The 72,089-nt window shown below is 33.2% G+C and overlaps 6 protein-coding genes and 1 pseudogene across 26 annotated transcripts in view; 2 read left to right on the top strand and 5 right to left on the bottom strand.

Annotated features, from left to right (window-relative positions):
- The window catches only part of LOC124822946 (Pentatricopeptide repeat (PPR) superfamily protein), a 10,741-nt gene extending 6,988 nt beyond the window's left edge, over positions 1-3,753 (top strand). For 8 of the 19 annotated variants that reach the window (XM_088113364.1, XM_088113363.1, XM_088113362.1 and 5 more), the window contains one exon: positions 1-52. This exon is cut by the window's left edge. The gene's annotated coding sequence lies outside the window, so the exon portion shown is untranslated. Of the gene's footprint in view, positions 53-161; positions 217-644; positions 762-842; positions 972-1,072; positions 1,217-3,282; positions 3,494-3,614 lie in introns of those variants that run through there. The other 11 variants (XR_015786000.1, XR_015785999.1, XR_015785993.1 and 8 more) reach the window with 10 other exon arrangements.
- Positions 392-3,890, bottom strand: FTSH6 (FTSH protease 6). Its single transcript, XM_047295049.2, has 5 exons — positions 3,289-3,890; positions 2,113-2,653; positions 1,557-1,870; positions 1,042-1,282; positions 392-960 (listed from the first exon to the last, which is right to left on the bottom strand). Exons 1-5 carry the CDS (start codon positions 3,888-3,890, stop codon positions 619-621), a joined length of 2,040 nt encoding a protein of 679 aa, XP_047151005.1. The 3' UTR covers positions 392-618.
- An 821-nt stretch (positions 3,891-4,711) lies between these two features.
- On the top strand, positions 4,712-7,544 carry LOC124822948 (amino acid transporter AVT1I-like). Its single transcript, XM_088113365.1, has 5 exons — positions 4,712-5,348; positions 5,697-5,780; positions 5,864-6,030; positions 6,107-6,714; positions 6,795-7,544. The coding sequence occupies exons 3-5, from the start codon at positions 5,874-5,876 to the stop codon at positions 7,317-7,319; spliced, it is 1,290 nt and encodes a 429-aa protein (XP_087969491.1). The 5' UTR covers positions 4,712-5,348; positions 5,697-5,780; positions 5,864-5,873; the 3' UTR covers positions 7,320-7,544.
- A 967-nt stretch (positions 7,545-8,511) lies between these two features.
- Positions 8,512-9,339, bottom strand: LOC124822947 (putative CCR4-associated factor 1 homolog 9 pseudogene; annotated as a pseudogene).
- A 9,139-nt stretch (positions 9,340-18,478) lies between these two features.
- LOC124822949 (amino acid transporter AVT1I) lies at positions 18,479-25,929 on the bottom strand. Of its 2 annotated transcripts, none has more exons than XM_047295058.2 (3): positions 25,684-25,929; positions 19,253-19,860; positions 18,479-19,144 (listed from the first exon to the last, which is right to left on the bottom strand). In XM_047295058.2, the coding sequence occupies exons 1-3, from the start codon at positions 25,850-25,852 to the stop codon at positions 18,629-18,631; spliced, it is 1,293 nt and encodes a 430-aa protein (XP_047151014.1). In that variant the 5' UTR covers positions 25,853-25,929; the 3' UTR covers positions 18,479-18,628. The 2 variants fall into 2 exon arrangements, with proteins under 2 accessions (XP_047151014.1, XP_047151015.2); XM_047295059.2 differs by lacking the exon at positions 25,684-25,929 and adding an exon at positions 20,032-20,305 and having other exon boundaries at positions 18,481-19,144.
- Positions 25,930-30,769: 4,840 nt separating this feature from the next.
- LOC148199211 (uncharacterized) lies at positions 30,770-33,035 on the bottom strand. Its single transcript, XM_088114595.1, has 3 exons — positions 33,026-33,035; positions 31,134-31,916; positions 30,770-31,026 (listed from the first exon to the last, which is right to left on the bottom strand). Exons 1-3 carry the CDS (start codon positions 33,033-33,035, stop codon positions 30,992-30,994), a joined length of 828 nt encoding a protein of 275 aa, XP_087970721.1. The 3' UTR covers positions 30,770-30,991.
- Positions 33,036-54,783: 21,748 nt separating this feature from the next.
- LOC124849140 (amino acid transporter AVT1I-like) lies at positions 54,784-62,158 on the bottom strand. Of its 2 annotated transcripts, none has more exons than XM_088113953.1 (3): positions 61,859-62,158; positions 55,796-56,403; positions 54,784-55,687 (listed from the first exon to the last, which is right to left on the bottom strand). In XM_088113953.1, exons 1-3 carry the CDS (start codon positions 62,025-62,027, stop codon positions 55,172-55,174), a joined length of 1,293 nt encoding a protein of 430 aa, XP_087970079.1. In that variant the 5' UTR covers positions 62,028-62,158; the 3' UTR covers positions 54,784-55,171. The 2 variants fall into 2 exon arrangements, with proteins under 2 accessions (XP_087970079.1, XP_087970080.1); XM_088113954.1 differs by lacking the exon at positions 61,859-62,158 and adding an exon at positions 56,575-56,862.
- Positions 62,159-72,089: the final 9,931 nt, after the last annotated feature.

Raw genomic sequence — 72,089 nt, 5'->3', positions numbered from 1 at the left:
TTGTTGACAATTTCTGTGACTAAATGCTCTTACCATTTATTTCTATATTGTATCTATGATTTTGTCACACAAGGAATTTTTGTGGCTATTTTATTAACGTTTACCCCATTTCTGACATTTTCAAATTCCATCCCTTGTTGCAAAATGACGAGTCTATATAGCAAACCCGTGAAGCATTCATTATCACCAAAGTTTTCCTTCATTTCTTGGTTCCAGGTATATTTCAGATCTTACTGTACTTTTTTTCCTAAATACATGCATAATCTTCCTGATGCTAGATACTTAAACAGAAAGACATCAAAGCTATATAATTTAGTTAGCAAACTAAACCAACGATTGGCATTTGAAAGTAGGCATGTGGATTGAGAGTCCTAGATGAAGGAGGCATGGATAAGCTTAATCTACCATTCCATAAAGAAAAACCATTTGAAGATTGTTTACAGTAATTATTTTAGGCTCAAAAGGAAGATTGATTCTAGGAGATGATAATTAGGTAACTTATCCACGGCTGAAAGTAAACAATTCTCTGTCAAAACTAACTTCTATACTCATAGTTATGTATAATCTCATCCTACTTTGATACAAAGCTATATATATTCTTGGGTACTTGAACTATACTTATGCTTCGATCATTTCCCTCACAGGAATTCTATCTATCTTAATGGAAGAAATATCCGTGAATTCTGATAATAGAGCTTTAAATTCATCTCCATTAAGGGTTTCCTTTTCAAGTAGCACATCTACTAACTTGTCAATTGCATCACGGTTATTCCTTATGTGATTCTTTGCAATTTCATATGCTGTCTCTATTATCTCCCTCACTGAGTTATCAATGTCTTCAGCTAGTTTCTCTGACAGTGAGTTCCTAGCCAGCATCCTAAGCACCACATCACTACTTTGCACTGCAGGATCAATCAATGCCCATGGCCCTATCTTTGACATGCCAAACACTGTTACCATCTGTTGCAAAAGTTATAACAACTTTCAGCACTGTGATTTCTAAAACATCCGTTGCCATATGTTTTTGTCGACAATACTAACCTGTCTTGCTATTTGTGTAATTTGTTGCAAGTCCCCAGCAGCTCCAGTGGTTATCTCAGTTTCACCAAATATGACTTCCTCTGCTGCTCTGCCTCCTAAGCCTCCAACTATTCTAGCAAAAAGTTTGTTCTTAGAGACTAGAGAAGAATCTTCATCAGGTATGAACCATGTTAAACCCCGGGCTTGACCTCTGGGAACTAGTGTGACTTTTTGTACTGGATCATGTCCTGGTGTCAGTGTCCTACATAGAGTAAACATTGTTAAGTTACATCCCAAATGCAAGAGGGTCGATCAATATGAAGTACTTCAAATATCACTCTCAAAAGGTATGTTCTGTGGACCTTCTGTTTTTATTTTCATTCCTTTATTTTATAATGAAAAACTTGGAAATACAATGAAAAAACAAAGGTCAATTCCTCAAAAACGTATTGACCTTCAATTTTTCTAGCAACTACGGACAAACATCATGTTTTGTTCTAAATTTTTCTATTACCGTATGTATTTGATGTACTTACGCGCAAACAGCATGTCCAATTTCATGGTAAGCCACCAGAATTTTGCTCCTGCCATCAGTCATCTTGGTTCCTTCCATGCCTGCCACAATGCGATCTATGGAGTGATCAATTTCTTTGAGTGTGATCTTATCTTTGCCTCTTCGACCAGCAAGAATGGCGGCTTCATTCATGAGGTTTGCCAGGTCTGCACCACTGAATCCTGGAGTTCTCATGGCAATGACACTAAGAGAAACATCCTTGTCAAGCTTCTTGTTTTTACTATGAACTTTCAATATGTCTTCCCTCCCTTTTATATCTGGTAATTCAACAGTGACCTATTGGAACAATTATAAAACAAATAATGTATTTCTTGTCTCCTCCTTAACTTCAACTAGTGATAGAAGAAATCATTTATCTGCTGATATATAATATTTTATATTCTCATCCTATCACATTTTTTTTTTCAGCAACCAACCACAAATCATTAAGTATAGTTATTAGAAAAGGCACGTTATGATTTCTGATTAGATGAATACACAGAAAGTAAACTCATTGTCATGAGATTCCATAATTATACCTGCCTATCGAACCTGCCAGGTCTAAGCAATGCTGAATCAAGAATTTCAGGTCTGTTAGTGGCAGCAATTACTATAACGCCAGTGTTTCCAGTAAAACCATCCATTTCAGTGAGCAACTGATTCAGTGTTTGTTCTCTTTCATCGTTTCCTCCACCTATACCTGTTCCTCTCTTCCTTCCTACAGCATCTATCTCATCAATGAACACCAAACATGGCGAATTTTGCTTGGCCTTATTGAACAAATCCCTCACCCTTGAGGCCCCTACACCCACAAACATCTCAACGAACTCCGATCCAGATAGGGAGAAGAAAGGAACCCCAGCCTCTCCTGCAATTGCCTTGGCCAGCAATGTCTTTCCAGTCCCCGGAGGCCCTACCAAAAGAACCCCTTTCGGAATTTTGGCTCCAACGGCTGAAAACTTCTCTGGGGTCTTCAAGAACTCAACAATCTCTTGGAAATCTTGCTTGGCTTCATCAACTCCTGCTACATCCTCAAATGTCACTCCCGTATTTGGTTCCATCTCAAACTTTGCCTTGCTCCTGAAGTTAATATCATCAGAGGAAATAATGTTAGGTTGCTCAATATAGTAGTTTATACCTATGTGGAAGTGACATACTAAAAACAAACAGTTATACAAGAACATATACTCCTTTTAAAGTCATCTTACTTGCCATGAAATATCAACATTCTCATTGCTTACTTTGATTGCGAGTATTATTGAGAGAAAAAATAAATTAGTCTTGAACTGATTGGTGAGCACTAATTTGTCTCTCAGTTCACCTGCTTGAGAATTATGAAACCATTTTTATGTTATGTTTTCGAATTACGAAACCATTTTCTCAAAAACTCTTCTTGAACTATTTATAAATATAACATTTTCTTGAGCTTATTAGTGAATTACTTCAAAACCAGCTGACTGAAAAACTAGTTCAGGAACTGATTCACCCAATCCCAAGAACCGGTTGAGTTGAGTTCTTGAATTATAACAAGTTTGATTCAGTTCTTTGCGATAAAGTGAACCATCAATAGCCTTACTTAGCATATGCTAGTTTTTCCTATTTTAATTCCTTAGTGAAAAAATAAGAAGGAAAATTACAATTAAAAATACTGAATGACTCTGCATGCATACCCAATATTTGCTAGTTGCTACTTATACTTATTGCTATAGCCATACCTTCCTAGTCCAAAGGGCAAGTTGGGGCCACCAGCAGGATTATTAATTGGTGTCCTCAAGAGTAGAGAACCAAGCAGAATCAAAGGAAAGGCCAAATTTCCCAACAAGTCAAGTAGTGCAGGCCACCAACTAACTTCCAAGGGATAAGCAGCAAAATCAACATTTTTATCTTTCATTTTCCTGATCAAGTCCTGAGGCAAACCAGGTAACTGAATTTTGACTCTTTGCATTTTTTCCAATGTTGCATTGTATATCTCTGCAATAGCAACTGTTCCATTTTCAAAGAGGTCCACCTTCTTGACAGCACCTTCATCCAAGTATTGCAGGAACCTTGAGTAAGAGATTCTGTTTGATGTGGAAGCAGCTGGGCTCTCAGGCTCAGCTCTTGTGGATTGAGCAACAGAAAGCCCAGCCAATGCTGGGCCCAACCCAATAACAGCTGAGGATAAAAGCTTCCTCTTGCTGATGACTTTGTTATCTAACAAAGATTGTTTGCATGATTTCTGGCTGTGGCTGGCTTTTGTGAGGTGAGGATCCTTGGAAGGGTCTTGAGGCTTGTGGAACAAAGTGGGGGCGACTGACAAACATAGTGCAGGAGACATTTTTTTAACTCTAAATGCTCGCCAATCTGTTGATTGGGTATTTACTATTTAGTGATGAAGTGTTACTGCAAGTGTGTGATGGTAATGCACCTTTCTTCAGTGGCTTGATTAGTATGCAAAAATTGATTCGGAGGGAAGAAGTAGAGTTTGCTTAAAAAGGAGAGGGAAATGGAACCTTCGGGTACCTTAATTTGAACTTCGTTTGATTAAGTTTTTTTTTTTCACTTGTCCAGTTTTTTTGTTCAGGAAGGATCTACTATGTTCATGTATCTTTGGCTACTTCTTTTGTCCTTTCTTTGCCTGTTTAGAAGTGGTAAGATTGATGGATAGGATTGTCCATGGAAAAAAGCGAAGGGAGAAGATGGTTGTGGAAGATATCAACAAAATTTCCTGCGTAAGTCACAACACAACCACACACTTGGAAGAACCGGAATTGGTAGCGTTGATTGATTGGACTTCTTATACACCAAAATCATCTCATGTGAATCCCAGGTTCAAATGTTGCCACCTAATAAATTCATATACTTTTGTTGAAATCATTGGTATAGGATCTGAGAATTTATTGATATAGGATATGTACTTCTGTTTCCGGGTTATAATTATGGACGTTTATAAACTAAAACATATTCGTTCTAATTTTTAAATACACTTCATTGTTGGGTAAATTCTATGTATGTCCTTTTACAAAAAGCTACCATCAACTTTTAATATTTATGAAACTCGCGTAAAGTTTTTCAATAATAAAAAGTTTATAATTAAGAATTTTCTTATTTTAATTTAGAAGATACATACTCCAAAAAAAAAAAATCCTGATTAGTTTAAAAAATATTTAGATTGATCGTTTTCTGCTTTAAATTATTGAAACATTTTTTATTTGACTCTTTAAAATTTTTGTTATTTTAATATTGAACTCTTTGATAGTATTATGTTTATTTCTTTAATTTTTTTAAATCAATAAATATTTAAAAAAGTACATATGGAAATATCAATATATTTTACTTTAAAGAAATAGACATATATAGTCCAATGTCCTTTGGCATGACAAGAGGAAGAAACATAAAAACCAAGAGTACTTTAATGAGAAATAAGACAAGCAAATAGAGTCACCGATGAGGAGTAAGAAGTTAAACATCCTAACAACTTTCCTCAAAAAATTCAAGTTAGTATTAATTGTTAATGTAGGTAAGTGAGATTGGCATGGAGCTCATGGGATTACATATCTTTAATTGTGCTGTGTATGAAGTTACTAACAAAAGATAACATAACAATTAACTTTTCTGTTGAAATGGGTTATGAGAGTTAAAAAGACAAGGACAAAATTTGAAAAGGATCATTATCACAGGAAAATGTATTATGGCAGTAGACCATGTGGCAAAGGGAAGAAAGTGCAAGAAAGGGATAACCAATGTTCTGTATAGCAGCACTACATTTGGTGTTGGAAGTGATATATACCAAATCGTAAGAACTTCTTACAATTTTCTTCTCTCTCTTTTCCTTAATTTTACTCAAATCGGACCCATGTCTACATTAAAAGTTGGCTTTTTATGTTGTTAAAACTTATTTGTTCTTCCAAATTGTAAACTGCAAAAGCATAACGTAATCGTATGGATAATAAAGGCGAGTTTTATAGGTGGGTTTACAGATAAAAATATCTTTCAAATGTAAGAAAGAGAGACGTAATTCGATGCAGTTTTTTTTTTCTTTTAATTAATGTTTCCGAATTCGTTCTGAAAATCCGTCTAATAAATGCTAAATATATGCAAGCTTTCTATGGAGAAAGAACAACGTTTGTTACTTGTTACGTAGGTAAATCACAATTCAAAAGATTATTTAAGTGGCCCATACTATTGACAGCAAAAGTTAGTTCCTCCAAGAAAGTGAAGAATTCCGGTACGAAATTTAATGTATAATTAGAGCTGTTCCATCACCAACTTCAATCAATCCTTAGCGATTTTTCCACCTTCTGTATCCAGTTTTGCTCAAATGTCAGAAAAACATTCCAACAATTCATCCGTGAATGTGCCTTTAGTAGCCGATAATGGCGAGTTGGCTCAGCATAAAACCATAACCTATCCTCCTTCTGCACAAGACACTGTATCCTTCTTTCACACTTGTCTTAACGGACTCAATGCAATAGCAGGTTCCATTATTTACAACAAATGTTCTTTATCTATATAAACTTCTTTTTTTCAGTTACCTCAATGTTTGGTTTGCAGGTGTAGGTATACTCTCAGTTCCTTACGCTCTTGCATCTGGAGGATGGTTAAGCTTGGTTCTTTTGTTTGGAATTGCCACTGCAGCACTTTACACGGGCACGTTGATAAAAAGATGCATGGATATGAATACGAATATCAGAAGCTATCCTGATATAGGTGAACTTGCATTTGGAAAGACAGGAAGGCTAATAGTGTCAGTATCCATGTATACTGAACTATATCTAGTTTCAATAGGATTCTTGATTCTAGAAGGTGATAACTTGAGTAACTTGTTCCCCAATGCGAAGGTTCAGATAGCTGGCTTAGCAATTGCAGGGAAACAATTCTTTGTGATATTGGTTTCCCTTATCATCTTGCCCACAGTTTGGTTGGACAACTTGAGTCTACTCTCTTATGTATCTGCAAGTGGAGTCTTCGCTTCTGTTCTCATCATCCTTTCAATAACATGGACTGCAACATTTGATGGAGTTGCTTTTCATCATAAAGGAACTCTTGTCCGTTGGAATGGTCTCCCCACAGCTGTTAGCTTGTATGCCTTCTGTTATTGTGCGCATCCTGTCTTTCCCACCTTGTACAATTCCATAAGAAACAAACATCATTTCACTAATGTAAGTACTTCTGTTTGATTTGAATAACATTGGTTAATTTAATCCTATGTAATAATGAAGTTTATCTTTTATAATACTAGGTCTTAATTGGCTGCTTTCTCTTAACCACTGTGGGCTATGCATCCATGGCTATAGTGGGTTATTTAATGTTTGGTGAGGAGGTTGAGTCACAAGTAACACTGAACCTGCCTCTGAACAAAGTTAGCTCAAAAGTAGCAATATACACAACGTTGATGAATCCCATATCGAAGTTTGCTTTGATGGCAACACCTATTACGAATGCTTTAAAAGACTTGCTTCCAAGGAGGTACAAGAATAGGGTGACGAGCATCTTAGTTAGCACAGTGTTGGTAATGAGCACCACCGTTGCTGCCCTTGCTGTTCCTTTCTTTGGGTCTCTGATGTCACTGGTTGGAGCCTTTCTAAGTGTCACAGCTTCTATTCTGCTTCCATGCTTGTGCTACTTGAAGATTTCGGGCACTTACAGGAACTTTGGGTGTGAGAGTGTAGTCATAGTGATACTAATAATGGCGGCTTTAGCAATGGCAATATCTGGAACATACACCTCTTTCATGGAAATAGCACACCACCTAGTTCAACTATGATCCAATCAAATACAACACTGTGTGCATGAAGAACCCGTCGGTTCATTAAATTGAAACACTAACTCCCATGAATAAAAGGACTCACACGTATGTAACAAATAAAAGAACAACTGTTTGCTTTTATTTTCAATCCTATGATTGGAATAAATGTGTCACCTTTTAGCATAGTTGTGGTTGAAATCTGAATTTTCCACTTTAAATTATCCAGATAAATTATTAAATGAATTTACCATTTAAGTATGATAGAGTTTTTAACTGCAAAAGCACTGTCACGTCCTCAAATAATGATCCCAGTGTAAATAAGAACGACGAGAGATTCTTTTTTGAAGTCCTCCTCTTTAACCGTATTTGTCTATTTATTTGATGAGATTTAATCTCTCTCTTTTTTCTGTAATTTATCTAAATGAGATCTGTATTTCAGTGAATTCCAGAATTGAGTAATGATTATAAAATACACTAAAACAATGCAAGTTATACTAATTACTTTAATTTTTATAATTAAAATACTCTAAATTATTAAAAATAAAATATACATATAAATATACTAAATTATTAAAACAGTTTACCATTTTCTATCATTATTAATTTATTCAAAAAAAAATCAAAATAGTGATTACTTTAAAAAAAGTAAGTTAACAACTCTTATATTATAAGCGATAAAATAAACAAATGAATTGTATACACAAAAATATAAAATCGTCTTTATACATTTAGTTATAGATAATATAATATGATATAGATATTATTCTTATTAACAATAACTATACAAAATAATAAAATTATAATTATAAAAATAAATATAAATATCTTTTACAATTTTATTATAAATAATATTTATTTATTTTTTAGATAATTTTATTATTATAAATAATTATTTGAATTTAAAAACTATTATTTTTTTTTAAAAGTGAACAAATAAAAAGAAATACTTAAATTTAAAAAGATAATCATTTAACAAAATAAAATTGGTATGATATTTTAAATTAAAAAAAATACATATTAAAAACTTAAATTAAAAAAATATACAAGATAAACTTCTTTTATATAATTACAAAAACATTATTATTAAACAATAAATATGAGACTAGAAAAAAAACACAAGATATTATTTGTTGTAATCCACTCAAATTTATACAATTTTTTTCACTTGATAATGCAAGAGTAGTACAACATTCTAAAACAAACATTAATATCAAAACATCTCTAAGCCATAAACAACACTTGCGTGTTTTTTCAAGTCACTATCTGTATGAAAATAAAGTCTTTTAATCTCATTAAAAACATGCAGAGTGACCAAACTATCAGAACCTGCATGATGACTTTTTCTGGCACTATTATCAAAACCTAGGGACTTACTGACTTTATCTAAACCGCCATAAAGGTTGGGACAAAATTTGACGAGATGTTTAACATCATATACTTTCTGTCCAAAGAAGAATTTAACGAGATGTAGAAAGTCACTCAAGTTGGAAGGTAGAATTGGTTGCATGTGCAAAAAACGGTGACTCAATACCTTGACCAAGTAGGCAAAATCATAAGCACCATGAAAAGTAATCCACTGAATATGATTGTTGCATAGGAGTCCTGAGGTCATCATGAGCTCAACGAATCGCATGATGTTGGCTCCAAAGCTACGATTCTTATGAAAATCCATGCCTTGGCTTTGAAGGAGGGCGATGGAGTGAGGAGCGTGAAGATGGCGTGTGACATCGAACTCACAAAAGTTGAACTCCCAAATGAAGCGGTTGGAGGTTCCAAAAGTTGGAAGGTTTCCATGGCAGTCTGAAAGGGTCAGTCCAACTTGGATGAGGTGCATACGGTCCACATTGGCTTTCATCACTGCATAGTTATTTTGTGGTTGTCGAAATGCTGGATCCAACTGAAAGATGACACCAGGAAACTCTGTGTCCATAGAGATGAAAGGGAAGAACCTAATCATTCTACGAATTAATTCGAACTCAGCTTCAAGGTTGTACGCCCACACTGATCGCGTCATCACAACACCACATGACATGGCCATCTTAGTATCTCTATTGCTATCCCTTTTTTCAAAAGTAATAAAATAGAGCTATAACTTCACACTTTTATAATGATGGATTATGAAAAAAATTATAAACTATAGATATAGATATAAATATAGATATAGATATAGATATATAGATAGATAGATATAGATATAGAGAGATATACGTAAATAACATTATGTTATTTGTTTTAAAGCATGAAGTTAAATAATAGATAATTTTTTTAAGTGATATATTGAAGTGTAACCATTTATTTTATCTTTTTGATATTTGATTATACTTAAATAATAACTTATCTATTTGATAAGATCTTATAAGATTGTTATTTTTAAATGACAGATAACTGTTTTATCTATTTTATGCTCCATGTTAATTTTAAAAATTATTAAAATTAAAACGAAAATTTTGAGTTATATATGATAAAAATATTATCAATATAATCTTATTATCTCTTAATTTTGACTATATAAATAAATGTCATTTGTATATTTTTAAATCCAATTTTCATTATAAGCCACGTAAATATATAGACTTAATGTATAGTAGAAGCATATAACTGATAATGATATCTCAACATAATCATATATAATCATTTAAATATTTACGTTTCTCCTTTTACATTTTTTTATAGTTTTGATAAGGGATATAGATATATTTAATTTTAAACAAATTTATTATTTTTCGTAATTATATTTCCATTAAATATATTGATTATTTCATACTTAGTTATTTTTTCAAAATAAATTTAAATTTCTTCTTAATCTGATGAGGGAATTTTGATAAATAGCAAATAATTAGTTTTATTTATTTTTTATTTCACGTTAAGGTCCTATTCCCATCAGATTTCTTCCAGCACCTCGTCACTTCGGGAAATTATATTTTGTAACACAATCTACAATTTCGGATTATCTTTGTCCGGAAAGCAATCTTCCTCTTCTATTAGGGAAACAATTCCGGAAAGCTTCATGATGGGGTGGATGAGAAATTTGACGGAGGTGTAGGAAGTAATAGTCTCTTCTAAAAACACCTACTACTTTTACTAGTTTAAACAATGATAGAGACTGATTATCACAAACCTATATCTCTCATAATAGGAAATTAATTTTTTCGCTTACATTTTGTAATTTTTTTCATGCTCTCTTTATTTTGTCATACAATGCAATTGTTAAATCACTAATTAAATTAGACAAAGACAATTTTAAATGAGTTGAAGTGACATTTTTGTATACATGATTAATTTTTGGGTCTGCTCTTGCTTTAAGTATTTATTTTTTGGGGTCTTCATGTGTTTTGCATTCATAAGGTTGAAAGTTCAATTTTAAATTCAAAGTGAAAATCCAAAATTAGAAGATAAATTTAGAATTTTAAAATTTATGAGGTGCCACTTGAAACTATGGAAAAGAAGCTGTTAAAAAGTAGTTGTGAGCCCAGTCATCAATCCAATTGGTAATCGGAAAGCCCAATAAGAAGATCCAGGAGGAGCATTACCTCAACTTATATTAGATTACATCTAGAAGATAAGTAAACAGGGATAAAAAATATTAATTCAACTGTACTAAATTATTAAAAAAAATTATAATGAATAAAAAATAATTTATTTGAACTGAATGAATAAAAAATAATTTATTTGAACTGAATGAATAAAAAATAATTTATTTCAACTGAATTGAAATAAAAATTAGTTTAGACAAATTAAATTAAATTATTTTTATTTTATCAAAGTATGTTGATTGAATTGTTTTGTATCTTAATTTATTTTCGAATAACACAATCGAACTATAATAATTTTAAATCGAATTGTACTATATTTAATCAAACTATATTAATTTTGAACGGAACTATACAATTTGAATTGTTTATGAACTACTTTTGAATTTTTTTAATAAATTATTTAACTAAATATTATATTTCAATTAAAAAAATAAACAAAATTTAGTATTTATCAACTTTTTTATAATATAGGTTTCTCCTAAACAAAAAATAAATAAAAAACAAACATAAAGCTAAATAAATAAGAAAATTTGATTTTACTCAAAAACATAAATTTTCTTATAAACAATAAAAAAAATAATAAATCTTTAAATATAAATTGTATTATAAATGGATATTAAATAAAAGTATGCACATAAATTTTAACAATAACCACAAGAATCGAACCAAGTAAGTTCATTAAACAAAAACTTTAATATCTTCTTTACTTAGTGAAAAGAATGTCTCCAATGAGTATCACAAGGTAACAGTCCCACCAAATATAAAAAGTTGCATTCTGCAAAAAGAAATAAATAAAAGCATGCTTAAAACCACATTAATATATTTTAAAAGGGAGAATGAAAATAAACCACGTAAGATGAATTTAGGCTTTCAGATCGGTATTTTTCCTAACTTAACAAAAAAATGACCTTCATAGAAATCAGAATGAATCACAATTTATGGTAAAAGATTCAGTCAGTGTATTCTCTGTATTTGGAAATGACATACTGAATTTACAAAAACAAAAAAGTGCACTTTAATCAAAATTTAGAAAATATATATTCAGGTTAGTTTAGGTATTAAAAGACAAAATACAACGACGACATTCGGAGTGTGTACAGTGTCTAGGATGACAGGACAAGAAATAAGATTGTAAAATTCAATTTTAATAGTTCATTTTTTTCCCAATATAATATAGTGAAGGTAATTATAGTTTAGTGTAGTTAAATTAATTTTATCTATTCCTAACTAAGATTCACCATAGGTAATTATGTAACTAATGTGTATTTTTTTTTATTTTTATGTAAGAGGAGTGGTGACTAATAATGAAATTAGCATCGAAGCCTATGTCTATTCCTAACTAAGATTCACTGTAGTTCTTTTTAGTTTGTTCTTCTTCTTCTTGGCTTTCGTGGTCCTTCCTGCTTTGTCATTAGTCTGGAGTTTTGTTTGGTAGTCCTTTGATGGTGGTGGTGCTCTGTTCATCTTAAGTTGGTTTTACATTTGCATTTAGAAGTGTTACAAAACAAAACAGAAGTCAATAGTCTGTTTACAAAATTAAGAAATTTTGAAATTTGGTTAAAAAGATAATATTTTAAAATTCAGTGAGAAAAATGTTGGATTTTGTATATAATTGGATTTTTTAAAATCCAGTTAAAATAGTTACTAAATTTTGAAATTTGATTAAGATTTTGTCAGATTTTGAAATTTATTTTAGGATTTGAAATTTATTTAAGGATTTAGCAAATTTCAAAGCTCACAAAACTTTAACCGGGTTTATTAAATTATTAAAATAAAAATATATATTAAATTCTATTAAAATATTATAATAAACCAAATATTTATTAATTTTTAAATTAAAAAAATTAAAAGAATATGTTAAATGAATTTAAAAATCCGTTAACATATGTTAGAATCATTAAAAACGCATCCAAAACCCCTCTGAACGAGTCAAGCTGATGAAAGTCAGAAATCAGATAGTGGAATGCAGGTGTCAGCAGAGACAAAACTGATTTTTCTGAAATTCGCGTCACACTCTCTGCATGCACTCTTCTTCTCCAAAACTCTGATCTTTCATTTCTCCTCCTTCTCTCTAAAAAGCTCTCCCTTCTCTCTACCGAAACTCACCCTTTCTCTTCTCCGATCACCGTTCAGGCACCATAGAAGCACTCCCGGCGACCCAAGCGTCAGTTTGAACCGATCAGTTTCGAGTTTTGAACGGGTAAGTTCTTCTTGTCCTTAGCCGTTCGTTCTCGGACACATGCAAACCAAGTTCTGGTTGCATGAATTCATAGCCTCATTCTGAACCATTTTGTTCTGTTGTTTGATTCTGGTTTGAAGAGTCGTTGAACGTTGAGGTTAGAAAGATTTGTAGTCAGACGAACCAAACTTTGTCTTTAGGACGTTCGTTCACGCTCAGAGGTAAGGGAAACTTATTTAATTTAATTGTATGTTCGTTGTACGTTCGTTGATAATGAATGCATGTTGTTGAGTGGTTGAATGTATATAAAGTATGAATGCTGATATGCTTGTTTATATGGAATATGATTATTTACTATGTCATGGATTGTATGAAGTAGGGAAATTGATTTATGATATGAATTTATAAAGTTATGAAATTATGTATTGAGAAATGAGTTGAAGATAAATGAGTCCTGGATATGAATTTTCCTATGATAACGAACGTTCGTCATTGAACGGTCATTAACCGTTCGGTAATATTAGTAATCTTGGTTAAAATTGGATTCTTTCATTTGGAAAGAATCCTAGTTGAGGACGAGCGTCTTCGTGTGGTAATATTATGCTTGAGCGTTTGGCCAAGCGTAGTTGTATCTGAGTATTCTATGATAAACTTAAATTCTATAAATATATGTAATTGTATATATTAGTTATTCTTAAACACTACTCTAATAGTATTTTAGTATATTTATCAAGCCTCTTTTCTTTAAGTTTAGTAGCACTTGGTCTTATACCAAGTGTTCGTCCTAAGCAAGTGTTTGGTATTACACCAGGCCCTCGTTCTAACTCCTTAAGCTAAACTTCATCATAAGAGCATTCGCTCAAGTCCACTAGGATCGCTCAATAGAGTGTTCAGTCTTTGACTGTCATTCGAATTTTTATATACTAAACCCAAATAAGTTAAGTTTTCATAATCGTTCGGTTTCTTCATGAGAATTATCCTAAGTCTTCTTCTTGAAAAGTCTCGAAGTGTCTGTATTCATTGGTTACAACATAGAGCCATAGTACCGGGCATGGTCATTTCGATGTTCGGTTGAGGTCCTCAAACGTCAATTCATCGAATTGACGCACTTTTAAATAACGCTCGTTCCATTCGTTTATTTTGATAATTGATTGTACTCGGTTTCTTTCTCAACCCGACAGTACTCTTTAGTCTAAGTCCCTTCTGGAACTAAAGACTTCTTAGTCTCGCTTCAAGTGTTCGGTCTCATCCTACATCAATGTTGAACGTTCGGTGTTAAGTACCCTTACGGATCGTGGTGAAAAATGTTTAAGTGAGATGAATAATAATGAAAGATACGGAAATATGATAGGGATGAAAATGTTGTGGATTATGGACGAGCATTCCGGGGAGGAACGACTCATGAATGAATATTGAAATTTGTAAAGTATGACTGTGGGCATGCTAAGCTGGCTGTTCATCCTGATGTTCCGTGAGTACTTGTCTTCACGTAGAAAAGGGTAGGTCATGTGTGGGAACGACAGGAGGTTCTAGTCCTTAGGGGTACTTTGGACAGATAGGACTAACCTCGGGTGGCAGTTGTTGAGGGCATCCCAGTTATTACATCATCCGGGTGCACGAACGCCTGTAGCTACACAGATTTCATACAGTCCGGACAGTCAGTCTAGTAATAGGTTTTGTATGATACGTATGTTGAAATTTATCTTGTATGTTGGATTGTTTAAAAATGTATGTTTATGCATGAATTAAATTACATAAGCTTACCTTGTGTTGTTTGGTTTTGTACGTCCGTCCTTGTCATTGCAATGATCATCCGTGTGGATGTGAGCAGAAGGAGACGAGCTGCTGGAAGAGGCGCGGGAAGAAGAAAATTTGGTAGAAGTAGAAGTGAAGACCAAACAATAGGACGTTCGGTCAGTAGTCTAGTATAGTAAGGTGGTCGTTCGATCACCTCCCCTTTTGATTTTATTTGACCGCTCGGTATAAGTTTTGTAAACCGTTCGGTTAAACTTCCTTAACCTGTTTAGTTAATTTTGTAACTCTTTTATGTAAGGTCGTTCGACCATCAGTGTTCGCTTCACTCTAGTGTAAGACTGATCTGAATTATTGGTAAATGTAATTATTCTATTATATAGTTTATACTGTATTTTTGGGATGTTACAACATATGTTAAAGGATTTCCACATCCTATTTTTTTTAATTTTAAAAATTAATAATACATATCTTAATTTAATATATGTTAACATTTTATTATTTTAAAATATGTTTTATTAAATTAAAATAAATAAAAAACATTTTAAAAATTAAAAACGAAAAATGTTGAAAAATTAAAATAAAATGGGGTGAACATGTAAATGTGTTTTAAAATTCGTTGAAGTTGTTAACTGATTACGAAATTCATTAAAGATATGAATAAATTTTAAAATCTGTTAAAGATTTTTATTCAACAAACTTTGAAATTTATAAAAAAAATTTAATGGTATTTAAATCTTTATAATGGATTTCGGAAATCGTTGAGATTTTTAACTAATTTTGAAATCTTTTAAAATCTGTTGAGAGTTTCCATCGATATTAACAAAGATGAAGAAGAAGATGCTCCATCAATTAATTAGGAGAGACAAAAAGTTAAAATAGATTATCAAAATTAGTGGTAAATTTTTTTAAAAAATTGGAGATGAAAAAAAAAAAGCTTTGGAGGTGCTGGATAAACACCCTAAAGCCGATGACTTAGTTGGATAGAAATTTTTGGGCCGATTGAACTAGATTTCAGATGTTGCTTCCTCCACTACCACTTTATACTTTCTCCACCTCCCCATATTATTTTAAATACAATTATATCCTTAAGTTAAAATTTTTTTACTTTTACCCTATTTTAAATAATTTGAAATCCTAATTTTACTTTTCCAGCACCCACCACGAAACTCTCTTCCCTTTTTCCCATTTCCGTTTCACTTCCCCATCTCCCACACTTACATTCCTTTTTCTTCCCAATTGTTTTTTGGTTTGAAAGCTTCCATTGTCGCCGTAGTGTGAAGGAGTGTCGTCGCCGTGGTGTGGAGGAATGTCCAGAGCATCGACCAACGTGAGAAAGTATACATCAACGGAGGTGACATCCTTCAACGGATGTCCCCTAATAAAACAAACCCTAAAATAAAAAACGTAACCGAGGTCACATCCTTCAACGAATGTCAATATCCGTTTAAGGAAAAACGAATGTCAACATCCGTTGAAGGAAAAACGGGGGATGTTGACATCTGTTTAAGGATGTGACCTCCGTTTAAAGGTCTTTTTATTTTAGGGTTTGTTTTCAAGGTTTATTCGAATACGCACCTGGAGGAAGCATGACACGCACTGCACCATGAGACCGAATGCACCACGAGAGCGAATGCACCACGAGAGGAAGACTACTTGATAATTCTTTCCACCACCACTAACCTTTGCAACTTCTAGTATTTCACAACGACGAAAGAAAAGAGAAAGAAATATAATGTTAAAATGAAAGAAAAGTATTTTATTCATGTAAGAGACTAGAATAAATTATTAGTGAAATATGTTGTGAATGAGTAAAATTAAAAAATAACAACCCTAAAATTAAAATTTTACTGAGAAGTAAAATAATAAAAGAGAGGTTAAGGGAGAAAGATGCGGCGGTGAAAACAGTAACACCCCTATATTTCAACTGTTGCACAACCCTAATTCGTACATCCAGATAAGCTAGAATTTCATAGGGGATTTTTTTCTTAATATATATTCTTTTTTCCTGTACCTCCGTAAGTATCGAAAAAGTACCCATTCTCCATGGATTAAAAATGTTTCAGTATAATAAATATGATTAAATATGTATTTTTTAAAATTATAATATGTAAAATTTTTGATTCTGTTTTATATCTTAATTTCTATAATAATGGATTTAATCTCTTATTTTTTATTTGGAAAATATAAATACAATTTATTTATTTTTATAATTTATTACAAATCTGTTAATATTGATAAATCTATTAATCTTTTAGAGTTTGGAGTTTTTTAAGGATTTTTTAACTACACCTTAAAATATTAAAAATATATATATTTAAAATTGTTCTTAATTTTAATTCCTAAGGAAAAATTATTAATCACAAACTAAAAAAATAAATAAAACCATTTTTATTTATTAGGACAAATAATTTTTTTTATTAAGGGTGTGTTTATTTGAGGATGATTTGAGAAAAAAGTGATTAAATAAATTTGAGAGGATTTTAGAGTAAATTGTATATTGTATTTTTTCAAAGGTTTTGAAGGTGATTGAGAGTAAATTTGAAAATTAAGTTTATATAGGATTTGATCAATATAATAAAAAAAATATTTAAGGGATAAAAGTTGAAAATTATCAAAATATTTTTAGTAATAAAAGTAATATAAAATGATATTTATTAATAATATATTTATGGGTAAAAAAGTATTAAGTATTAAAAAATGGTTTAAACTAATAAAAAAAATCAAAATAAAATATTATTGAAGTAAAGTCATAGATCCAACACGGGTTCACAAACTTCACATATCACCTCTACATTCTACTTCCTAACACTTGCAAAACAAAAAAAAAAAAATGGATTAAGCATCAATCCATTACAACCTTACTCCTCAAATCCATTACAATCTTACTCCTCAACGTTAGATACAGAACAATCTAACGTCACATACGTTAATTTACTTAATTGATGTCGAATATAGCAAATTGACGTCGAACTTTTTCAATGTATGATTGTCAACGTATGATGTTAATCAATTTTTTCGTTCTTAATTAATTGTGATTTTTTTACAACTCCGAAAAACAGAAAAATAACAAATATGTAATCCAGTTTTTGGTATTTTATACACCATGAACTATGAACGTATAATATAGTATTAAAATAAAACAACAAACCTTCAAAAGGTGGACTCGTTAAAATAAAGTGTTGTCACTAGTGAAAAAGAAGAATGTGCTTACGAAGGATAGAAACACAAAAACAATTGGTCAAAATAAACGAAAATCATACCTAAAAAAGTTAATCAACGTGCATTTGTATCAAATAAAAGAAATATCACATGTGATAGCTATCAAACTTAGTTCAAGAAAAGTTTGAACAGAGAATAGAGTCTCTCGCCCTAAGATAAAGTGAATGAATTTTCAATCTCCCGCTCACTTTTTTATTAAATTCACTAACCTTTTGACATCTAACTTTAGGTCATTCAACGTTTTATAACTTTTTGACGTCTAATTCTAGGACATTCGACGTCATATGTAAGTACATTATTTTTTTATTATTTTTTTGTATTTTTCTTTTATCTAACTTTACTATACCCTTTCCTTTTCATATACTCGCCAAAGGCACAGTTAACTTGGGGACTATGCTGAATACATATTTGTTGCCCTGAATTAATGCGCCTTTTCTCCAAAATTTAACATTTTCTATATTTAGAACTCAAATAACGATGCATTAGTTTTGATTATAAAAAAAAAAAGTATTCACCAACCACTTTTTCATCTTTAATCTGTCTTTTAACTCTTTAATGCAAATGCAATCCACATGAAAAAAAAAATACTATTTTACTTTTTGGTAATTTATAGTGAAGAGAGTGGACCACTGCATTGTCCTTTATAAATTGTGTGCTATTTCCATGAGAGAGATGTAGGTCCCTGATATTGCCATTACAATAGCTGTCATTATTATTATCACTATGGCTACCGTCTCACACCCAAATTTCCTGTAAGTGCCCGAAATCTTCAAGTAGCACAAGCACGGAAGCAGAATAGAAGCTGTGACACTCAGAAAGGCTCCAACCAGCGACATGAGAGACCCAAAGAAAGGGACAGCAAGGGCAACAACGGTGGTGCTCAATACCAACACTGTGCTCAGTAAGATACTCGTCACCCTATTCTTGTACGTCTTTGGAAGCAAATCTTTCAAAGCATTCGTAATAGGTGTTGCCATCAAAGCAAACTTGGATATGGGATTCACCAAGGTTGTGTATATTGCTAATTTTGAGCTGAGTTTGTCCAGAGGCAGGTTCAATGTTACTTGAGATTCAGCCCCGTCACCAAACATTAAATAACCCACTATAGCCATGGATGCATAACCCACGGTGGTTAGGAGAAAACAAACAAGTAGGACCTGCAATGTTCAGAAAAGTAAAATTCATTAATTAGATAGAAAAAGCAAGAAAGTGAAAGGTGCTCTCTTTACTTGAATATAGGACAATAATCTAACGTGAGTACTTACGTTAGAGAACTGATGTTTGTTTGTCATCGAATTGTACAGTGTGGGAAAGACAGGATGAGCGCAATAACAGAAGGCATACAAGCTAACAGCTGTGGGGAGACCATTCCAACGGACAAGAGTTCCTTTATGATGAAAACCAACTCCATCAAATGTTGCAGTCCATGTTATTGAAAGGATGATGAGAACAGAAGCAAAGACTCCACTTGCAGATACATAAGAGAGTAGACTCAAGTTGTCCAACCAAACCGTGGGCAAGATGATAAGGGCAACCATAATCACAAATAATTGCTTCCCACCAATTGCTAAGCCTGCTATGTGAACCTCTCCAATGGGGAATATGTTACTCAAGTTATCACCTTCTAGAATCAAGAATCCTATTGAAACCAGATATAGTTCCGTGTACATGGATATTGACACTATCAGTCTTCCTGTCTTTCCAAATGCGAGTTCACCTATATCAGGGTAGGTTCTGATGTTTGAGTCCTTATCCATGCATCTTTTAATCAGAAGGCCCGTGTAAAATGCAGCAGCGGCAATAGAAAACAGAAGAACCAAGCTTAACCAGCCTCCTGTTGCAAGAGCATAAGGAACCGAGAGTATGCCAACACCTGGAAATTAAACCAAAATCGCAAACAAAACATTAGCCTCGTATAAGATTATGTTTTCACATATAAACGTCCAGGTTGAGGCAACTATAAAAGAAACAGATTATATATTTTGAATGTGTTGAAATACTCTTAGATAAGTAAAGTAAGTGCATGAGTTGTAGGGGGTTAAACCTGCTATTGTATTGAGTCCATTAAGGCATGTACGAAAGAAGGATACAGTATTTTTGGCAGAAGAGGCAATGGCTTTCTCCTCATCATTGAGAAGTAAAGGAACCCTAAAGGAAGGATTGTACGAAAGTTTTTTTGACATTCTTACGAAATCTGATATAGCTGTTGACGAGAGAGATGTATATTTTTTTATGTGAGAAGTTTGATGTTGGAGTGGCTTGAATTTGCTCTCTGGTCTGATCTAATAAATACATAGAAATTTGAAGTTGTTTTCAAACTTCGAAAGGTCACAGAAACGTTTATGATATTTCCCAATTAAAAAAACCCTGATGCAAAATATGGACCACGAGTAAATACCCTTGTCCTTTTTGCATACCAATACGTGTTTGTTTCAAACTAGTATGAGTGTATTTAGCTTATTTTAAACGGGTTTTTGAACTTACTTCCCTACCTAGTACAGAAGCAACTTCTGAGTACTTTCCAAATCAGCAAATCTAATCGACTGTTGACTATCGAGTAACAAGAGCAGAAAATATTTACCATAAACAAAAAATTTATTTTATACACACTTTTAAACAGCTGAAAATATTTAAAAATTAAGATATATATTTATTATTGTTGATGTATTTATGAAGAAATTCATACTGAGTAAACAGAATATTTAAGTCAAGTATGGCAAACTGAAAAGAACGCGGTTGCATCATTAAGTGGGATAAGACAGATAAATTCATTTTCTCGTTTACCAGATGAAAGAAGCGTGTAAGAGTATTTTAGGAAACTAAAGGTCCCACTTTTAGCAAAATTAAAGGGGAGAAGCGTAGTTAGCACTCCCATGTTCCTCTTATTCTAGATGTTTGATAGTGAGGTATTCCTTCCATTTCATAAATATCCATGTGTTTTAATTAGTTGCAAGTATAAGAAAACGGTCGTTGATCCGACGTACGAATGGATGAAAGTTATGCCAACAATTTATATACGTTTTAGTTTCAGAAATATACTTTTACAAAGGAATTAATCAGCTATAAAATTCTTTTAGTTTTAGTTATTTTAACTTATTTTCAGTCATTAGAATTCAGATTAATTAATTAAAATGGTAATATATTTTAAAACACAAAATACTTTTGTCAGAGCCACTAAAATACATGCGTGCCATTTTAGTGGATTCCATGTGTCAAGCGAAAGGCTCGACACTCAGCTGGTGAATGGCAGGTGTCGACAGATGAGCGGACGTTTGTTTTTGACGTGGGAAGCAAAACATGATTTTTAAAAAATCACGTCACACTCTCTGCATGCAACCTCTCTTTCAAACTCTGAAACCTCATTTCTCCGCTTTCTCTTTAAATCTCCTTCATCTTCTCTCTACGGAATCTCACCCTTTCTCTGCTCCGATCTCCGTTCAGCCATCGTAGAAGCACTTCCGGCATCAAGAGCTTCCAGATAAACCGTTCGGTTTATGAAGCTGAGTTGGTAAGTCTTTCTTTTCACCTAGTCGTTCGTTTTTCTAGACATGCAAACCTAGTTCTAGTTTCATGCGTTGATCACCATTCTCCAAATGAGTGGTCCTAAGAGTGTTTTGGTTTTACTTGGTTTAGTTGGAAAATTGTCGAGCATTGAGGGTAGAAGAACTGGTAGTGGTGAACTGTATTCTGCCTCTGTGAACGTCCGGTCATGCTCAGAGGTAAGGGAATCTTAATTATTAATTTAATTTGTATGTTACTTGTATTGCATGAACGTTAGTTGAATTGATTAAATTAATATGATATATGATGGTTGCTATGTTTGGATTGTATGAAATATGAAAATTTCTATGATATGGTTGTATGCACTTATGTAGATAAATGTTAAGAAATTGAATTGAGATAAATGATTTCTAAGTATGAAATTCTTCTATGAGAGTGTACGTTCGTAACTGAATGGTCCTTGACCGTTCGGTTTTTCTAGTAAACTTGGTTAGAATTGGATTCTTTCATTTGGGAAGAATCCTAGTTGAGGACGAGCATCTTCGTTTTGAAATACTATACATGAACGTTCGGCCAAGCATAGTTGGTTCTTGGTATTCGGTTATAAACTTAAGTATATATATATATATATATATATATATATATATATTTGTATATTTTCGTTTATTCTTAAACACTACTCCAATAGTATCTTATTATATTTATCAAGCCTTCTAATATAAGCTTAGTAGTGCTCGGTATTACACCAAGCGCTCTTACTGAGTAGTGCTCGGTCTTACACCAAGCGCTCATTCTCGTTCCTATAATCTATCTTGATGAAAATAGCGTTCGTCCAACTTCAATAGAGTTTTCTCTTTACCGTGTTCGGTCATTGACTGACATTCGGTTTTATTGATGTTAAACTCAAATAAGTTAAATATTTATAAGTGTTCGGTTTCTTCATGTGAATTCTTCTAAGTATTATTCCTTGGATGTTTTGAAGAGTATGTATCCATTGGTTTCGGTCTAGAGTATTAGCACTTGGCATAGTCTTTTCGGTGTTCGGTTTGAGCTCACAAGGGTCAGTTCATTTAATTGGCCCACTTTGTAATTAACATTCGTTCCATTCGTTTCTTGCGATATCTATTGCACTCGGTTTCTTTCTCAACCTGATAGTAACCCTCCCGGCCTTAGTCTGTTCTGGAACGGGAGATCTCTCGATCACACTCAGTGTGTTCGGTCTAGTTAAAGGTTAAAGTTTAACATTCGATATTTGGTACCCTTAGTGATCTTTGAACGAATGGTTTAATTGAGATGATTATTAATGAAAGATGAAGAGAATATGAGATGGATGAAATGTTTTGAATTATGGACGAGCGTTCCGGGGAGGAATGACTCATGAATGTATATTGGATTTGGTAAAGTATGAATGTGGGCATGCTAAGCTGGCGATTCATCTTGATGTTCCGTGATTACTCGTCCTCACGTAGAGGAGGGTAAGTCATGTGTGGGAACGGAAGGAGGTCCTAGTCCTTATGGTTAATTTGGACAGATAGGACTAACCTCGGGTGGCAGCTGTTGAGGGTATCCCAGTTACTACATCACCCGGGTGCACGAAAGTCGTAGCTACACAGATTTCATACAGTCCGGACAGTCAGTCTAATATTAGGCTTTGTATGAACGAATGATGAATTATCTTGTTTGGTTGATTGTGTGAAATATATGTCTATACCTGAATTAAATTACATAAGCTTACCCCGTGTTTCCTGTCTTGTCTGTTTTGTACGTCCGGTTGTTCTTCTATTGCAATGATCATCCATGTGGATGTGAGCAGAAGGAGACGAGCTGCTAGAGGAAGCGTTGGAAGAAGATAACTTAGTAGAAGTAGAAGTTAAGACTGAACAGTAGGACGTTCGGTCAGTAGTGTAGTCTGATAGTAAATTGACCGCTCGATCACCTTATCCCTTTGTTTTGAAAGACCGTTCGGTATGGGCTTTTGTAAACCGTTCGGTCAGATTTGCTTATCTTGTACATTTTAAGTTTTTAGCTCTTCTGTAAGGCCGTTCGGCCATAACACTAGTGCAAAAAAGACTTTAGACGTCTGTTATTTTGGACTTTTAACGTCTGATCTCTGTCTGACGTCTATATGGGTGACGTTAATGAGACGTCAGACCCTTTAGGTCAGACGTCTATATAGTGCTTCAGAAGTCTAAAGTGCTTCAGAAGTCGGAGTGGCGGGATCAGACGTCTAAACGGAGTAAAAAAGTAACTTTTTAAATTTCTGGGTTTAGGGTTTAGACGTCGGTTCCCCAATTAACAGACGTCTAAAGTGCTTTAGAAATCGGTTCCCTTCATAACAGACGTCTAAATAGAATAATTTTTTTTTTTAACTTTTTCGTTTAGTTTTGGCGTCTATCCGGGGGAGCCGACATATATGAGTATTTAGACGTCGGGTCCTGCCATAACCGACGTCTAAATAGTTGTTTTATTTACAAAAAATGCCACCGGTCATTTTTTACGTTGGATATTTGAGGGTCAGACGTCTAAAGGGTGACGTTAAAGGTCTTTTTTGCACTAGTGTAAGCGTATATCTATAGTTTTAATGTAAGACTGATATGTATTATTATTCAATATAATTATTCTATTATATAGTTTTAGACTGTATTTTTGGAATGTTGCATCTTTTAATGAGATAAAAGTTAGATTAGAATCATGAGTAAAAAAAATAACTTAATATAAACTAGCTATGATTAATCATACTGACAATAACGAGAGAAGAAAACATGTATACAAAACTTATTCGCAATAAAAATAAACTTGAATACAATACATATTATTTTTCAATAGACAAAGACATATATTATGAATGAAAAATAATATAGTTTAAGTATATATCTTAACTTACTCTCAATTAGTAATATATTTGATAATTTTAAATTTTCTTCATATTTCTTTAGTCTATATCACCATTCTGATTCCTGTTTGTTTTCATTTGGAGTATAAACCTGGCTAGGAATTCACTTGGGAACTGGAAATGGAATCTGTGGTACTAAAAAGTATCATCTTATTGGAAAGAGAATGAGGTGCTTGAAGAACAATGTGATAGAGGAAGTAGAAATTAGTGATGGTGACATCGATCAAGGAAGAGGATCAGACACTATGAACCAGTCAGGAATAGAAGGTCTACTGTGATATGATTCATTGAAAATATTGTTCTCTCAGATACATGTAATCCATTATACATAAATATTATTGATTGTCTCTAAAATAAGAAATTTTTTCTGACAGGACATTGTTTCATTTTTTTTTTCCTAAGATAACATCCTATGCACTTTAACTACACAGATGGCATGGTTTTTTGAAATAGTTGAATTTTGATCTCCGTTTTTTTTTTCAGCACCGGAAAATCAATCAAAATTTGGTTTTCGGGAAACTGAGATAGGTTTTTTTTTCTTTTTTTTTTGTTTCTTTAAAATGAGTAGATGAAAGAAAAAATTAAGATGAGAAAATAAATTTGATAAATGCATATTCAGTTAATTAAATTATTTTTTTAATAAAAAATTTGTTCCCAGAACCCTATGGATTAATCTCACATAATTAAATATATTCAGATCATATATATAATTACAATGCTTTAAATAAATATTTTTATCTTTTCAATTTGCTTATACATATCTAATTAAGTTTATACCACAATTATCTACTCACCTTTAACTCAACTCAAATTGTATTTCTTACAAAATTTACCAAATAATTATATTTGTTTATGTAAATAACTATATATATATATATATAAATTATACCTCAATTCAATTTTCAACATTTTTCTATCAAATATATCAATTTTTTTGTAAAAAAAAAAACTAATTCCTTTTAATTCTCTAAGATATTAATTATTACACATTCACTAAAATTACACTTCTTAATTTTTAATAAACTAAATATTAGTAAATAACAATATTTCTAAAATAACTCGAAGACTCTTAAATCATCTAATTCCTTGTTTTTATTTTACTGCACATCTATTACGAATTTGTTTAAAAACAAATTTATAACTAAAATAATTTGTTTTCTAATTATTAATGTTAATTTAAATCATCACAACTTCAAACTATTTATATCTAATTTCAACTACAATCATGTTATTATTTTTATTTGAATTAAATATATTTTTGTTCCTAAATTACAATGTGAGTGAGAAGAAGAGAAATAGTACCTGACATAGCATTGAGTCCATTGAGACAAGTGCCGAGGAAAGATGTGGTGGCATAAACATTTGGAGAACCTGTCTGAGGATTTTGGGTGGGTTCATGACAGCGTAGTGTTTGGTCTTGGATTAGGGGCATGTTAAGGTTATGGTTTAGTTGACTGTTGGCGGTATCCATCGGAACCCTTGTGATGAAAGAGCGATAAGACTGGTCTTCTCTTCTGCAAGTAATTCACTTGTTCTGCTCACTCTTATAACAAAATTCTCCATGGCAGACAAAATAAAAGACAAAAGTAATAAAGTATGTTTGCTCAATAAATTGAGGGTTTCGTACTCTAGGATGTGTTCACTTGTGGGATGTTTAAGGGAGAAGGAATAAATGAATGTGAAGAAATTTGAGAATAAATTTAATGTTATTTTTTGAAAAAATTGAAAGTGAGTGAAATAGATTTGAAAATCAAGTTTATAAAAATTAGTATAAGATTTCACATATAAAAATATGTTTAAATTGATAGAAAATAAAAATTATCAAAATATATTAAATAATAAAAGAAATATAAATAATATTTATTAATAATATATTTATTGAGAAAAAAACATTATAAAGAAAAAAAAGATAAAAATTATTTTTGTAAATAAAATAATTAAAGCAATATATTTTTTAGGATTATTATTATTATTATAATTATTATTATTATTATTAGTTTTATTATTATTATTGTTATTAATAATTACATGCACTTGTTTCATTATCAATCAATTATTATTGTTATTTTATAATTTTTTTTCCATTCCTCAAATTTTCTCATTTTAATAAGAATTGTTTTTAATCTTCTCATTTTAATAGAAATTGTTTTTAATTTTCATCTCTCAAATCCTCACTCACAGATCCACGTAAATCAATACATTTTCATAGAACACAACATAAAAATTTATTATGTCAGCACCCAAATTTTGTTCGGATATTTGAAATAAAATAAAAATAAAAATTATAATAAATCAAACTTTTTATTTCTATTTTATTTCATCTTATTTTATTTCGTTTTTCTTTTTGTATATATACTTTTTTAATTAAACCAAAAAAAATTAAATAACAAAAATATAATAAAAAATAAAAATAATAAGAAAAAAGCTAAGTGATAAAAAAGAAAATTGTCGTGCATGTTGGGATCCTATGTCCCTTACCCATTTTCCATTTGCAAATTCTCCCCACCAACCCACTCATTGCATCATCATTTCACAGGGTCCTTCTTTTTTATTTGCTGGTTGTGCTGAAAAGAGGACCACCAGCTGAAAAGAGGACCATCAGCTATACGAGGACGAGGCCACGAGCTACACGAGCTACACGAGCTACACGAGGCAGAGGGTTTTTTACTTCTCTGCAAAAGTATCTCGGCCTCGGCGTTTTTCAAAGGGGAGACAAGATCAGAGGGGAGAAATTGGGGGGGACAGGAAAGAAGAGGAGGAGATGTAAAAATGTGTAACAGATTCATACTGAAGATTCAATAAATCTAAATATATCAAACAAGCACATTTAATCATATTCAGATTTACAAGAATAAAAGCGGAAGCAGAAAAGACCAACCTCCAGCCATTGTTATACGCTTGCCTAATTTCTGGTTTCTGAACCCTTGCTCTTAAAACACGATGGTGATGTATATATGAAGGAAAGAGTAGGCTCGGTGACCTGATATGAAATTTTCTGAAAGAGTCTGTATTACTCCAAAAACCATCACAGAGTATATAACGTTAAAAGAGATTGTGGTGGAGAATCATGGGCACATTTTTTAAAAACGGTTTTTTATCTTAAAAATAAATGGACCACTTTCAGAATATATATTAACTGCTTTATAATATTAACTGAAAAGGAATAAAAATAAATGTGAAAGATATAATATTATATAATATAATATTAAAATGTAACCTTCTTCTGTATAAGGCTAACATTCTCCCACTTGGTCCATTTTATTCAACCATCAAACCTAATAAGAGACCAAATATATGAATCATGGTGATAGTTCCTCTAATAATGAGTATTATCTCCCATGTATTACGATGTATTTAGTCTCACATCGCAATCTCTTAACTTAAATGAATAAACCATATGTCTATTCTAGGTCACAATTAAATGAGTTTTCTCAAAGTAACCAAATATGTGCACAAATAATTGAGAAAACATTAAACTAAATAAGAGTTTTATCAAAATGAAAGTACTTACAATGATTGTCACATCATGGAACCAAGTCCCATTCGCGTTACATGATCCTTAAAATTCTTTGGTGGCATGCCTTTAGTTAAAGGATCAGCAATCATCAACTCAGTGCTAACGTGCTCAATAACCACTTTCTTTTCTTTAACACGTTCTCTTATGGCTAGATATTTAATGTCAATGTGCTTACTTCGACTTCCACTTTTATTATTCTTAGCCATGAAAACAGCAGCAGAGTTATCACAGTACAACTTCAGTGGCCTAGCAATTGAGTCCACAACTCTAAGCCCAGATATAAAACTCTTCAACCATACACCATGTGAAGAAGCCTCAAAACAAGAAACGAATTCAGCTTCCATAGTAGAAGTAGCAGTCAAGGTCTGCTTTTTGCTACTCCAAGATACTGCTCCATCAGCTAACATAAAAATGTAACCAGACGTTGATTTTCGTGAATCAACGCAGCCAGCATAGTCTGAATCGGAGTAGCCAATCACTTCTAAATTAGCAGTTCGTCTATACATGAGCATGAAATCTTTTGTTCCTTGAAGATATCTCATTACTTTCTTTGCAGCTTTCCAGTGGTCAACACCTGGATTACTCTGATATCTTCCTAAAACTCCAACTGCAAATGCAATGTCAGGTCTAGTACAAACTTGAGCATACATAAGACTTCCGGCAGCTGAAGCATATGGAATATTTTTCATCTGTTCCCGCTCAAGATCATTTTTCGGACATTGACTTAATTCAAGTTTGTCACCCTTTACAATGGGAGCTACACTTGGTGAACAATTCTTCATATTAAACCTCTCTAAAACTTTGTTGATATAGGTCTCTTGAGACAAACCCAAAATGCCTCGAGATCTTTCCCTATGAATCTTAATGCTGATGACATAAGATGCCTCTCCCATATCCTTCATGTCAAAGTTATTTGAGAGAAATTGTTTCACTTCATATAGCATACCCTTGTCGTTGGTTGCAAGCAAAATGTCATCCACATATAAAACAAAGAAACAAATCTTACTCCCACTGACCTTTTGGTATATACATTGATCCATGATGTTTTCTTCAAAACCGAATGAAGTGATAACATCATGAAATTTTAAATACCATTGGCGGGAGGCTTGTTTTAATCCATAGATGGATTTATTAAGCTTACATACCAAGTGCTCACTGTCTTTAGAAAAGAATCCTTCAGGTTGTTTCATGTAAACCTCTTCCTCTAGATCACCATTAAGGAATGTTGTTTTCACATCCATTTGATGTAACTCAAAATCAAAATGAGCTACTAATGCCATAATTACTCGGAAGGAAGCTACTAATGCCATAATTACTCGGAAGGAACCTTTGGCAACAAGTCTTGCCTTATGTCTCTCAATGTTGCCTTTTGAGTCTTTCTTGGTTTTAAAGACCCATCTACATCCAATGGATTTTACACCATCAGGCAACTGAACGAGATCCCAGACTTTGTTGGATGCCATAGAATCCATCTCGTCTTTCATGGCATCAAACCATAGGTTTGATTCTTTAGAACTCATGGCTTGTGAAAACGTTTCAGGATCATTTTCGGCTCCAATGTTGTAATCTGATTCTTGTAAATACACTTCATAATCACTAGAAACTGCTGGTCTTCTGATTCTAGTAGATCTTCTTAATGTTGTGTCAACATCTTGATGAGAAACTTGTTGTTCAACATTTACTTGTTGCTCCTCGTTAACAACTTGATCTATATTATCATTTTCAGCAATTTGTGGAACATCAATTATTGGTTGTTCAATACGCTTTTGAACTGAAGGAGCGTGAATGACTACCAATCTTTCATTTGATTGAGAGGTTTGAGCTTCATAGTGATCTTTTTCAAGATCAACGTCTTGATTTAAATCACTCCCACTAATCAAATCATTTTCAAGAAACTTTGCATTTCTTGATTCCACAATCTTAGTGTTATGAGTTGGACAATAGAATCTATAACCTTTGGACCTTTCAGCATATCCAATGAAATACCCACTAATAGTCCTTGGGTCTAGTTTCTTCTCTTGTGGATTATAAATTCTCACTTCAGACGGACATCCCCAAACGCGTACATGTCGTAAACTAGGTTTCCAACCTTTGAATAACTCAAAAGGTGTTTTTAAAACAGCCTTAGTTGGGACCCGATTTACTATATACACAGCCGTCTTAAGTGCTTCAGTCCACAAGAACTGAGGAAGTTTTGAATTACTTCTCATACTTCTCACCATATCCATCAAGGTTCGATTTCTTCTTTCTGCTACACCATTCTGATCTGGAGAGCCAGGCATGGTATATTGGGCAACAATCCCATGTTCTTGAAGAAATCTAGCAAACGGACCAGGTGCTTGTCCATTCTCCGTGTATCTACCGTAGTACTCTCCACCTCTATCTGATCTCACAATCTTAATTTTCTTTCCGCATTGCAATTCTACTTCAACCTTAAAAACTTTAAAGGCATCTAAGGCTTCATCCTTAGAACGAAGTAAATACAGATACATGTATCGTGAGTAATCATCTATAAAGGTGATAAAGTATTTCGGACTACTTGCATCCATATCCGGACAACAAATATCTGTATGAATAATTTCTAGTAAATTTGAACTCCTCTTAGCACCTCTTTTGGACTTGTTAGTTTGCTTACCCTTAATGCAATCCACGCAAGTCTCAAAATCAGTAAAATCCAAAGTACTAAGTACTCCTTCATTTACTAATCGCTTAATTCTCTCAATGGAGATATGTCCCAATCTTCGGTGCCATAAAACAGAAGAATCCTCATTCATAACACATCTTTTTAACCCAGCGGAAACATGCATAGAACTATAGGCAGCGTTGTTTTGCAATTTAATAAAGTAAAGACCATCGCATAATTCCCCAAAGCCAATAACCTTGGATTTATTCAATAAAGTAAAACCAGAATCCATAAAATTAAATGAAAACCCCAAAGGTGCAAGTTGTGAAATAGAAATCAAGTTCTTGCTAAAACTAGGAACATAAAAGGTCTTTTCTAAACATAAAACAAAACCACTGCTTAAAACTAAATTGCACGTCCCAATGGCTTCAACATGTGAACTCATCTTGCTTCCTGAATAGATGTGTTGCTCACTTCCCATCGGTTTCCTTAGGTTTTCCATACCCTGCAAGGTATTAGAAACATGGATTGTAGAACCAGAATCAATCCACCATGTGTTATGATTAAAACTAGTCAAATTAGATTCATAACAGACAAAAGCAAACAAGTTACCTTTCTTTTCAAGCCAATCCTTAAACTTTTGACATTCCTTCTTCATGTGTCCCTTCTTTTTACAAAAGAAACATCTGGACTCCTTCTTAATAACTGGCTGAGCAGGAATCTTTCCCTTCTTATTAACTTGGTTCTTCTTATTCTTAAATGAAGTAGTCAAGTTCACCTTCTCCCCTTCTTCAATCAATGGCCTTTCTTCTTCTTGAACACACATAGTCAATAATTCATTAATCGACCACTTGTCCTTATGTGTGTTGTAAGAGATTTTAAAGGGAGCGTAATGGTGAGGTAAAGTGCACAAAATATAGTGCACTAGGAAAGAATCAGACATGGTAACTTCCAAAGCTTTCAGTTGAGCCACAATGTCCCTTATGCGCATGATATGATCACGCACTCCTCTAATTCCAGTGAGCTTTAAGGATGAAAACTGCATTATAAGAGTACTGGCAAGAGATTTGTCAGATGTCGTAAACTGCTCATCAATAGCCTTCAGTAAATCCTTGACATTCTCATACTGATCAACCGAACCCCGGATTCCAGCGGAAATATTGGTTTTTATGAACGTTACGGAGAGACGATTTGACCTCTCCCATTTTTCATAAAGTTCAATGGCATCTGAATTGCTAGTCTCAGTAATACCCGGTGGTTCAGGTTTTCTAATAGCATAATCTATGTCCATCCAGCCTAAATGAAGAAGAACTCTCTCCTTCCAAATCTTATAATTATCTCCTTTCAATTCGGGAATACCACACTTGATATCAGAAATATTCACAGATTGAGAAACTGCAAATTCAAAATTTTCATGTTCATTATCAAAATTTTAGACTAAAATAAATATCATGTTTTACCAATGTAAAACATGTCTTTACCAATAAGTCTATTAACATAAAACTTGCCTGTGGACTAAAGTCTTACTCAATTAGACTCATTTAACCTTATGATAAAACTATTAAATTATATCACATTCCTAATTCCTGTGGGAAATTTAAGAATTATAATAAATATTTTATCCTAATTAATTATACAAATGTAAGGAAAATCTTGTGGGTATATTTCATCACATTATATATAATTAATTACAATTAATGTTTCAATAACAATAACGTGATCTTTATAATATAATTTAATTAATTAAAGATGCTGTGGCTACTCTCTAATTATTAAAAATTATATTTATCACTAAACATTAAATTATCTTTAGGTCTTATATTTAATCTAAATATAAGAATTATATTATAAATATATAATATTCAAAAAAAAAAAATTTAAATATTATACTAACACGCACCGAATAAACTTAATAGCGTGTGTAAAACTGGAGCTTATCACAAAAGTAACTAACATATATAATATATATGCAAACGTGCTATACCAGAAAAGCACCGAAAAAGGCAATGCAACTTTCGTACTATATATATTTATATATATATATATATATATATATATATATATATATATATATATATGTGTGTGTGAAAAGCAAAAGATCAATCTGAATTGAAACCAGAAAACAGCGTACCTTTCACCTCTAGTGCACATATGTATGTAACAGGTAAAGAAGAAAATAAAATAAAATAAAAATTGAAACGCAAAACCAAACGCGGTTTCAATCATCTTCAACCTCCAACATCAAAATATTTCACAGAAAATTTCATAGAAAATTTCACCAAAAATTTCTTCTTTCTCCAGTTTCAAAACAATTAATAAAATTAAAAACACAATACGCAAAGGAGTGAACCAAACAAGGCAGAGGATAAACATTGCTCTGATACCAAATGTAAAAATGTGTAACAGATTCATACTGAAGATTCAATAAATCTAAATATATCAAACAAGCACATTTAATCATATTCAGATTTACAAGAATAAAAGCGGAAGCAGAAAAGACCAACCTCCAGCCATTGTTATACGCTTGCCTAATTTCTGGTTTCTGAACCCTTGCTCTTAAAACACGATGGTGATGTATATATGAAGGAAAGAGTAGGCTCAGTGACCTGATATGAAATTTTCTGAAAGAGTCTGTATTACTCCAAAAACCATCACAGAGTATATAACGTTAATAGAGATTGTGGTGGAGAATCATGGGCACGTTTTTTAAAAACGGTTTTTTATCTTAAAAATAAATGGACCACTTTCAGAATATATATTAACTGCTTTATAATATTAACTGAAAAGAAATAAAAATAAATGTGAAAGATATAATATTATATAATATAATATTAAAATGTAACCTCTCTTCTGTATAAGGCTAACAGGAGAAGGAAAGTAATCGAAGACTAGATCAAAGGGAGAAGAGGCTACAGAAAAGAAACCAAAAAAAGAGGATGGTAGGCAGAGAGAAATTCTGACACAAAGGTGACCGTTGTAAACAAAGCTTCGAAAGGTAAGTGCCCCGCTTTGAATGCTCTCTCATATCTAATTGTGATAATGTATGAAATAAGCTTCATGTATGACGTGTATGATTGGGATATGTTACGATACTTCATTCTCAACCCCTTTCAACACCAATAGAGACCCAACAGCGAGATACCAACTCTCAAGATCGTCTTTCACCTGCATCGAACCAAATAAAGAAGACCGAATCATAAACCTCGTGCCAGTTTCTTCAATGTTTGTCCTCTACAACAACTCATTCATCTTCTTCGTCACATTTCACCCATTAGCCATCCCATTCTCAAACTTTCACTTTCATCATTCATGATCCTATCCCAATCAATAAACTAGTATAGAAGTTAGATCAAGTACATAACTACTTGTACAGAGAATTGTTTACTTTCAGCCATGCATAAGTTACCTAATTATCATCTCCTACAATCAATAATTATTCAACTTCACGTGTATCAATAACTTCTGATAGGATAAATTCATATAAATATAGCATTCCAGGATAAGTTTTGTTCAAAACTTTTCCTGCCATTTCAACGATAAGAAATAGAGATTAATATGACCACAAGTTTTAAAATGTTTAAGCTTCGACAGTTGGTGAGAAGGATTCTCTCTCACCTCCAATTAAACTATTTTGTTTCTTATTAAATGAAAAAAAAAAATATAGATAAAAAGTAATTATTATTTATTAAACAAAATTTACTACACTGCTAAATGATATTTATATTAGAAATGTTATAGTTGTGAAACATATTTAGAATATATATATATATATATATATATATATATATATATATATATATATATATATATATATATATATATATATATATATATATATATATGATAAGTGTAAGTGTTTAAATCTGAACGTTGTAATGTCATATATTACTAAATTAATTAACAAAAAATGTTTTTAAATGATGAGCTTACATTTTTCCTCTTATTGTTATCTTGAAGTGCGTGAAAAAAATATTATTAAGGAAAACGTTTCTTTAACAATTATATTTTGTCAACTTTTTGACAACGCCACGTGGTGTTGTTTTATTGGTTGGTTTTAAAAGGTTTTTTTAAAAAGGTGGAATTTGTTTAGAAGGGCAATTTTGGAAAGAATTTGGATAGAAACTCCTTTTGGCAGATTTTTTTTTTCAGATTCATTCTTTTTCGCAGTTTGATTTTCTCAACTCTCTCTCCACAATTGAAGCTTCTATCTCTCTCCACCATTGAAGCATCTATCTCTCTCCACCGTTTCGGTCTTCTTCGTTCCATGCTTTTCTTCACTCTCTGTCCACCATTGAAATGTTGTTTCTTTCTCCCCTTTGAGTTTGAGTTCGACTCTTCTTACTTCGTTTCTTGGGTCATTTGGTCACTGTCGAGGATTTCGTCTCTCTCTTTACCCATTTTCCCTTTTTTTGATGGTGTGACCGTGGGCTCGTTGGCGGTATATATCCCCCGTTCTGGAATTTTGTTGATTTTGGGGTGTATTGTCGTTGGCGGTATTTCCGTGGTTGTGTAAGTCTTTGGCTTTTGTCTCCCATTGTGGTTGGCGGTATTTCTCCCAAGGTTTGGGCTTTTTCGCACACATCGTCGATGTTTGTATCACAAAGGTTTGGGCTTTTTCGCTTCATTACCAAACTTCATATTACTAGTTGTGGAAACCATCAACCATGACCAACAAGGGTCCTTCATTCATAAAATCTTAAAAACACACTCATAACAAACAAAAAAACAATCATGGGGAGCGCGATTGCCACACCTGGGTAGCACAGATCAACTTTCAGTACAAAACTGCAAATTTAACCTGGTAATCGATTACAACCTTTCTGTAAGCGATTACAAGCTCCAGTGTGTATGGTGCAAGACCTGACCTGCGCTGCTAAGATCACCCAAGATGGGTCTTCCCTACGCAAAAGACTTACCAAACTTCACACTACAAGTTGTGGAAACCATCAACCATGACCAACAAGGGTCCTCCATTGACAATATCTTAAAAAGACACTCATGACAAACAAAAAACAATCATGGGGAGCGCAATTGCCACATTTAGGTAGCGCAGATCAACTTTCAGTACAAAACTGCAATTTTAACCTGGTAATCGATTACAGCCTCTCTGTAAGCGATTACAAGTGCATGTGTCCAGTGTGTATGGTGCAAGAACATGTTAGGTCATTGAATTGTTGAGAAAAAAAATGTCATTTAGGTGCTTTCATGTAAGCTAAATGAGCTCCATAAGCATTTCTGGCCAATTTCTGCCCTGGTAATCGATTACCAGAGGAAAAATGGCCATTTGTACAGAAACTTCAACTATACTCCCCACCTGGATGAACAACACTCCCCAACTCTGTTTTTCTGACCTTTGCTACTTGTTTTGTTCTTAACTTTCTCCACCGAACTCCAAATGACTTGATTCTTATTTTGTTGGAATCTATACTCAAAGAGCTTTCAAATAGGTGTCAAGTGCATTAAAACAATTCACCTCACTCAATTGTGAACAAAATAGTTCATATAGGTGTTTAAACTAAGGTAGTGAAGTCCATATAAGTGTTTGGCTTGTGCTATTAGAATCACATCACACCTTAATTATACTACTATTTTACCTTGAATTATGGAAATTTTATAAAGAAATAAAATAAATTAGAATAATATAAGAAACATGAGACAATAACGTGAAAGTAAACTCATTTAGGAAGCTTATAAAAACGTTGTTTTTAGGAAATTAACTGCATCTACTAAAGTGGTCTAAAAATTACGAGTTAGTAATCATTTGAAAGATCTTTGAGTCTACGTTCCAACAAAACAAGAATCAAATCATTTGGAGTTCAATGGAGAAAGTTATGAGCAAAACAACCAGCAAAGGTCAGAGGTGGTAGAAATATATAAAACGTTAACTTTAAGGAATTAACTGCACCTACTTAAATGTCCAAAAATTATAAATTAGTAGTCATTGGAAAGATGTTTGAGTCTACTTTCTAATAAAAAAAGAATCACATCATTTGGAGGTCTGTGGAAAAAGTTATGATTAAAATAGTCAGCAAAGGTCAAAGTTGACAGCATGTTATCTTATATGTGTATTTTTCCCTCTTGTTGACAGATCTATTATTTATTGAAAATGCCTTTTAAAATTTGTTCATTGTAACAACATTAGATGACATATTTCTTAATTAATAAAATGAAAAATTTTCCTATGAGACTCCGAGAAGGGGTGTTACAACAATGGTCATGCACCTTACCTCAATTGGAGAAAACCACCTAAATGGAATTTTTTTTTTTGAAGAAATCAATGACCTAACCTCATTATTGGATCAGGGAGCACACCCTATAACATTAAACTCACTCACCCATCTCAAAAAATGAAAAATTCAACAAAATTAGAGCATGGGGAGTAGTGTTCATCTAGTTGGAGAGTACAGTTGAAGTTTCTGTACAAATGACCCTTTTTCCTCTGGTAATAGATTACAAGACCCCTGTAATCGATTACCAGAGGAAAAATGGTCATTTGTACAGAAACTTTAACTGTACTTCCTAGTTGGGAGAACTTGACTCCCCAGGGTTATTTTTATGTCCTTATAGGTGATTTTTTCCAGTTTTTGCATGGATGTCTCATGTTGCTGATCATTGATGGTGTCAAGTGCATCAAAACACAATTTACCGCACTCAATTGTGGACAAAATAGTTCATATAGGTGTTTAAACCAAGGTAGGTGAAGTTTATATAAGTGTTTCGCTTGTGCTAGTAGAATCACATCACACCTTAATTATACTACTATTTTACCTTGATTACAAGTGTGTCATTCTTGTGTCAATGGTCCAGGACCTCACCTCTCAACCTATAAACACCCTTAGTGGGTCTTCCATCCACATAGGACTCACCAAACTTTAAATTTCTTGTTGTGGACACCTTAAACCATGACCAACAGGGGGATCAATCCACAAAACCTTGAAAACATCGTCAAGACTGCTGGTGAGTGCTTAAGCCATGTCTGGGTAGCACTCCTCAACTTTTGGTACAAATGGGGATTTTTCCGCTGGTAATCGATTACAAGGTCCTTGTAATCGATTAGCAGTGCATCGTTCCTATGTCAATGGTGCAGGACCTAATCTCTCAAACCATAAACACTCTTAGTGGGTCTTCCCTTCACATAGGGGTGACAAAAGTGGACATTTCTTATAACATTCACAAAGGTTGAATCTTAAATAATACTATCAAAAGACAAATGGAATGAATATAACAATCACAATTCGAATAACCACTTTCTTTATTAACATTCAAAATAATTGTTGCAATACATATACAGCTATATCTATACTTGAACATCTACCAATACTGCACTATTCACAAATTACATAAATCAATCATGTTTGGGACTATTCCTACCAATCTTAAGGTTATCATTTAGTTCTAAAAACCATCCAAATTGCGTCTTCGAAATAATGGACTTGTGCTCCTCACTCAAAATTCCATTCAAAGTAGCAACACACTCGTTTTCAATGAATGACGAACAAATAACTGCAAAAAAAAAATTAATATTTCTTGTTACAAATAACCAACAAAGGTCACAACCCAAAAGCAAAAGCCAGCAAAATGACCAACAAAGGCCAAAAGCAAAAACCCAACCCCAAAATACGAATACGAAAAAGGGAAAAAGTGCATACCTTGTTCGAAGAACCAATGTCAGCGGACGAACCTATTGCACAAAAAAAGCTCAGAACTTCAACACAATCGACACTGAACGAGACACTTTGATCAGACCAACCATAGAGATCGTTGAACGTAAATCATTGAGATCACAAACTCGAGAGAGAAAGAGAGACTTCGAGGCCAGCAACGACGGAACTTCCTCAACGTCGAGAGAGATTGTTCAACGTCCACTTCGAGGCCTTCACCAAATGGAGAGAGAAAAGTTCAAATGAAAACTGAAAACCTAAAATGGAGAGAGGAGAGAGTACTGAACGAAGAAGGGTGGTTTCAGAATTTTCAAATATGGAACCCTGTGCCCTTTTCAAAGTCTGATTTCTTTAAAAAAAATTATTTAAAATAGCCCAATACAACGCTGACACGTGTCGTTGTCAAATTGTTGTCAAAATAGCGTTGTCAACATATCACGATCCTATTCTTAACCATACTAAGAAATTGTACGGACGTTTCTTTTCTATATATAGTTTGGGACACTTGGCCAAGCCTTTGTTCGTACGAGATTTTTTTTATTTTTTATTTTATGATAATTCCAAACCTATATTTTATGTTTGAATTTGTTTCTTGCTGTTTTATGAATATAAAATTTCTTATTATATATTGAAGTACAACCTATGAATTACGGCATACATAGCAATGCTGTAAGAGTTGAATTAGGCATCTATTATACAATTTATTTTAATATTAAATTGGTCAATAACTAATAACTGATTAATAACATTTAAAGAAAGGTTAAAAGTATCTATTATACATTATTGCACCAAGTTTTCAAATTAGTTATTTATTATTTTTAGTTGAAAGCGGCTATTACCAATGGAAATTTATCGACGACCTCAAGGTTGTCGGTAATGCTATGGTGAAATTAAATACCGAAAGACCTTAGGTTGTTGGTAAGGGGTTTGATGAATTGAGGTCAAATTTGCGATTTTTCTTTCGTGAAATCACTTCGACCAAAAACCCTATTTGTTCTTCCTTCCCTCCCAAAGTTATGTTGTGGTTGTTGTGGTTCTTCCCAAGCAAAGCTGCTCTAGTGTTTGTTGTTGACGAAGGTGCATTTGGTTGTTAGGTTGCCATTGTGATGTAAGGTGCGTCGTCCATTGAAGCTGTAATGAGGACGTTGGCGTTGTGAGCAGAGGCAGCCTAGTGCGTTTAGGAATCTTTTTCAACGGTTGGTGCTACAGTTAAGGGATTCTGGTTGAAGACTGTTGGTGCAGTGAGATTCGTGCACATTCTTTCGCTATCGTGGTGTAGGGAGGCTGTTATAGACGTAGGGTGTCGAGAATAATCCCTTTCGTGCTGTAGGTGAATCTTTGTTGTTGTTAATGGGTTGTTGTTTATGTTGCATGTGAATTATTTCATGCAGCTCAATATTCTTTCAGCGTTTAAGGTTTTTCGTGAAGGATTGGTGCTTCGATTGAGGGTTTTTTGTTGAAGGCTATTGGCGGAGGCATTAGTGCATTCTTTGGTGTTGCCCTGGTGTAAGGAAGCTCTTGTCGAGGGAGGGTTCCAGAATCCCTGTATCGTGGAGGTCAGTTAAGGGAAAACTTTGTACCTCATACATGTGTATTTTATTTATTTTTGAGTCTTATGGCTGATCTTGTAAATATGGTAACATGCTTTATAGTATTGACTATGTAAATATGGTAATTGGCTATCAATGAACATATAACTAAGTGGTTATTTCAATGATATATGGTTTAATAGAACTTGGTGGCTATTTGAACACTTTAGAAGTTAAGTCATGGTGTAATGAATAGTGAATTTGCTGGGAAAGGACAAGGACAACTGGAGGCACTGTTGCTCCAATTGCTAAACTATACCGAGAACAAATTAATGTTAGTGAAATCAGAATACCACCCCATTCAACAAGACTATAACTAAAGATAGGAAGTGCCTGACCAAAGAAACACCCAACTAACATGAAGTCATCGTCTTTGTGTTGATCTTATCTCATCTCATCTCAATAACAAGAGGGAAAAATAAAATTGTTGTTAGATATGATCAACTTGAACATGTTTTGTAGAGCTTTTAGAAGTTATGTGTAGCCTTCCTATACCTTTAGGTCAATCTTCGTAAGGTAAGGGGCTTCATCCATGCTTACTTTGACATAAATCCCAGCACTATTATTGTCATTAAGGTTGTTTTTCTTATAGGATGTGATTGTTAGCCACCCCATTATCTTTGCCCTGTCATTAAGGTTGCACTACTCATCAACACTATCTTACCTGTTTTGTTCATTTGTTTTGTTCATTTGTTTTGTAGTTTTAACTCTTTGCTACAGCCTATATAAAAGCTTCAATGGTCATTATTAACTTATTTAAATAGTGGTTCCTTAGTAGTGTTGTAGTAGTAGTAGCTTAGGTTAGTTTCTAAAAAACAAAATTTGTTGTTGTTGCTATCATTCGTCAAGTGTCATGGTGACATAATCATGGCCTTTCATTGTTTGACTCTTACATTACCTAGATGGAATTTGGTTACTATTCATAACAACCTTATTATCCTTGGTTCTTCATCCTTTTCATATAAGAATTTGCAATGTCTTTCTTTGATGGATAAACATTTGTTTATTTGATATAAGATACAGTTGGTACTGTCATATATGACAACTTGAATCTCGTCCAGACTTGAGTTATAGGTGGTGTGCACACTATAGGATACATGCAGGTCATTGTTATTGTTTACCTGAAGATTCCAATAATAGGAAGCCCCTTTTGTACATCCACTCTTCTCTTCATGAGGAGCACAACTCCTGCACCATCACTAATTTGGCTAACATTCCTTGAAATTGAAATAAAAAGAAAGATTGAAAACAAATATATTTACAAGGTAGAACATTTCCTTGCAAACACTTAAGATAGAAAAATAAAATAAGTTGCTCCATAAGCTTAAACTGCTTATGCAAAAACTATTTTAAAGAAACTCATTTAGGGTGTGTTCACATGAATGAATTTCATTGTTCACTCAGATTTGCGAGCGAAGATTTAAACTGATTTGCGTGTTCGTTTTAAAAGATATGCGTAGATTGATTTGAGATGATTTGCGGGATGAATAACTTTTTCATCACCTGCAACTGTGCCAAGATTTGGAGGGATTGTGTTTAAAAAGTCACATTTATCCTTGAGTTATCTTATAATACCACGTCCAAATATACTAACGTGCATATTCGATTCCAATGTCAAAATAATCGATTCCAAAGTGCTTGAACACGAAGAAGATGAAGAGAAGTGGTTAAAGACGAAGAAGAACATACACATATTCGATTACATGACATTTATATTCGATTCCCGTTATACAAACAAATACAAAGGGACCTGTATTTGGTTCCCTGTGTTTGTATTCGGTTCCCTAGTTCCATTTTTTCCTGTATTCTATTCCCTCACAGTTCTAGAGTGGTATGTATTCGGTTCTGTGGAATAATTTTGTATCGACCAGAGGGAGATTAAGCATCTGCGCGATGGCCAGAGGGAGTGGGACGGTGATGTTGTTGTTGTAGAGGTCGAGGACCTCGAGTCTCTGGAGGCGCGAGAGCTCTGGGGAAAGGTTTGGTTAAAGTCATTGTTGGAGAGGTTGAGGAAGTAGAGGACAGAGAGGGAGGAGAGAGGCAGAGGGATGGGGCCAAAGAACTTATTATCAACGAGGGAGAGATTAGAGAGGAATGATAGGTGAGCTACGTCGATGGAGAGAGTCCCAGAGAGGTGGAGCCAACGATGTGGAGAGCGGAGTAAGAAGAAGCGGAGGACGGGGCGTCGGTGTCACCATAGTCGCGGAGGGCTGGGCGTCAGTGTCACCATAGCCGTGGAGGTCGGAGGCGATTGCTCTACAACCCACGACGGAGAGCGACAGAAGCTGGTGGCGCCACGAGTACCATAGTTCTGGGAACCCATGGAGGAACAAAACCACTAGGCCTGACCCAATTGATGCCACGTGCATATTTATTCCATTGGTACTCATCATTTTGTGCTCTATTTTCTCCATTTCTTTCTCTTCACTCTATCTTTCTCAATTATAATTTTTTTACGTTTTAAAAATTAATTTTAATAATTATTTTTAATTCCTTATTCTTTATAAACATTTTTACAATTAAATACAACATTAACAAATAACATTTTATATTAGGCTTAAATACTTACTTAGTCCCTGTGTTAATAGCTGAATTTCTGTTTAATACCCGGTTTTAAAAATGAAGACATTAGGTCCCTATGTTATGAAAAGTGTATGACTTTAGTCCTGTCCGTTAAGTTGGTAGTAACGGTGTTAACTCTGCGCTGACGTGGCTACGCTTCTTTTCTCTCTCCTCTGCTCTTCTTGACACCTTCTGATTTGGACATTGGTTCTTTTGTTTTGTTGTGAAGCAAAAGGCAGAGTGTGTAAAAGGTAGAGTGTGTAATAAACAAGGCTTTTATTATAATCATATTCTTGCACCACAGACTACTTACACTTCGACCTTCACAAGTGCAATCGCTGATTAAATATGGATAAACTCGGTGGAAAAAAAAATACACCTCTTATTTATAAAAACAAAATATAAAATAATTTATGTAATTTTAAAGATTAAGTTAGGAGAAGAATGAAAAATTTCCGAAAAATGAAATAAAATATAGACAATAGTTAATAAATATTTGAGATTAAAATAATTAACATGAAATACAAATTTACAAATAATTAGATATAAATTGGAGATTAAGAAGTAAAACGTGTAGCAAGCTTGATTTTAAAGCCTAAATATAGTTTTCCATATTCTAATGATAAATTAATAATATTCAGGCTCTCTAAGAACATAACGCACAACAAGCTTCCACCCAGAAAACTCTTCATTGAAAATATTTTACTCCGCATAAAAGGTCTGGATTATTGGCACTGGATTTGCCAACCTATAGCTCAATAACAATATGGTTAAATTCTCCTTTCTTCTTAACAACTAATTCGGAAATCAATCAGACAAGATCATCCCTCACAGTACAGCAAAGACAGCCATTGCTCGGCCTCATAATATCTTCAGCACCAACAGCTTTTGCCGCGACCAAAAAGCCATCTACATCAATTTCACCAAATTCATTCTCAATAACCGCAATGCGCTTTCCATGCTCTGCTGTCAGAAAATGGTTCATCAGTGTCGTTTTGCCGGAACCGAGGAAGCCGGTGATGATGGTTGCCGGAAATATGGAGGAGGAGTTTTGCGTGTTGAACGGGATAAAAAGCAAAGGTTTGTGCGACGATGGCGGCAGCTCTAGCTCCGATTGATGTCACCAGAAACACCCTGACCGGCTGTGAGAATCGCAACCATGGTGGATGATTTGCAGATCTGAAAGAAGGAACCAGTGCGGCAGCCGGCAAAATATCGAAGTAATTCTGGTGCATGAGCATTTCCATCAACTGGATCCACACGGGCCATGGGTTCACCAGCTCCACTGCCTTCTTCGGCAGCGGCTCCAGGGGGGTTTCATCGTCAAGGGAGAGCGGCGGCTCAGGTTGGTTGTCGTTTTGAGGGGGAGCGACCTTGGATTGGCGCTAGGCTCCAATGCGTTGAAGAGTTTCTTGCTTCTGAGAACACTCTTTCTCTGATCGAAGACGAAGCTGAGATAGGCGGAGAGGGAAGAAGGTTTGGAATCAGGACTAGGGTCTGGTGGGGTTGTAGAGAAAGGTTTGGTGAGAGAGAAATCATGAAAATCATTAATATACAAAAAGCAGAAGGTGTCAGGAAAAGCAGAGGAGAGAGAAAAGAAGTGTAGCCACGTTAGCACGGAGTTAACACCGTTACCATCAGTTTAACGGACAGGACTAAACTCATACACTTTTTATAACATAAGGACCTAATGTCTTCATTTTTAAAACCGGGTATTAAACAGAAATTCAACTATTAACATGGGGACTAAGTAAGCATTTAAGCCTTTATATTACTTTAATAACTAGGGGCATTTTGGTAATCTTTAATTTATACCAATTAAACAAATTTTTTAAATCTATCACATCAATTAAATCCTACACTAATTCTCATAAACTTTACTTTCAAATTCACTCTCAATTACCTCCAAATCCACTCAAACAAACAACAAAAAAATTACCCTCAAATCTCCTCAAATCCATTCAATCACTCTTGCCCAAATCATCTCATGTGAACAAAGCCTTAGTTTCTACAATAGATTTTTAGCTCAAGCTTGCATAAGCTAGTTTTAGCTTTGATGAAGACACAAATTTTACATTTTCTTCTTTTAAAATGCTTAGTAAGGCAAACTATATTGAATCTGGTTATCACTTATTAGCTATGTGTGCAACCACATAGTTTAGAATCTTGCAAGTGAATTTGTTATTAAAATAAAGTAATTAGTATAAGACATTTATTTCTCCTGTTCATATAAAGTAATCAAAATAAGCGAATTTATATTCAAAAGAAGTAATAGATACCTCTTAGAGATTTGTTGTGTATGTGAAAGTATAGGAAAGAAGTTGGCGATTCATCGAAAGTTGTGTTGTTCATGAAGACATACTCCTCTATAACAGGTTTCAGGCATTATGGATCAAATTTGTCATAAACCTTTTGGTAGTACAAAGTAACATTGCTTTCAGTCCAAATAAGTTTAGCTCATCCATTGAAGCACATTGCAGTAGGTGTTGAAGAGTTTCATTTTGGATATTATGTCCTCTAATTGACAAGACTTGTTACAATACAAACAAGTTTGGCCTTATGCAAATAATAATATTTGCTCCTATGATTCATGGAATAGATCCCTATAACTGAAGTCCAAAAACAACAAAAGGTACAATATTTGACTATGAAGAACCTATAACTACACTTAAAAACAACCACTTTACACTATACTACAAGGACTAAAAATTAAGACCTAACTTATCTAAACAGTAAGTTGACCTTCTAAACAATTTCTAAATCCTGAAAGAGTGCTAGAAAAGATGGTAATCACTACACTAACAAAAGCACTATAAAAAGAAATAACAAGTTTGCTCAATCATATTTGTAAATACAATTTAATAGAAATACTAGGGTCAAAGCATTGTGCAAGGAATGTATAACAATGGAGGAACTCGAATTCCCAGTCCAAGAATAGAAGCATCCAAGTAAACACCCAATGATGAACAATTGAAGAATCTCACGAGATAAGTGAATGACACTAAATATAACTGAGCTTATGTCAACATCTTATGGTAATTCCATGGTGGATGAAACTGATGTCAAAAGAAATCCCCTATAAACAACTTCTTCCAAAAGGGGAATGAAAATGCATAAGCACGCACACAAGACACTCTTGAGATTCCACTACTTAAAAGCATTTCCTTTTTAATGGTGTAAAACAAACTACTTTATTCTACCTAAAACTCAAAATCACACTACTTAAAACCTTAAAAAATGTACTGAAAAAATGAGAAAATGGAAATTCACCTTAAGTTTCCTAACAATATGTAATCTTGATATCCTAATAATTTTAAACTTATTAAATGAAGCTAATAAATAAGTCAAATTGGAAAAAGTATCTAAGTGTCAAAATTTGACTACTTTAAACCTAAAAATGTGTAGTAAAATGGTTACAAATTCGAAATTGACCTAATTTAGGCTAAGAATATGCAATCTTCATATCTTAACAAGTTTAAACTTGTTAAATGAAGTTAAGAATATGCAATCTTTATATCTTAACAAGTTTAAACTTGTTAAATGAAGCTAAGAAACAAATCTAATTGGTTCAAGTACCTAAAAACTCAAAATCACACTACTTAAAGCCTTAAAAAGTGTACTAAAAATGTGAGAAATTGGGAATTCACCTTAGGTTGCCTAACAATATGTAATCTTGATATTATAACAAGTTTAAACTTGTTAAATGAAGTTAAGAAACAAGCAATTTGGTTTAGGTACCAAAGTGTCAAAATTTGACTACTTCAAATCTAAAAAAATGTAGTAAAATGGTTAGAAATTCGAAATTGACCTAATTTAGGCTAAGAATATGTAATCTTCATATTCTAATAAGTTTAAACTTGTTAAATGAAGATAAGAAATAACTCTAATTAGTTCAAGTACCTAAATGAAGCTAAGAAAAAAAGCCTAAAATATTGTTAATTGACTATTTCAATTAAAGTTTTCAACAATTAAACTACAACTGAAAGCTTTACTGCATTGTTGTCAAATTAATGAGTAAATTGGACTTATACTCGTTGGTTTGGTAAACCAAAATTTGTACATGTTCATTAAAGGCCTGAATGAAGTTAAGTTCTTATATACTTAATATAGTTCTTGTTGTCTTCATGGAGAGTAATATGTTATGCACCCTATAGATTAAAAGGTAGTATGACAACTTTTTTAATTCTATTTGTGTCATTTTGATTAAGATTTATACTACATTGACAAACCAATTTCCCTCGTTGCCTTTATGAAACATTTAGGCCTTTAGGAACTTTTTAAAACATTTAGGAACTTTTTAAAACATTGATGTAATGCTTGATGTGTTTCAAACTTAATTACTTTTGTTTTCAATGACAATACAATAACTATTTATTTTAAGTTATTTTAATATAAAATCATTGCATTTGATGAAAGGTGGCTGAATTGACAATTGAGTAATTGGCTGGATGAATTGAGAATTTGCAGGTTCATTTCTTATGGGTTAGCCACAATTTAACCTGCACTAGAAACTGTTTTGCACATTACTGGCGACTTTACCAACAGCCTGGAGCAGTCAATAATGTCATGTTTGGCACAAATTTATTGACGATTTTTGGTCTTTAGTAATTACTGACGGCCAAAAGCCTTCAATAATTACCTTTCGACAAGATATTTATCGAAAAACTTTTTACAGTCAGAAAATCATCAATAAACATGAATTACCGATGGCTTTAATGCGTTACTGACGGAAGACAGTCGGTAATTAATGTTTATATTGTAGTGAGCATATGTCGACTCCACAATAAAATGGTTTCAAAATTTGGTATTTAAAAAATGACGTAGTAATTATATAGTTCATCTTATGCTTGCACTAGCTTTTTGTACAAGGTTTTCTAATTAATTTAAACCAGATAACTTAAGAAACAAAATTATATACAAAAGTAAAAGGTTTAATTGATTCAAAGATCCCTATTTATGCAAATTTGTGTCAATTAGGTCCTCGTATTTTGAAAGTGCTCAATTTGGTCCCTATTTATGTAAAATTGAGTCAATAATGTCTTTGTCGTTAATTGTTGTGGATGACGTTAAATTTTTTGCGTTGTGGCATGCTGAGGTAGCGTTTACTAACCATGTGGCACAATAACAACTCATTATGTAGATTTATTTGATTTTAAATTTTTAAAAACTTTAAAATATATATGGTAAATTTAATAAAAACAAAACGTTATATTTATTTTTGGAAATGAAATTAAAACGTATTAGGATTAAGTTTGGTATTTTGGGGTCAGATTTTGAGTATGTGAGAAAATTGGGGAAAATAGGGTTTTTCGTGGATTCGTTCTAGTTCGAAATTGGGAGAAAATAGGGTTATAGTGAGAAATTAGTTGTGAAGCACTGTGGGCAACACCTAAAGCAGAGTCTTATGAGTTGACTCAAAACCAACATAGAAACATTGCACGATGTTGGCGGCAGAGGAGGTCGAGGAGTCGGGAGGGGGAGAAGTTGAGGGGGAGAGGGTGGTGAGTGGCGGAAGTGGAAGATTAGAGAGTGGAGGAGAATCTGAGGGTGGAAGAGATAGAGAAAGAGAATGAGAAAGGTGTTGTGTGGCGTTGGGTTATTACAGTGTAATGAATAGGGTGGTAGTAGAGATAGGATAGTACCATTGAGACAAATTTACAAACATGTGGCGTGCATGAAGAATTGGTGACCATAGCAGCGATGTCCAAAAGCCAAAATCACCAAAGGAATTGAATAATCTAGTGCAAAGATAAATCAACCAATTCACCAATGAGAGATAAATTATCACAGAAGAAAAATTGGCTCCTTTTTTCCACTTCTTTCTCATCAATAAAAACACACTAAAAGTTCATAAACCCAGAAGCCAAAGCAATAAGCAAAAAACATTGTAAGACTGTAAGGCATGGGAGGTGCATTAGGCGGTTGGATTGGGGGTAGGCGTGGATGTAGATGTTGAAGAGGTGGGTGTGGGAGGGTGAGAAGAAGGTTTCCTAGAGAGGGGAGAGGGTGAGGAAGAGGAATGCGATTCTGGATGTGGAGGAGATGTGGGAGATGGTGTGTGGGGCGGTGACGCGGCGGAAGAGAGCGAGGGCGATCGGGGGATTCAACCATTTTTAGGTTTTCTTCTTCTCTATCTGATGAGATTTAAGACATTTATGAGCTTTGAAATCTCTTCATTTATTAGGACTATATTATTAAATAGAATTTATTTTAAACTTAAAATAAAATAATTTCACGAGTTGTTATTGTGTCACATGGTTAGTAAACGCTACCTCAGCATGCCACAATGCAAAAAATTTAACGTCGTCCAACACAATTAATGGCAAGGGCATTATTGACTCAATTTTACATAAAAAGGGACCAAATTGAGCGCTTTCAAAATATGAGGACTTAATTGATGTAAATCTACACAAATAGGGACCTTCAAATCAATTAAACCAAAGTAAAATAGCTGGAAGCCGTGAAAATAAGGTTGTATGGAAGAAATTGTTCTATGAAGTTGTCTTTTATAGATATCATTAATGTTACATTGGGTTTTCGTGGGAAGATTGAAGTAAATATATAAAGTAAAAGAAAAAGAAAAGGAAAAAAATTTAAAAATAAAAACATTTTTTAAAGTTATTTGGAAGGGAAGAAAATGAAAATGAAAATGAAAATGAAAGTGATTATTTTTATTTTAATTGTATAGAAACTAAATGAAAATAAAAATGTGTGCAAAAAATGAAATAATAAAGGATTATTGTTTTTTTTTAATGCACTCTTTATTTCTCTTGCTTTCACTTTTGGGGAGAAGATAAAAATGATATGGAACCCACATATTAAAATTCTTCCATCCTTTTGTCTGTTTCAGCTAAAAGATTATAAAAACTGAGATTTGTTTATATGACTGTAATAAAGAAGTTTAAACATTTCATCAATGCATTATATAATTTAATATTTATTTCTACTACACTTTATAATTCAACATAGTTTAAGAGTCGAGTTGAAACACAATTTATATAATTTTAAATGAGACACTGTTAATTAATGTGATACTGTTAATTAAATAATAAATTAGTATCTACAATTTTAAAATTATACATCAATTATATAAATACGATACTGTTAATTAAATAGCATGAATTTTTTATTTATTAGGACAAGTAAAAATTTTATTAAGATTACGTTCATTTAAAAGAGATGATTTGAAGAAAAAGATTAGATAAATTTGAAAGGATTTTAAAGTATGTTGTATTTTATTTTTAAAAAAATTTGAAAGTATTTGAAAGTGATTGAATGTAAATTTGAAAGTAAAGTTTGTATAAAATTTTATCAATGTAATATGATAATAAAAAAATATTTAATGAATAGAAATTAAAAATTATTAAAAATATTTTTAACGATAAAAGTAATATAAAAATATATATTAATAATATATTTATTGATAAAAAAAAATATTAAGTATTAAAAAAAGTAAAATAAAATATTATTTAAGTAAAGTCACAGAGATTCACAAACTTCATGAAAACCTCCTCTACGTTCCATTTCCTCACCCCTGCAAAACAAAAAATAGGTTAAGCATCAATCCATTACAACCTTACTCGTCAACAAGTGCGTGGACACCATTGAAAGCTCCAATACGCATGGTGGATTTGATTACATGTTCCTGGAATCGGTTATTGTGTGAAAGGGGTTGGAATCAGTTACTCCTTGGAATCGGGTAAGGGCTGCAATAGATGAATGTGGAATCGATTATTCGACCACTGGAATGGGTTACGAGTCCATTAATCTATTACTGCTTTTTCTTCGGTCTTCAATCTTCGTTTGACTCTTCATGCTCATCAGTCGTGTGAATGTGTTGCGACAAACAAAATCGCATGCGAAATAAAATATGAAATATCCATGAGTTTATATATAAATAAATTACATCTCTTAGTAAAAGATTTTATTTTTTAGAGTGGTTTCAAAAACAAATCCAGGACACAGGATGTGCATCAACCCACCAATGGTGATCAAATAGGATACAACTCTCTCGCTTATCTACTCTATGTTTTTGTCGTAAAAATTCCACCTCCATGTAGTTGGCCCATGGATGTTTTATGGTTCTTTCTCCTTGGTCTCTGTTGGAGAAAGATAAGATGGGAATTAAGAAGAAAATAGAGTCTGTATATTAAACTGAAAAAAATAATGTTGCTTATATACAGTGTGCATAGAATATAACCGTAAAGCAATAGACAAAAGTATGAAAGTGTAAGCTATTAAAGTTGTTTGACTTGACTTTCTCAATACTCCCCTTCAAGACAAACTCACAGCACTGGTCCTAACTCCAATTTCTTTTCTTAGCCACTCAAACCTGTTAATCTTCACTGCCTTCGTAAAAATATCAGCTAGCTGGGCTTCAGTGTTGCAGTAGGTCAAGGTTATTCTTCCTTTGTTTACCATATCTCTGAGAAAGTGATATCTCACCTCAATGTGCTTGCTTCTACCATGGCTCACAGGGTTTTTTGAGAGATTAATTGCAGAAACGTTGTCTATCTTCAACACCAGAGGTGTTGTTACTGGAATCATCAACTCCTTCAATATTTCTTCCAACCAAACCCCCTGACAAGCTGCATAGCTACCCGCTATGTACTCTGCTTCACAGCTGGACAGAGCCACCACAGGTTGTTTCTTCGAACACCACGAAATGGGAGAACCATTCAGCATAAACAAATAGCCTGATGTGCTCTTCCTTTCAACACAGTCTCCACCATGATCTGAATCAGTAAACCCAATGAGTTTTAGACTTTCTCCATCAGTGTTGTGCTTCCCGAATGGAAATAATATGCCAAAATCTACAGTGCCCTTGACATATCTCAACAGTCTTTTCGCTGCAAGCATATGCGTCTTCTTTGGCCTTCTCATGAATCTGCTTATCAACCCTACGCTGTATGAGAGATCTGGTCTACTATTACACAAAAAACGTAGTGAACCTACAATCTGCTTAAACAATGTCTCTTCTGAATCAGCTTCGTTCTCATCATCAACCAGTTTCAGGTTCACCTCCATTGGACTTCGTGTTGGGTTGCACACAGACATGTTGAATCGTTCCAGCAACTCCTTGACATACTTCCTCTGATGCAAGATCATACCCGCCTCAGTATAAGTGAACTCCATGCCCAAAAAGTAGCTCAGTTTTCCCAGATCTGTCATCTCAAATTCTAGCTGCATAACCTTCTTCAACTCATTTATGTGTGTAAGGTTTGATCCAGTGATGAGCAGATCATCTACATACAGGCAGATGATAATCAATTCTTCTCCTTTGCCTCTTCTTACGTACACACCATGCTCAACAATACATCTAGTGAAGTCGAGCTTCACCAGAAACGAGTCTATGCGCTTGTTCCAAGCCCTAGGGGCTTGCCTCAGTCCATATAACGCTTTCCTCAGCCTGTATACACTATGTTCCTTTCCTTTGCTAATGAATCCTGGTGGTTGCTGGATATACACCTCTTCCTCCAACGGACCATGCAGGAAGGCAGACTTCACGTCTAGTTGAAACAGTGACCAACACATTGCACATGCCACTGCTATCACTAGTCGAATGGTTTCCATTCGTGCCACCGGAGCAAATACCTCAGTGAAATCCAGTCCCTGCCTCTGGAGAAAACCCTTAGCCACAAGTCTGGCCTTATATTTTGAAACCGATCCATCAGGCTTCAGTTTTCGTTTGAACACCCATTTTACTCCAATACTCTTCTTCCCAACAGGGAGATCAACAAGCTGCCAGGTTTGATTCTTTTCTATGGATTCGATTTCTTCCATCATAGCGTTCCGCCACACAGCTTCCTTCAACGCCTCAGATTCGTTTATGGGTTCTGCCCCAGCCAGCAAAGCCATGTGCACCAAATCCCCTTCATCGTCTATCTGTGCGTCTGAATAGATCTCACAATCGTCAAACCTCTGCGGTTGCACTCGCTGCCTTCTTGGTCTATCAGATTCATCACATTGAACATGATGCCTGTCCTCCGACATTGTTGTTGACTCCACTACGATAGGGTTGTCCTCACCTTCCGCCATTCTGGCTTTCACCAAGCTGATACGCTTGTGATTCCAGTCCCAGCATCTGTCTTCCATGATCACCACATCTCTACTCAGGGTGACTCTCTCTTCAATTGGATCAAAGAGTTTATACGCGCCAGTGGGATGATATCCGATGAGCACCATAACTCTGCTCTTATCCTCCAACTTAGATCTCTTCTGATTTGGGACATGCATATACGCAAGTGATCCGAACACCTTCAAATACCCAACTGTCGGTCTCTCACCGCTCCACACTTCAAGTGGCACTTTACCCTCTAGTTTCTTCGTGGGACACCTGTTGAGAAGGTGAACAGCTGTAGAGACTGCCTCTCCCCATAGCTTCCGTGGCAGTGATTTCTCCTTCAACATGCTTCTTGCCATGTTAAAGATTGTCCGATTCCTCCTCTCAGCAAGCCCATTATGCTGAGGAGTGTATGGGGCAGTGACCTCATGTGTAATTCCATTCAACTGACAGTGACTTTCAAAAGTCGTAGACGTGTATTCTCCTCCACCATCTGTTCTCAGTATCTTCAATAGCTGTCCGCTTTCCCTTTCAGCATGTGTCTTGAAGCGTATGAATGTTTCAAGTGCATCACTCTTCGCCTTGAGTAAGTAAACCCAAATCATTCTGCTAAATTCGTCGACAAACGTGATGAAATACCTGTTCCCAGCAACTGTAGGCACTTCAATTGGACCACAAATGTCAGAATATACAACTCCCAAGCAGGCCTTTGCTCTCATCTTCAATTCTGCTTTGAAGGGCTTTCGTGTCTGTTTCCCAGCAATGCATGTTTCACACTCTCTTCTTGGTAATGCAATCTTGGGCAAACCATGAACCATTTCTTTCACGTTGAGTTGTTGTAGGCTCTTAAAGTTCAGATGGCCAAATCTTAAGTGCCACAACCAGCTTTCCTCATCGACTTTCATAGAAACCATGCACTCAGAACTTTCAACTGCTTCTAGGCTGACTTGAAAGGTTCTGTTCTTGGAGATCTTGCATCTCAAGATCAGATTCTTATCATTATCAAAGAGTTCGACTTTGTCATTCTCCATCACTACCTTGAACCCCTTTTGGATCAATTGTCCAACACTTAGGAGATTGCACCTCATGTCTGGAACAAACAGCACACCTGTGATCACAGCATGCGATCCATTCTTCCTCCTAATCACAACATCTCCCATGCCTTCAACTCTCAAGGTACTGTCATCAGCGAACTTGACTTTACTTTTCTTCGAGTCATCAAAGTTGATCAGCCAGTCCAGATGACATGTCATATGGTTCGAGCACCCAGAATCAAGATACCACATGTCGTTTTGAGAGTTGGAGCCTTTACCTGACGTTGTCACCATCAGAGTTAGAGGTTCTGAATCTGAATCCTCTTGAGCGACATTTGCTTCCTTAGACTGATATTGCTTTTGTTTCCCTTCATCTGCATGGCACTCTGATGCAAAATGCCCGTACTTGTTACAGTTGAAACATTTTATGTTTCTTTTATCTTTTTTTGAATGATGGCTTTTCTCTTCCTTTCCACCTTTCTCCATTGACGTAGACCCATTCTCAGTCTTGTCTTTATCAAACTTCCAATTCCCCTTTGATCGTTTCCCTTTCCACTTCTTGGTTTTCTTCTTTTCATCATGCTTGAAGTGGTGCACTTTCAGTGCCTGTTCATCGTTCTTGGCTGGGTTTCTGTCAGCCATTCTCATTTCATGGGCTTCCAGCGAGCTTTGAAGCTCTTCAACCTTCATCTTTGAGAGATCCTTCGACTCTTCTATCGCAACCACAATATAGTCGAACTTCCGTGGCAGCGATCTCATGATCTTCTCAATGATCATGGTATCATTGACGACTTCCCCGCATCCTTTCATCTGATTCGTAATGGTGATTATTTTGTTGAAATATTCACCAACTCTATCGCTGTCTTCCATCTGCAGTAACTCATACTGCCTTCTGAGGGTTTGAAGCTTCACCTTCTTGATCTTCTCCCCTCCTGTGTGACAACGTACTAGAATGCTCCAGGCTTCTTTAGCAGTACTAGCATTCTGAATCTTCTCAAAATGGATGTCATCAACGCACTGGTGAATGATGAAAAGGGCCTTGTTATCTTTCTTGATCGCGACTTTCTGGTCAATCGTTGCACCAAGACCAATTTCTCGGTCATCACCTTCAATAACATCACTTACGTCTTGAAACTTGAACAGCACCCTCATCTGTGTGCTCCATCTCGTCCAGTTCTTATTCGTGAGTATTGGAAGATTTGCAGTGGAAAGATCACTCCCCGCCATTCTTCTTGCTTCAAGATCCAACAAACCCTACACACACTGTGTTCTTGGTTTTCTTGAGACGCAACCCTAGGCTCCCACGTAACCTGGCTCTGATACCAATTCTGTTGGAGAAAGATAAGATGGGAATTAAGAAGAAAATAGAGTCTGTATATTAAACTGAAAAAAATAATGTTGCTTATATACAGTGTGCATAGAATATAACCGTAAAGCAATAGACAAAAGTATGAAAGTGTAAGCTATTAAAGTTGTTTGACTTGACTTTCTCAATAGTCTCCAACCTCGGCCTCCATGTTGACGACAAAACATACCTTAATTGTACAAAGATAAAATTGATATTTATCATTTAATCCTTTTCAATTCTCCAACCACTTTCGATTATAAACAAAAGTATTCACCAAACCCCTTTTTCATCTTTAATCTGTCTTTTAATTCTTTAAGGCAAATGCAATCCACATGAAAAAAATACTGTTTTTTGGTAATTTATAGTAAAGAGAGTGGACCACTGCATTGTCCTTTATAAATTGTGGGCTATTTCCATGAGAGAGATGTAGGTCCCTGATATTGCCATTACAATAGCTGTCATTATTATTATCACTATGGCTACCGTCTCACACCCAAATTTCCTGTAAGTGCCCGAAATCTTCAAGTAGCACAAGCACGGAAGCAGAATAGAAGCTGTGACACTCAGAAAGGCTCCAACCAGCGACATGAGAGACCCAAAGAAAGGGACAGCAAGGGCAACAACGGTGGTGCTCAATACCAACACTGTGCTCAGTAAGATACTCGTCACCCTATTCTTGTACGTCTTTGGAAGCAAATCTTTCAAAGCATTCGTAATAGGTGTTGCCATCAAAGCAAACTTGGATATGGGATTCACCAAGGTTGTGTATATTGCTAATTTTGAGCTGAGTTTGTCCAGAGGCAGGTTCAATGTTACTTGAGATTCAGCCCCGTCACCAAACATTAAATAACCCACTATAGCCATGGATGCATAACCCACGGTGGTTAGGAGAAAACATACAAGTAGGACCTGCAATGTTCAGAAAAGTAAAATTCATTAATTAGATAGAAAAAGCAAGAAAGTGAAAGGTGCTCTCTTTACTTGAATATAGGACAATAATCTAACGTGAGTACTTACGTTAGAGAACTGATGTTTGTTTGTCATCGAATTGTACAGTGTGGGAAAGACAGGATGAGCGCAATAACAGAAGGCATACAAGCTAACAGCTGTGGGGAGACCATTCCAACGGACAAGAGTTCCTTTATGATGAAAACCAACTCCATCAAATGTTGCAGTCCATGTTATTGAAAGGATGATGAGAACAGAAGCAAAGACTCCACTTGCAGATACATAAGAGAGTAGACTCAAGTTGTCCAACCAAACCGTGGGCAAGATGATAAGGGCAACCATAATCACAAATAATTGCTTCCCACCAATTGCTAAGCCTGCTATGTGAACCTCTCCAATGGGGAATATGTTACTCAAGTTATCACCTTCTAGAATCAAGAATCCTATTGAAACCAGATATAGTTCCGTGTACATGGATATTGACACTATCAGTCTTCCTGTCTTTCCAAATGCGAGTTCACCTATATCAGGGTAGGTTCTGATGTTTGAGTCCTTATCCATGCATCTTTTAATCAGAAGGCCCGTGTAAAATGCAGCAGCGGCAATAGAAAACAGAAGAACCAAGCTTAACCAGCCTCCTGTTGCAAGAGCATAAGGAACCGAGAGTATGCCAACACCTGGAAATTAAACCAAAATCGCAAACAAAACATTAGCCTCGTATAAGATTATGTTTTCACATATAAACGTCCAGGTTGAGGCAACTATAAAAGAAACAGATTATATATTTTGAATGTGTTGAAATACTCTTAGATAAGTAAAGTAAGTGCATGAGTTGTAGGGGGTTAAACCTGCTATTGTATTGAGTCCATTAAGGCATGTACGAAAGAAGGATACAGTATTTTTGGCAGAAGAGGCAATGGCTTTCTCCTCATCATTGAGAAGTAAAGGAACCCTAAAGGAAGGATTGTACGAAAGTTTTTTTGACATTCTTACGAAATCTGATATAGCTGTTGACGAGAGAGATGTATATTTTTTTATGTGAGAAGTTTGATGTTGGAGTGGCTTGAATTTGCTCTCTGGTCTGATCTAATAAATACATAGAAATTTGAAGTTGTTTTCAAACTTCGAAAGGTCACAGAAACGTTTATGATATTTCCCAATTAAAAAAACCCTGATGCAAAATATGGACCACGAGTAAATACCCTTGTCCTTTTTGCATACCAATACGTGTTTGTTTCAAACTAGTATGAGTGTATTTAGCTTATTTTAAACGGGTTTTTGAACTTACTTCCCTACCTAGTACAGAAGCAACTTCTGAGTACTTTCCAAATCAGCAAATCTAATCGACTGTTGACTATCGAGTAACAAGAGCAGAAAATATTTACCATAAACAAAAAATTTATTTTATACACACTTTTAAACAGCTGAAAATATTTAAAAATTAAGATATATATTTATTATTGTTGATGTATTTATGAAGAAATTCATACTGAGTAAACAGAATATTTAAGTCAAGTATGGCAAACTGAAAAGAACGCGGTTGCATCATTAAGTGGGATAAGACAGATAAATTCATTTTCTCGTTTACCAGATGAAAGAAGCGTGTAAGAGTATTTTAGGAAACTAAAGGTCCCACTTTTAGCAAAATTAAAGGGGAGAAGCGTAGTTAGCACTCCCATGTTCCTCTTATTCTAGATGTTTGATAGTGAGGTATTCCTTCCATTTCATAAATATCCATGTGTTTTAATTAGTTGCAAGTATAAGAAAACGGTCGTTGATCCGACGTACGAATGGATGAAAGTTATGCCAACAATTTATATACGTTTTAGTTTCAGAAATATACTTTTACAAAGGAATTAATCAGCTACAAAATTCTTTTAGTTTTAGTTATTTTAACTTATTTTCAGTCATTAGAATTCAGATTAATTAATTAAAATGGTAATATATTTTAAAACACAAAATACTTTTGTCATGTTTTAGTTTCAGAAATAAAAATTAAAAAATCATAAAACAATAAATTATTTGTCTTTAAAAGAAAAAGGTATTGTATTTAATTGACCAACTTTAATAATAACACAAAATAAATGTGAAAAATTCAAACAAAAACTTTTTAATAAGATAAAAGTTAGATTAGAATAATTGAGTAAAAAAAATTTACTTAATAATCTATTTCATTTTAAATAGGTAAACGAATATAAATTTAATTCAAAATAGCGATTCAACCCAAATTACTGAAATTTAGTCAAGTTAGATTAAATTAATCAAGTTCACAAGTTGACTATAAAGTATTCCAATTTATATAAGAATCATTCTTTTTAGGAAAGTTTAAAACAAGCATCTTAATGTTTTAAGTTAAGAATATGTATATATTCACACACTTTTAATAGGAGACAATACTTTTATTTGATAAATTTACCAAAACAATGATAAAAAATATATATTAAAAAATAACTAAATGGATAACTATTTATCCTAATGCGAATAATAATAATAATAATAATAATAATAATAATAATAATAATAATAATAATAATAATAATAATAATAGTAATAATAATAATGTGTAACAAGTTTTTCTAATAAAATACATATGATTAAAAACATAAGCTAGTATCATAACGTTTACATATAGCTAGTTATCTAAATATATTCATAAAAGTAGGTTATTTAAAAGTAGTTAGTAATTAGTTATTTAAATAACTAAATAAAATTTCTATCATTTTAGTATAGCAATAAAATATAACTCAAACAGGTTGAAAGTTTATCTTTTCCATTATATTCACAGCGATCTTATATTGTTTTAATGAATATCTTACTCATTATTTGACATTATCTTAAGAAGATCATTTATTCTTTTTCTTTTCATTTTTATAAAGTATTTTTTTTCTATATTGTTCTTCATCTTCTATGCTTACTCTATAAAAAAAAGTGAGAAAATAAAATGAAAAATAATTACACCAATAAATAGTTATCAATTTATTGAACTAAGTAAGTTTTTTTTCTTCTTGAATACAAGTTATTGCTGTAATAAAGTTACGAACTGATTTTGAATTTCCTATCTATCACTTTTGTAAAAAAAAAGGTTGATGGGTCATCCAAAACATGCAACACATGTTTCCTAATTTAACTTCAAAAGTAAAAAACAAAGAAAAGTCGGCAGGTTAAGTGAGAATTTGAAGTTGTTAACAAAATATTAATAATTTCCAGTAAAAAAAATAACAATTCAATAATGTATTTTAGTCCACAAAAATTAGGATATTTAAAACTAGCTATGATTAATCATACTGACAATATAACGAGAGAAGAATTAAACATGTACAAACAAAAGCATATATTATGAATGAAAAATAATATAATTTAAGTATATATCTTATAACTTACTCTTAATTAGTTACATATTTAATAATTTTAAATTTTCTTCATATTTATTTAGTCTATATCACCATTCTGATTCCTGTTTGTTTTCATTTGGAGTATAAACCTGGCTAGGAATTCACATGGGAACAGGAAATGGAATATGTGGTACTAAAAAGTATCGTCTTATTGGAAAGAGAATGAGGTGCTTGAAGAACAATGTGATGGAGGAAGTAGAAATTAGTGGTGGTGACATCGATCAAGGAAGAGGATCAGACACTATGAATCAGTCAGGAATAGAAGGTCTACTGTGATATGATTCATTGAAAATATTCTTCTCTCATATACACATGTAATCCATTATACATAAATATTATCGATTATATGTCTAAAATAAGATTTTTTTTTTCTGACAGGACATTGTTTCATTTTTTTTCCCTAAGACAACATCCTTTGCACTTTATACACAGATGGCATGGTTTTTTAAGATAGTTGAATTTTGATCTTCGTTTTTTTTTTCAGCACCGGAAAATCAATCAAAATTTGGTTTTCGGGAAACTGATATAGGTTTTTTTTTTTTGTTGCTTTAAAATGAGTAGATGAAAGAAAAAATTAAGATGAGAAAATAAATTTGATAAATTCATATTCAGTTAATTAAATAATTTTTTTAATAAAAAATTTGTTCGCATAACCCTATGGCTTAATCTCACATAATTAAATATATTTAAATCATATATATAATCACAATGCTTTAAATAAATATTTTTATCTTTTCAATTTGCTTATACATATCTAATTAAGTTTATACCACAGTTATCTACTCACCTTTAACTCAACTCAAATTGTATTTCTTACAAAATTTACCAAATAATTATATTTGTTTATGTAAATAACTATATATATATATATATATATATATATATATATATATATATAAAAATTATACCTCATAATTCAATTTTCAACATTTTTCTATCAAATATATCAATTCTTTTGTAAAAAAAAAACTAATTCCTTTTAATTCTCTAAGATATTAATTATTACACATTCACTAAAATTACACTTCTTAATTTTTAATAAACTAAATATTAGTAAATAACAATATTTCTAAAATAACTCGAAGACTCTTAAATCATCTAATTCCTTATTTTTATTTTACTGGACATCTATTACGAATTTGTTTAAAAACAAATTTATAACTAAAATAATTTGTTTTCTAATTATTAATGTTAATTTAAATCATCACAACTTCAAACTATTTATTATCTAATTTCAACTACAATCATGTTATTATTTTGATTTGGACTAAATATATTTTTGTCCCTAAATTACAATGTGATTTTGTTTTTCATCCTTTGATTCATTTAGTGCGAGATCACACGACTAATGTTTATCTGTGTAATTAAACTATCGGTACGCTATCTTAGAAAAGAAAAATGAAACAGTGGCCTATCAGAAAAAAATTCTCAAGACACGTGATGCGATCCATTATAGCATCATACTGTCTTAATCAGCATTGATCATATACTTATCTCCTAAGAACTAATTAAGACCTGTAAAGACGGTCGAAAGGCCTCCATGTACGAAGAAAAAAATAACTAAAAGAAAGTGTTTATTGCAAAGAGTAATGTTATTGGTAGAAGGAAAATGTTTTTGTTTTATATAATTTATAGTTCACAACCCAAACCCATTTTTAGGAATATTTTAGTTATTAAAAAAGTTAAATTTTTTATTTGTAAAAAAAATAATAGATGTAAAATGTAAGTTAAAATTTGTTAGGTGTAAAAGTAATAGTTTTGATATAATCTACCTTTTTTTTTCAAATCTATCAAAAATTTTCGTTTTGATTTTTCTTATATAAAATATTTCATTTTTTGGCTCAATTTTTTATCTTATCTTTTCGTACCTATCGTGTCTGTTCTTTATCATAAAAAGTAAAGGAGATAGAAAATAAAAGGTAAAAACAAGAAAGTATTTTATTTCATCATAGTAAAAGTACAAAGAATATTTTGAAAAGGACGTGGTCAATTTAAGCAACTCTCATCGCTTTACTATTCCCATTTTTTCTATAATAATGATAGTAACATAACTAATTTATAAAAAATATAAATTTTAAATTAAATATTTATGTTTTATTTCTCTTCACGAAAAACAACTTGTATATATATAAATAAAAAAACAAACAAATTGGTCATGGCTGTTTTTTTCCTCCAGCTACCAAATATTGTGTTAAGTTCTGCATGCGAAGATAGTTCGAACTAAGAAAGTCTCCAACCCCCCACCAGCCCCTTTATCTTCCATTTATGTCTAATGGGATTAGATTTGAATCTTCTCGTGATCATTGATGACAACAAAAAGAAAAGTTGACAAATAATCCAATGGACAACCTGTGATGATTATCACGTGCTTTCCTCCTAAACCACTAATCACTAAAATATAAGCTAAAATACTCAAAAATACAAGCTCATTCGTGTTCATTCCCCACCAACCACACATTATTCGCGTAAACGAGGATCTAAAATACATACATACATATATATATATATATATATATATATAGAGAGAGAGAGAGAGAGAGAGAGAGAGAGGGAGAGAGAGAGAGAGAGAGAGAGAGAGAGAGAGAGAGAGAGAGAGAGCATGTTGTGCTCTATAGAAAAATGGCAAACTCTAAAAAGATTATAGAAAATGAAATTTGCATATGCGAAGCAGAGAAGAAGGGGAAAAAATTGAATGAGGTTATGATATAGAGATAGTGAGGGAGAAGAAGAGAAATAGTACCTGACAGAGCATTGAGTCCATTGAGACAAGTGCCGAGGAAAGATGTGGTGGCATAAACATTTGGAGAACCTGTCTGAGGATTTTGGGTGGGTTCATGACAGCGTAGTGTTTGGTCTTGGATTAGGGGCATGTTAAGGTTATGGTTTAGTTGACTGTTGGCGGTATCCATCGGAACCCTTGTGATGAAAGAGCGACAAGACTGGTCTTCTCTTCTGCAAGTAATTCACTTGTTCTGCTCACTCTTATAACAAAATTCTCCATGGAAGACAAAATAAAAGGCAAAAGTAATAAAGTATGTTTGCTCAATAGATTGATGGTTTCATACTCATCCTTAAAAGTTTATTACTATTCGAATCAACAAATTGTTGGTGATCACGGATCTCTAGTAAAAAATATTTCTTACTAGTAATAGGATCATAGAAAAATTAAAGTAACCTGTAAAATAAAATCTGAGTTTAAAAAACCTTTTGAATATTTTTTTGTAAGAGGTACATAATTTACATAATTCCTATAATTAAAAAAATATATATGTTTTCGAACACTTGAAACATCTTTAGTTCTGAAAATAAAAATTATAATAAGAGGGGTTAAGGTGTGCTAGTGCTAATTGTGGGTCAGGTGATTGTGAGAAGTTGTTTTATTCGTTGCCGGAGATTTGGTTGAAGAATCAACTCATTTCTCTTCGGAATATCAAATGATGTATTTGGTTTAGGAGTAAAAAAGGTAGAAGGAAAAGAAGTATGAAGGAAAAGAAGTATAAAGGAAAAATCCATATACAAGTATACAATAAAACTATTGAAGATATTAACAAGAAAGAGAAGTCAAAACACGTTATCTCTGTTGGGTATCAGTCATACAGCACAAGCACACACAACTTAAATAGAGAAGAGGAAATACTGACAATAGGCAAAAATAGAAATTTTATACTGGTAAAAGAAATTTATAGCAAGTCTCTCTTTCAATATAAAACTTCTCAAAATTATGAGAATACAAGAAATGAGAGAATAAGAAAGAATGAGATATTTAACAAAGGGGCAAGGGGTTTCTTTTATAGCCACCAAGCCACACCCCTTTACAAGTTCCCACCAATGTGGGACTTCATTCCTCACAATCTCCTACTTGAAGATTTTGATGAAACTAATCAAATTTTCACACCATTTTTGTCTTCGTGTTGCTTGTTCTTTCGATAAACTTCAGTAGAATCGAATTTACGTAAATCTGCCAATAACCTTTGACACCAAATTCTGATTCTCCGAAACGCAATGCAATACCTGATCAATATTTCACTGCTCTCCACCTAAACCTGCCACGAACCTACTAACCACTCCCACGGCTTGTGCAATGTCTGGTCTTGTACGCATCATAGCAATTATAAGGTTGTCCACCATCGATGCATACGGTACTCAAGACTTCTCCATCCTCTCCGCTTCATTGTTAGGACTCATACTTGAGGATAATTGATAGGAGATGGGGTAAAACTGGCTTCCACTCTTGCATGTTGAAGCGGCGCAAGACTTTCAGTAAGTCTTACTTTTGAAAAAGCCAAATCTTCCTATCTTTTTCTGTCTCGGTGAATTTGCATCCCTAAAATCTTGTTTACCGGTTCCAAGTCCTTTAATATCAAACTCCCTAGCCAATTGTGCCTTCAGTTCTTGGATTAGAGCTTTGTTGGGGCCTACCACCAACATGTCATCCGCATACAACAACAAAATGATAAAATCATTATCCTCAAACCTCTTGTAGTATGTACAATGGTCTGAACTTAGTTTGTTGTATCTAAGGCTAATGATAAAGGAATCAAATCTCTTATACCAACACCGTAGCGCCTGCTTTAAACCGTATAGAGATTTGTTCAACCTGCAAACCAAGTTTTCTTGTTCTTCAAAGCCTTCTGGTTGGAGCATCATTTCATTCCTGCTTAACAATAACCTTGTGAGCGGTGGAACTCACAAGCAATACCCCTTCACATTGTTAGCATAGCCCAAGCACTTAATTCTTTCCCCAGTTTCAAGCTCTACTCGTGCTTTGGTTTCCTTGAACTGGTAATAACAACACATTTGACTTCCTCTTGATGTAATACACCTGGAATAAACTTTACTCCTCCTAGGAATAACTCCGGTGATTCCCTTACATTAGAATGAACCAAGTCTTCTTGTGTTTTCTTTTCTGGTAGTCAAACTTGCAAACTTCGATCTATGTTGTTGGCTTATCACACAATACTCGCATAAAGGTAAAACAACCTTCTTAAGCCCGAGTACAGATTACGTTTCGCCTTGCAAACTTCACTTTGACATATGTCCAAGTACGATGTCACGTCAACACCGTTTCTTCTTGACTTGTCAATGCAACCATTGCATTAGCTTTCTACAACGTATCTCCCATAAGCACGTCATGATCTTCTGAGCTTTTATGACTTACCAGATCTCCCCTCTTTCTCACAAAATATCTTCATCATTTGATGTATTTGCCATACAACCTTGTGAGGTTGATGCATCAGAGTTCTTTCTTCCACTCTTCTCGTGCCAACATTATTTCTTGACATGCCGCCTTTTGCCACAATTGTAGCATTTGAGATGCTTCTTACTTTGAGATCTATCATGGGACTGACTCCCACTAGACCCATATTTCGTTGATCTTCCTCTCATCATCACCAAAGCTTGTGTTTCCTTTGAACTTTCCAGTATGTTTTCTTTGTTCCTCCGCCTGGATTCTTCTTCAAGAATTGCTCCGGCAACATCCTCAAAGTGTAGACAGCCTTCAGTATTATTATTCGTAATATTGATGATGAGTTGATCATACGAGTCTAGTAAACTCTGCAGTAGAAGCTCCGCGCGTTCATTTTCAACTATGTTGAAATCTGCCATTGATAGTTGGGCAAACAGAGTGTTCAGATGGTTGATGTGGTCCGTCACCGTTGTGGACTCACTCATCCGAAGAGTGTAGAGTTTCCTCTTCAAGAATATTCTTGTGTGAAGAGACTTCACCTCATATAATTTTATGAGGACATCCCAAATCTCCCTTGCTGTTTCTTTCTCCGCCACACTGGATAACACTGAATCTGCCATTGATAGGTGCAAATTTGCGATGGCGTTGTTGTCAATTTCTTTCCACTTCTGCTCCGTCATTTCTGCGGGTTTTCCTTCAATTGCAGCTATGCAATTGTCCTTTCTCAAAATTGCCTTTATCTTCAATTTTCACAACGAGAAATTGTTCCCGTTGAACCTCTCTATCTCGTATTTTGTTGTCATAATTTCTAAAATATCGGATTAAACCGCAACCACAGTGCATACTCAGAATTTTACTAACACTATTCTAATGACAATAGCAGCGGAATACAAACCTATAGCTCTGATACCACTGTTGGGTATCAGTCATACAGCACAAGCACACACAACTTTACAAGTTCCCACCAATGTGGGACTTCATTCCTCACAATCTCATGGGTACATTCATGTTGAGTCAAAACCTCTTTCTATAGTTGTTGATAATGAAAGACGCGAATTCAAATTTGGAGAATGTAATTGATTTGCCATTGTTGTTGGTATATTCTATACTTTCTTTCTTTTATATTGATTGTAATTTTTCCTTTTCATTTTCTTTTTCATTTTTCTTAATTAAGTTGATTTTTTTAATCTTTTTACTCAATTTCCTTAGTTTCGGTTCCTACCCACAATGTCCATTTGTTACTATAAAAATAAAGGACGATAGAAAATAAAAGGTAAAAACAAGAAAATATAACATTTTAACATAGTAAAAGTACAATTTTTTTTTTTAAAAAAAGTAGTTAATCTAAGCAACTCTTCCCTCTCATCACTTTATTATTCCCACTTTTTTATATTATAATAATAATAATAATATAACCAATAAAATTGTATTTTATTTCTCTTCAATGAAAACGACTTTTATGTCAACCTACCAAAGATTGTGCTAAGTTCTGCATGCGAACGTAATTCAAACAAGTAAAGTCTCGGGTTGCGTCTCGCACTTTACCTTCCACGTCAATGAGATTGGATATGAATCTTCTCTTTATCTCATTTCATGACAGGAAAAGCAAAAGGTTGACAAATAATCCAATGAACAGAACGTGCTTTCCTCCTAAACCATTTAATTAAGGACTAATCAATAAATAATAATCTAACAAAAGTCACTTTATCTGTCTGGACAACTGTCAGGAAGACATCCTCGTGTTCATTCCCTCATTATTCAGGTAAAACGAGACACTGAATCATCAAAATTTCTGCTTCTGCTAATTTATATAATATGACAGACTCACACTAAGAAAACAGTAAACTCGAAATACATTGAATGAGGTTATGATATAGAGATTAGTACCTGACAAAGCATTGAGTCCATTGAGACAATGCGTTCATGGCAGCGTTGGGTTTGGTCAATGTAAAGGTTATGGTTTGGGTCACAGTTGACTGCAACAACATCGATTAGTGATACGTATAGGAACACAATAGGTTAAATAATAATAATCCTGATATTATATTAAAATGTAAATTTTAAATATAATTCAATATCACAAATTCAATTTAAAAGATAAGATTTATATTTATTTATATATTTTAAATTAATTTTAGCTTTAATTTATATAAGACTTATTATTTTAAAAGGAAAAAGTGTGAATAAAGTTGGCTGCGTGAGGCAACTTTGTGATTTAATATTATATCGTATTGGTTTGACTCATCTAACCTACAGTTGTAATATCTCTTTTCTAATAAATAATTCTATTAGAAGAAACGCAGAAGATCTTTATAAAAAAAAGTCTTTAAATAAATAAAAAAGACATATTAGAAAAACAAATCGTTAGCTTTTGTTGTTTATCTTTTAGGTATCAACCTGTCTTGCTGATGAATAAGCGATAAGACTGATGTTTTCTTTTGGAAGTAATTCACTTGTTGTGATGGCTGTTATAGAAAAGTTCTCCGCAGAAGACAAAAATAAAAGATAAAAGGAATAAAATCGATTTTTTTTAGGAGGAATAAAGACAGAAGGAAAAGAAGTACAAAAAAATTAAATGATTTTTTAATTGTTTGCTATTGTTAGAAGTAAATAACCCAAATAGAAAACTAGATGTGGAATAAATATATTATTTTTTCTTTAATAGACTTGCATCTTTTGTTTTCATTAAAAAGATTAGAAGAAAAAAACATGTGTAGCTTCCATACAGATATATAATTCTGATAATATGCTATCCAAATAGATTTTAGAGTTTACAAAATATAATAATAAATAATTTCTTTTAAGAAAACATAAAATATAAAATTTATGTGTCAATGTTGAATAACCTACCATATTAAATATTATTTTGTAAAGTATCTTCCTCATAATATTTTCAAATCACAATTCAAAATGGTAAGTTAACTTAAACCATCTTCTTCAATTAATATATATATATATATATATATATATATATATATATATATATATATATATATATATCAACAACTAAATTTTTTAATAAATAAATTATTTTCAGAAACAAAAATAGATTTAAATAAAAAGAAAAAAATTTCTTTTAAATTAATTTAAAAATACAATAGATGAATTGAAACTAGAAATTTTACTTTTTAAAAAGAATATGATAACAAAATAAATAATAGAAAAAATATACAATGAAAACAAGTAGAAAAAAAAGAGAACAAAAAGAGTGAAAATGATAAAAATAAAAAAAAAATATGGAATTCATTCCACATTTTAATTCTTTCATCTATTTTTTTTTGGGTGTTGCTCCCTCCACCACCACAGCCTTCTCCCTCCACCTCCCCTTTACTATTTTGCCCCTCAGTAAAATTTTATTTTTAGAATTATTGTTTTTTAATTTTATTCATTTATAACATATTTCACTGATAACCTACGTAGTTCCTTGTATGAGTAAAATATTTTTCTGCAAAGCTCAGTGATCGTGAAAAGAATTATCAAGCAATCTTCCTCTTGCTTTCGGTGCAGTACGTGGTGCAGTGCGTTTGTGGTGTAATGTGCTTGTCGTGGTTCCTCTCCAGGTACGTAGTCATAATCCTTCCAATAATCCTAAACCCTAAACCCTTCCAATAATCCTTCCAATAATCTTTCCAATAATCCTTTAACCCTAAAACGTAAAATGAAAACGAAGCCTAAACGGATGACATCCTTCAACGGATGTTGACATCCGTTGAAGGATGTCATCCGTTTAAGCTTTGTTTTAATTTTATGTTTCTGTTATTATTTTATTAGATATTTTAATATTTTGATTTATTATTTTTGAATATCTTTTTAATGTATTTTAATAATGTATATTTATATTAGTTTATATTTAAATATTAAAATATTAAAATAATAAAAATAAAAAATTTTAACTTTAAGGATATAATTGGAATTAAAGATAATTGGGGAGGTGGAGGGAGAAGGCTTCATGTTGAGCTAAGTCCAAGTCTATTTTACTATTCACACTGGTCTTTTCTTTTTTACATTCTATTTGCATGTTGGGCTACCCAAGCCATTTTAACACCATATTCTATTACCTTTTATAGGCTTCTCTCTACACCACCACACTCTTCTCCCTACACCTTTCTAATTTTTTTATATTCCAAAAATACTCTTAAGTAAATAATTTTTATTTTTACCATTTAACTTTTAACTTTTTTTTTCTAAACCCTAATTCCCTTTTAACTTTCCCTTTTTACTCTTCCATTAGCGGCACCCAACTTCTCCACCCCACAACACACATCAAAATTCTCTCTTTCACTCCTCCACCCCTACACGATCAACATTCTCTCTTTTCCTTCATTCTTGTTCCTTTCTTCTTCTCAAATGGACCAAGAAGCCCAATACGTTCTATACCCACACCTCCCTCATATTCTTTTCACACCCTTTCTCCAATGGACCAAGAAGCCCATCATGTTTTCTACTTACACCCCTTCATTTTATTTCCACATCCTCTTCAATGGGCTAAAAGGCCCAACATGCTTCTTACCTATACCACATCAATTTATTTTCACACTCCTCACAATTCTTTTCATACCTCCCAAACTCGTGACACTGTCTTATGATCGGCCTAATCTGTTATGTCAAAAATGCATGGATATTTTCCTTCCTTCAAAATTACCTTTTGTTCATGCATCAAACTTTTATGGGTGTTGTTCCCTCCACCACCACACCTTTCTTCCTCCACCTCCCTTTTACTATTTTGTCCCTCAGTAAAATTTTATTTTTAGGATTATTATTTTTTAATTTTACCAATTCACAACCTATTTCACTAATAACCTATTATAGTCCTGTACATGAGTAAAATACTTTTCTTTCATTTTAACATTATATTTCTTCCTCTCTTTCTTTCGTCGTTGTGAGATACTACAAATTGCAAAGGTTGGTGGTGGTGGAAAGAATTATCAAGCAGTCTCCCTCTCGTGGTGCAGTGTCGCTCTCGTGGTGCAGTGCGTGGAGTGGTGCAGTGCGTGTCGTGCTTCCTCGTATTCGAATAAACCTTGAAATAAAACCCTAAAATAAAAAACGTAAACGGAAGGATGTCAACATCCTTCAGCGGATGTCAACATCCTTCAGCGGATGTCAACATCCTTCAGCGGATGTCAACATCCTTCAGCGGATGTCAACATCCTTCAGCGGATGTCAACATCCTTCAGCGGATGTCAACATCCTTCAGCGGATGTCAACATCCTTCAGCGGATGTCCACATCCTTCAGCGGATGTCCACATCCTTCAGCGGATGTCCACATCCTTCAGCGGATGTCCACATCCTTCAGCGGATGTCCACATCCTTCAGCGGATGTCAACATCCTTCAACGGATGTCAACATCCGTTTAAGGAAAAACGGATGTCGACATCCGTTTTACCTTAAACGGATGTTGACATCCGTTGAAGATGTCACCTCCGTTTAAAAGGTTATGTTTTTTACTTTAGAGTTTGTTTTATTAAGGGACATCCGTTGAAGGATGTCACGTCCGTTAATGTATACTTTCTCACGCTGGTTGATGCTCTGGACGCTCCTCGATGTTCCTCCACACCACGGCGGCAATGGAAGCTTTCAAACCAAAAAAAAAAAAAACTGGAAAGAAAAAGGAATGGAAGTGTGAGAGGTGAGGAGGTGAAACGAAAATGGGGAAAGGGGAAGAGAGTTCCGTGGGTGGGTGCTGGGAAAGTAAAATTAGGGTTTCAAATTATTTAAAATAGGGTAAAAGTAAAAATCTTTTTAACTTAAGGATATAATTGTATTTAAAATAATGTGGGGAGGTGGAGGAAGTATAGGGTGGTGGTGAAGGGAGCAACACCCAACTTTTATATTTTCTTTATTTTTTCGGATATTATTATAATTAACTAGAAGTTTTGTAATTTTCAAAAGTTAAAATATTATTAGAATAGTTAAAATTGACCTTTTATATAATTTTTTGAAAAAAATTAATAGTTAATAATATTATTACATAAAATATAAATTGTTTATTATAAATTTAAAATGTAATTCACATATAAATATTTATTGATTACAAGTTTAAATTACAAAATATTTCATATATACAAATATTTATTCATTATACGTTTTATTTATATAAACAAATATTTCTTTTATATATTCAACAACTAGAATATAGTATTATAGTGATCTTGACAAGATTTTAGTGAGACTTAATATTGAAATTCTTCGTTTATTTTCAAAAGTTACTGTGATAAGTGTATACAAAGAAATTCATACTGCATTCAAAGTGTTAAATTAAGAATACATTACATTGCATTTCAAAAATATGTTTTACTCTTAAAATATTATTGATTAATCTTATAACTCGTGCTATTTATATTTGTAGGTTTTTAATCTAATTTATTCAAACATTATTTAATAGTACTAACTATGTTAAAAAAAAAGGCTGATCCTCCTATTTCGTAATTCATTCGTTGAGATTGAAATGTTAGAAGCATTAACTTGAATTTTAATAGTAAATCTGTCTGAGGTAGTAAATTGTTAAATACACAGTATGAAATAAATAAAATAAAATAAAATATTAAAAATTCAATAGTTATGCATGGTAACTGTAAGATAGGGTGTGGAAATAGCAAAGCCAATTAGATACTAGGATACGGCATACGTGACCCAATCAATTGGACCTAACAACAATTATGGCCCAACAGTAAAATATTGAATCCATTGATACTGTGGTAATTTCTTCCTTTACTTCTCTAATTTCTATAAATCTTTTATTTCGAAATATATAATTAGAAATACAATTTTTTATATTTAAATTATAAATTTTAATATATAAAATAGAAATTCATTTTAAATTGTATAATTTTAAAATATAACATATATTTTGGATAATACTTTCTAGAATATAAAAAATTTTATTTCAAATTATATATTCTGAAATATTAAATACTCAACAGAAACATGTTTTTGCTGTGTACATGATTTTTTTTGTCTAAATATTTAAAAAAAAATTCTATTATCTACCTGTACAAATTCTTATCAAGATATATAATGAATACTTTTCAAAATATACAATAAAAGTATGATTTTGTTGTACATATCTTTTGAAATTTTATCGAAATACATATAATACTGTTTCAACCAATTTAATAATATTTATATTTGTAAAATATTTGCTCGTATTTATAAAAAAAATTATAACATTTGAATCTCAACCAAGTTAATATAATATCTAGATCTTATGTAAGTAAAAAATATTTAAATAAAAATTGAATTGAGAAGAAAATATAAAACAAAATTATCTGATTTTAAATGTAATTCTTTCTAATTTTAAATAATCAAATTATTACAATAAAACTTTTAAAAATATAAAAGTGTGAAAACGTTGCTTTTGAATGTCAAATTAAATCTCTTCCATTTTACTATTACTTAAACCCATTAGTAGGATCAACATATGAAATCAATGAAAAAAAAAAGAAAATATTTATGGCAGTTGATAATAATCGGTATCCAAATCACGATTTATTTTAATGCAATGTAAAATATAACCATTGAACTCATGTAACGTGTATTATAATGGACTTTTGCTATAATTTATTTCAAACCACCATACCATTTTATATTAAATTCGATATAACGAGCACACACTAGTAAAAAAAACGTATTTTAACTCGCATATGACGCTTCGGTTTCAAAACGTGGTGGCAATATCGCAATTTTAATCATCTTATATGTCTCAGTTATTGATGAACCGATGCCTAAAGACAATAATGTCTCGATTGTTTGAGTGACCGAGGCATATAACCCTTTCTGGGTGGA

This window comes from Vigna umbellata, chromosome 4 (genome assembly GCF_029865625.1).
Source record: "Vigna umbellata cultivar VRB3 chromosome 4, Vumbellata_1.0, whole genome shotgun sequence".
Classification (NCBI taxonomy): domain Eukaryota; kingdom Viridiplantae; phylum Streptophyta; class Magnoliopsida; order Fabales; family Fabaceae; genus Vigna; species Vigna umbellata.
Note: the sequence above shows the minus strand (reverse complement) of the source record. Positions and strands in the feature narration are given on the sequence as shown.

Bases quoted from the DNA above. Each gene is read 5' to 3' on its own strand.
- LOC148199211 (XM_088114595.1), bottom strand. The intron at 31,027-31,133 runs GTAACTTGTTTG...AATACCTTGCAG, and splicing joins GGATTGGCTTGAAAAGAAAG to GGTATGGAAAACCTAAGGAA.
- LOC124849140 (XM_088113953.1), bottom strand. From the start codon at position 62,027: ATGGATACCGCCAACAGTCAACTAAACCATAACCTTAACATGCCCCTA. The intron at 56,404-61,858 runs GTACTATTTCTC...TTTAATTTCCAG, and splicing joins TGGACTCAATGCTCTGTCAG to GTGTTGGCATACTCTCGGTT. The intron at 55,688-55,795 runs GTAAGTACTCAC...TGAACATTGCAG, and splicing joins ACAAACATCAGTTCTCTAAC to GTCCTACTTGTATGTTTTCT.
- FTSH6 (XM_047295049.2), bottom strand. From the start codon at position 3,890: ATGTCTCCTGCACTATGTTTGTCAGTCGCCCCCACTTTGTTCCACAAG. The intron at 2,654-3,288 runs GTATGGCTATAG...TATTAACTTCAG, and splicing joins TTGCCCTTTGGACTAGGAAG to GAGCAAGGCAAAGTTTGAGA. The intron at 1,283-1,556 runs GTAAGTACATCA...TACTCTATGTAG, and splicing joins ATTGGACATGCTGTTTGCGC to GACACTGACACCAGGACATG.
- LOC124822948 (XM_088113365.1), top strand. From the start codon at position 5,874: ATGTCAGAAAAACATTCCAACAATTCATCCGTGAATGTGCCTTTAGTA. The intron at 6,031-6,106 runs GTTCCATTATTT...TTTGGTTTGCAG, and splicing joins CGGACTCAATGCAATAGCAG to GTGTAGGTATACTCTCAGTT. The intron at 6,715-6,794 runs GTAAGTACTTCT...TTATAATACTAG, and splicing joins ACAAACATCATTTCACTAAT to GTCTTAATTGGCTGCTTTCT.
- LOC124822949 (XM_047295058.2), bottom strand. From the start codon at position 25,852: ATGGATACCGCCAACAGTCAACTAAACCATAACCTTAACATGCCCCTA. The intron at 19,861-25,683 runs GTACTATTTCTC...TTTAATTTCCAG, and splicing joins TGGACTCAATGCTATGTCAG to GTGTTGGCATACTCTCGGTT. The intron at 19,145-19,252 runs GTAAGTACTCAC...TGAACATTGCAG, and splicing joins ACAAACATCAGTTCTCTAAC to GTCCTACTTGTTTGTTTTCT.